This window comes from Vanessa atalanta, chromosome 7, assembly GCF_905147765.1.
Source record: "Vanessa atalanta chromosome 7, ilVanAtal1.2, whole genome shotgun sequence".
NCBI classification, from domain to species: Eukaryota; Metazoa; Arthropoda; class Insecta; order Lepidoptera; family Nymphalidae; genus Vanessa; species Vanessa atalanta.
Window position 1 is genome coordinate 6,680,736 of NC_061877.1, and position 72,089 is coordinate 6,752,824.

Here is a 72,089-nt window from a genome sequence, read left to right on the forward strand (position 1 = left end):
TTTAATGTCATTGACATTACGGATGTATTCGATTTGTGATCAAGGGACTTTAGAGATTTGCCAGTGAGAGTGTTAACTTTACATTAGAAATTATATATAATATCGTATAAAATAACACAATCGCTTAATTATATTTGGTCAAAAGTGAGCCGTCAACGAGAATCATATAACGCAAGCAATATAAATGCAACAAGAATCAACAATAAAATTGAAAACTTCAAGATATCATGATTAATTATAATCATAATAAATATGATTATTATTTTTACAATGTAATCTTCTGTAAAGTGAAAAGTTATACTTGATAATAAAATATTTATATATTTTCATTTTGAAAGAAGAAAAACAGGTACATAAAGCTTATGTTACTCTAAGAGGAGCAGATTTTATCCTCAGACTAAAAATGTTGTAAAAATACAACAACAAATGAAAAAAATTTGGTATGACAACATTACAGATATGTACATCAACAACCTTGTAATGTTCTTCATATATAATAACGGCCTAATTTTTATTCAAACGTTTGTTCTGCTTCGTCTATCTTAATTTTTAGTCTAAGAGCTAAAGCCAAAAAAAGGAACAGCTCGAAAGTCGGCCACTGTTTGTGCACCACTTCCGCTTCTATTAAAAGGGTAATTTAAGAAAAATCGATATACCCCAGTAATAACAATAATAGTATAAATAGTCTAACATACCGGTTGAAGTGATTAAAAAAACAAAATATTTACGTAACAATTATTAAGAATTCATCGAAACCATTATGTATTTCTGCTCAGCATACAAATCAATAAACCGGTTAATGTGCTCGTAATTACAATAGCTATGCCGTAGAAACTGATACATTATTAGTAAACACTAATCACACGCGTGGGCTCTCATATCTCTTGTCACGAATGATAAATAAACCTTTCATTTGCTTATTTGTAAAACGCAAAGAATGCAGATAAGCAAATGTATATCGAATCATGCAATTTTATCGACTTATGCAACCATTTCGCGAATCAGTCAAGCAAGAACCTGATGTTATGATATATGGTGTTGGCAAACTATGTCGTGACATGTTCTAATCGTATCTAGTTAAATGGCTAATGGACACTAATGGAAATTATCACGAGCGCATCAAACGATACTGCTCGCGACTGCTTGAGAGAAAGCACTAACTTCGCTGTACTGCATTAAGGTTAAGATGTTTAATTTTTTAAATAAATTTAATAACGGTGAAATACATAAAAAATATGATTATCATAAGATTTCTTCAATGTTTGAATTTTGAAATTCCATATGTGCGAATAATATGTAATATATTGGCTCACTATATGAACTTTGTGGTCCAATGAGACCATAGACATATTATAAAAGACACTGAGAATATAGCCAAAAATTTTACTGATCCGACACTGGATTCGACAAAACCCTAAAGGTTCGTAATAGTATAAACCAACCTACACAACTTAAAAAATTATGTATCTCTTATTTCATAAAACTAAATTTCGAAAAGATGTAGGCATTTAATGATGTAATAAATATATTTATTGTGAAATTTTATACACCTCTAACTAATATTTTCGATACTAAAATGGCAAAAGAAACAGCTAGATTGTGCTATGGACGTGATTACCGACACTGGGAATTCACTATTCATTGCAAAAAATTCAATCAACTCAATACTTCAAATCAAAGATAGAAATCTATGTTGTATTTATGGTTTAAATCGACAGAACCAGTTTTTGTGATATTTTTTTCTTATTTGACTGCCCTACAACAAATATTTCAGCATCCAGTTACAAAGCGATGAAAAATTAGGAATCAATTAAGTATTTGCTTTCCTTAATAAGTGCCGATTCATAACATTACAATAATATTGGTATAAAATTTTAAAAACGAAATGTGACAGGAACTCATCTTAAAAAAAATTATGACTTACAAATATACATTTTAAACATATATATCGATACAAAAGCAAATATGGTTGACGAACTTTTTATTTCAATCAAACCGTTATTATTTTTATTTATATTCACGTACCGACGCGACGATTGTAATTTCATACAGAAATGGATAGAACATCGCCTTAACTTTAAGAGGTAATCATATCAATCACATGGTTGATATACTTAAGATGAAATTGCCTAATTATTAAAATATAAGTATTAGCAATGTAGGTTAAATATGACTACAAAAGAACGTACCGATCTCAACTTACATTTGCATAAACATAACAATGTTTGAGTCGATATAACATTTGATATAACATACCTAGAAAATGACACAATCATATATCATGTTTACTAAAAATAACTTACGTAAATTAGAAAAAGTTATTTTATATAATTTTAGATTTAGAACAAAGAATGTCATCACTGATATAAAGAGACACTTTTTTGTGTGTCACAATATAATTTTATACACGCGCTGGGATTAGAATAGGACCTCCCCAACTCTACCCGTGGGTGTCGTAAGAGGCGACTAAGGGTATTCAAGGCCCACTGCATATCACCTGCACTTAGGGCTACCCGCACGGTGGCGGGTAAACCACCACGACAGCATTCCCAAGGAGGGTTGGTGTCAGGCAGGCGGCCGACCATAAAATCTTAAGCCAAAACCCTTAGCAGCATGGATACTAAAAACCATTCGAGTGATAGGGCTAGGGCGTACCCCACAGGCGACGCGCAGGGGCAGCACCCGGCTCCTGTGGGAAATGGACAAGGGTTGTCGCACCGGAACGGGCGGGTGCGACGTAAGAAGCGAGCTCGAAGTGTGAGAGAGTTAAAATTGAGGTGTGCAAGTTGGAATGTAGGAACGATGTCTGGAAGAGGAAGAGAGCTAGCAGATGTTTTAAAAAGGCGACGGATAAATGCAGCGTGCCTGCAAGAGACAAAGTGGAAGGGTGCAAGGGCTAGGGAAATCGGAGAAGGATATAAATTATTTTATTGTGGAAGTGATGGCAAGAGAAATGGTGTGGGTATAGTTTTAGATAGTAGGTTAAAAGAATGTGTGGTGGATATAAAAAGAGTGAATGATAGACTGATAGCGATTAAACTGATTGTGGACGGCATGACACTGAATCTAGTAAGTGTGTATGCGCCGCAGTCAGGCTGTGAGGAGAGCGTGAAAGAAAAGTTTTGGGAGGACTTTGATTGCCTGCTGATGAATATACAGGATAGCGAGGAAGTCTACGTGGGTGGTGATTTTAATGGCCATGTAGGAAGAGAGAATGATGGATATGAGAGAGTGCATGGTGGGTGGGGATTGGGAAACCGGAACGCTGACGGTGAGACACTTTTACAAGCTGCCTGTGCCTTCGACCTGGCTATAACAAACACGTGGTTTAATAAAAAAGAGGAACACCTAATAACCTACAAGAGTGGCCACCACGCGACACAGATAGACTACTTCCTAGTGAGGCGGAGGAGTCTATGCTGTGTCAAAAACTGTAAAGTGCTGCCAGGCGAAGCATTAGTCGCCCAACATAGGCTTGTGGTGATGGATGTTAAATTAAGTGTCTCCCCCAGAAACAGCCAAATACGGCCCCCTCCAAAGACAAGATGGCGTATGTTAGAGAATGATGAATGTGCTAGTAGATTTAGGAACCATATAGTGGAGAAAATTATAGAAATGAATGAGATGGAAGAGAAATTGGTAGATGATTGTTGGAATGAGATGGCCAGGCATATAAGGAAGGTCGCAAAGGATGTGTTTGGAGAGTCGAAAGGAAAAGGTCTGATAGATAGGGATACATGGTGGTGGAATTTGGAAGTGCAAAATGTACTGAGAGAGAAGAAAGTGGCATTTAAAGAATGGCAGGTTGTAAAAAATGTGAATACAAGTTTAAAAGATGAAAAAAAGGAAGTTTACAAGGAATTTAAGAGGAGAGCAAAGAAGGCGGTAGCAGTGGCCAGAGCTAAGGCACAAGAAAAGTTGTACAACTCACTGGACAGCCCTAGAGGCCAGAAGGAACTCTACCGAATTACGAAAGAGAGAGAAAGACGATCGAGAGATATAACACATATCAAATGCATGAAAGATGAGGCTGGTAAGGTGTTATGTAGAGATGAGGAAATAAAAGAGCGATGGAAGATTTATTTTGAAAAGCTTATGAATGAAGAGAATGACTGGAATGGTATTCTCCAAGAGGCACAAGTAAATAAGGGATTAGTAAGAGAAATAAGCATGGATGAGATAATGACAGCAGTCAAAAGTATGAAAAATGGGAAGGCTTTGGGTCCAGATGACATACCAGTTGAAGTATGGAAGGTGTTAAAGACTGACGGATGTATGTGGTTGACTTTATTCTTCAATAAGTTGTTGCATGAAGAAACCATCCCTCAAGAATGGTGCAGTAGTTCGCTAGTGCCCATCTTCAAAAATAAAGGGGATATACAGGATTGCAACAACTATAGAGGGATAAAGCTCATGTCACATACTATGAAAATATGGGAGAAGGTAATAGAGAGAAGATTGCGAGAAGAGAGTGAAATTGCCCAAAATCAGTTTGGGTTTATGTCAGGTCGAGGGACAATGGACGCTATTTTTGCACTCCGCCAATTGTGCGAGAAGTACAGACGTGCTCACAAGAACCTGCACATGGTATTCATTGATCTCGAGAAAGCCTATGATAGGGTGCCTCGTGAAGTGTTATGGTGGGCATTGAAAGAGAAAGGTTTGCCTGGGAAGTATGTGGAGTTAGTCCGTGCTATGTACAGGGGATCCTGTACCTACGTCCGATCGTCTGCCGGCAACACTGACCAGTTCAGTGTGGCTGTAGGGTTGCACCAAGGGTCGGCTCTAAGTCCTTACCTCTTCCTGCTGATTATGGACGCTCTAACGGCGAACATACAGGAGGAGGCACCCTGGTGCATGCTTTTTGCCGACGACATTGTACTGGTTGGTGAAGATGGACCTGAGATCCAGAATAGATTGGAAGATTGGCAACAGAAACTGGAGAATGTTGGCTTGAAAATCAGTAGAACGAAGACTGAATACATGTTCTGCGATTTCGGCGGTCTCTCCGGTCCTGAAGCCATAGCGCTTGATGGCGTAGCCCTTCCAGTCTGCTCCGACTTCCGGTATCTCGGTTCACTCATTCAAGGCGATGACGAAATAGATCGAACGGTAAAGCACAGGATTAACACAGGGTGGATGAAATGGCGGCAGGTTACGGGAACAATTTATGACCCCCGTATTCCCCTTAGACTTAAGGGGAAGATCTATAAGACCATGATCAGACCTGCTATTCTATATGGATCAGAGTGTTGGGCTATAAAAGGGATGACTGAAAGACAATTGCATGTGGCGGAGATGAGAATGCTGAGAGCAATGTGTGGTGTTACGCGAATGGATAGAGTAAGGAATGAGTACATAAGAGGAAGTTTGAAAGTGGCACCGGTAACCGAGAAGCTATCTGGAAACCGGCTGTCTTGGTATGGGCATGTTATGCGGAGGAATGAGGACCATGTTGTGAGAAAGGTTTTGAGTATGGATGTGGATGGATATAGAGGTAGGGGACGACCCAAGAAACGATGGATGGATTGTGTGAAAGACGATATGGTTAGAAAGAATGTTACTTGTGAGATGACGTCTGACAGAGAAGTATGGAAGAAGAAGACATGCTGCGCCGACCCCAAGTAAAATTGGGATAAGGGCAGGAGGATGATGACACGCGCTGAGTTAGCTTGTAAGTGTATACGCAATTTTAATCTTATGTTTTTACTGAAATTTTATCGTAAAATGTGTTTAGTATATCCCGTTGGCTTCATAATAAAGTAAATAAATAAACTTTTAATTTATTACAATAAATAAAATTTTAATTTATTTACTAACCAATTGAATAATCATTGAAAAACCTTCACATTAAATTGTAACAAATGTTTCCAAACATTACTCTCAAATAGAAACTAACCAAAGACTAAGATTTGCCATAGACAATTAATACATTTTTTAAGTTGTTGGACAACTTTATTAAAAAAAAATTGTAGAAAATCTTATATAACTATTTATATACAAAGTAACGACAGGCAGATAAAACAAACTGCTTAGTAATTTAGTTTTAAAAAATAATTACTAGCAAAGCCCGACTGAATTTGTCTTGCCTGTATAATGAATGTACGAGTAGGTATAGCAAGAGTCGTAGCGCTGCAGGTTCCTCTAGCGGTGAGTTACAACGATGTAAATATCTATGTAAAAAGTTTATAATATTAAGTTGTAAAATATTGATTGTTTTAAGAAATTTGTATTCAAATATTATCTATATTGCCTTAGTTAGTTTAAGATACATTTTATTTATAAACGATTATCCGATCGTTCACTAATTACAGAGACCGATTTTATTTCCGGTGGTAGCACTTTACAAGATCTTGTTTGGTCTGAAAATTAATCACTAGCTGTATAAGATAGCAATAAATATATATTTCAATCGTTTTATTAATTATTTAATCTGTTATATTCCTTCGCAACATTTGAACTACTTTTACTGTTTAAAAATATTCTTAGAATTATGCAAGCGACGGGTCGCGTTTCGTGATCGATGTCTTTGGGATAAGGTTTTGCTAATTAAACAATATTAACATTTGTGTGAGGTAACAGCGGTGTGGTCAGTTTGATGGCTACGCAATGTTTTCTGCATGTCAATGCATGTCAGTGTATTGGGCAAAGGAATATCGTGAGTCGAGACTCAATATTAATTTATATTTCGCTAAAATTGTTTATTTTAATTGTTCAAATATCATTAACATTATTGTTTTTGTTACGATAGGTACTAATAAATATAATATACTTTATACGTAAATATTTTTTATTTATACTTATTTATATTTAAAAAAATATTCGGTCAAAGCTGGGTTCAAAAAGCAAAGAGCAGGTTGTATTCAACCCAGAATACAGGTGTTTAAATTGATATATTCGCGTAGGATTAAAGTTCGAAGATAAAACGTCTATAATTACTTTATTTGCAAAATTACTGTCTTGATTATTGTTGTTGTGTCAATTTAAAAAGCTGCAAATCCCAAGGTCCTGGGTTCAGATCTCAGCCGAAAGCTATCCGCTAATAAGTGCAGCCCGGAGTTTAGAAGTAAAGACAACAAGACAGTGTTTAAACATCTGTGCCGCTGAAGGCAAGTCCGTCGGTGTTGCCCCTTTTCACGTTGATCAGATTTGTTTTATATTTGAGAAACAGGGAACAGTGCAGTTGTGCTTAAAAGTGTTAATTTTTGTATTATAATATAGCTTTAAATGACTACCGTGGTCATGACTGTTTCAAATAAATCATATATATAACTCATTAATGTATTATTGTTAATCAACGAAGATGTGTAAGTGAAGTGAAGTGAAGATGAATGTGAAATGAAATTTAAAATTATACTCTTCAAAATTACGCTCTACATAATTAATCTCGTAGAGAATAACATATAATTCCTAGAGATGGACCGAATGTGGAGTGAATCGAATACGAAATTCCGTCGAACATTCGGTGAAAATAAATCGGCCGAAATTGATCGGCCGAACTTTCGAAGTACAAGTAATCCTTAACTTACAATGTGATAAAAATGATTTCATTTTTATCACATAGTACGTTAAGATTTCCTTCCTACTAAAACAAATGACTATGAGTATATAAAGACCTAGTTTTATTTTACAGTTATGATAAACAGTATGATTTAAAATAAGTAGGTATTTTATATTACTTTTTTCTTGCACCGAATGTTCTGCATTTGAACCAAATTTCAGCCGAATGTCGAAGTTCGGTTCAAGCTGTCGACATTCGATTAAAACGAATTTCGAATCATCACTAATAAATACGTTACATATATCTTTTAACATCATAATACCTACAGTAATAATATGAAATGGCAAAACTTCATAATCCATCGACAGTAGATCTTGGTATTACAAATAATGACCCTTCTTCGTATAGCATTGACAGGCTATTATCAGAAACCTAAGTTAATACCATTAATGGTGTATAATCCATTTTATATCCGACCCTGACCGGGTGTGTTGGCACGATTCAAACATTTGACTCACTGTGCTGATACTCCGCTCTCGAAGACCTTCACACCTGGGAAAGTTTACAAAGCATTTATTTCAGTGTCGGTTAAGCTTTGTTCGATTCAATCAAAATTTTATATTATCTATTAATTTATGTGTTGCAATTTAAATTAAAGTGTTTTGTTGTTAAAATTCATTCGACCTATTTGCTTAATAGTTCTTTTATTATTGGTTAATAATGCGAAGACATTAGAAATAGAACCAGCTATAAGGTAATAAAGACAAAAATTGGGTTTCTTAACATGAAAATAAAAATGTTACAAATAAGAAATAAAAAATTTATAATTCATCATTGGAAAATAACAATATTATAATTTATTTATACATATTTCTACTTTCTACGATGAAACGATTTCTGAGAAAAATAGCGGCGACGTCTTTAATTTAATTAGCATTTTATTTTATTATGATGATTTATGCACGAAGCATTAACTTCAACACATTTAAAAATCAATTGTATTTTATAATTAAAAAAAAAAACATTAACAATATATAAAAATATTACATAACTGTTATATGTACGTAATGTTTGTAATAATATTAGGATGATGCATTACGTCTATGTACGATGTGTGTCAAAACATATGACAGGCTTCTGCTAGCTACACTGACAGTACTTTGACTGGTGAAAAAACTGCTCATTAATAATTGTACCCGACTTTGTACAATGTCAAATCGCCTTTCAGTTATTATACAAGCTATTATTTGCATAATCTTCCACGTTTATTGCGATAATAGTTGAATGCAGTTCATTGTTATACATTTACCGATAAGATTTATGGTTATAGGGGGCAATTCTACTGACTTATAACGGTAATGATCCGTTCCTAATTTTAGTCCAGTGTGAACAAATTCGACTATTCCTCAAAAAAAAAAAATCTACGGACCCTTTCTGCTTCAACAGTAACAGCCTGTAAATTTCCCACTGCTGGGCTAAGGCCTTGAGGAGGAGGTTTGGAGCATACTCCAATGAGGGTTATTTACACATGTGGCAGAAGTTCGTTGGAATTAAACACGTGCAGGTTTCCTCACGATGTTTTCCTTAACCGACGAGCATGAGAGGAATTATAAACACAAATTAAAGATAAGAAAATTTAGTGGTGCTTGCCTGGGTTTGAAACTGCAATGATCGGTTAAGATGCACGCATTCTGGGCCATTTCGGCTCTTTTCTGCTCAATTCTAATTATTTATATCGATTATGATACGATTCCAATAATATTCCAATCCAACTTTGACTGAACCGCAACTGGAGCAAACTTCGAATGAGATTACGTTTCAATTCAATTGCTATACTAAAATAAAATATGTATTCAATTCAATCAAGATGTATATTAGATAAAAAATATTTTATGTCAGTATGAAAATTGACATAAAATATTTATTATTAATTAGCATTAAAAAATTAATTTGTACGCGACAAAACATTTCTCAGTCAGTAATCGTATAAGATATGTTGATTAGAAATGACTACGTCAGATCAATTGGTCACGCGTTGGAAGAACAAGTAACGCCGCCTCTGGTTCGCGATTTCTTTGGCAGTATTAATTTAAGAGAACATTGAAAACGCAAATAAAAGAAATTATTCAAAAACTAAAATTACAAATTCGTTCCGAAGTGCGAACCATCACCATCTTAATGTCTTATTTTAGTATTTCTTCCTGTCATCTTACATTTTGGACTGTTGTTTTGGTGTGTGCCGACTGTAAAAAAGTTGCCTTTACTGTAATATCGTGCATACTTAAATATTAAATTATAGTAAATAATGACTGAGTACGCAATAATAATATTATAAAACTGAAGAGTTTGATTATTTGGTTGAACGCACTAATCTCAAGAATTACTGGTTGAAAAAATATTAAATGTTAGGTAGCCGATTTATCGAGGAAGGCCAGAGTATCAATGAAAAATATAGCAAAGATAGAGATAATTTATGTCTTTTGAGATCTTTCATTGGGTACGCTGGGGAAACGACAATATTGACATAATTTGTAATATAGCCGAGAGAAGTCAGGACGAGCATCTAGTACTACAAAAAACAGTATACTCAAAAATGTATATAAATAAAAAGTAAATGAGATTTACAATCGAACAACGAAACATACGTGTCATGATAAACTATGTTTATTTTTTTAGGTCGGAATTGTAAAACGATTTAAGTGTTCTATAAAGAGCATTAAACAGAAAATAAAAACCGTATTAACAATATATCTTGCGAGCATACTCATTGCCTACTAAATATAAATTGGATAAATTGCTGAAGGTGGGTAATTTTCCAGCTATTTGTGCGAAATGATCACTCAGCAACGTCTATTCACACCAAATAAGAAAAAGAATCGTGTAATTTACACCACTTTTTTCGTTTTATTCCATTGAAAATTCTCGCGAACGAATCTTTGTTTACGAGTATGTAATGTGAACAGTAATTCGCATTTAAGACGTATAAAACAAATTATACTTATATACGTATATACAATATTATAAATAATAAAATTTGATACAATTCGATTATGTAGATAGTATTTTTATGATTATATAATTGTATACAAAAAGAAAGATGTTAAATAATTTGATAGTTGCAATACATCACTATTTTTTAAACATTATGTAAGATGATATATGTATATAACAACAAACTTAACTTCATTACAACGTTAAACATTTTATAGATATTTAGTTATTTTTAATAATGTAAGATTATATTGTTTATGTAATTAAATAAATAATATTAGTCTTCAAAGCTGTCCCATGGTGCTAGTTATTTCGTACGAGTACCAACGTAATATCAAAACATACTAATTTGTATAATTTAAATGCTATCATTCGATTACTAAAGCAACCTACTTATCGAAAATATAAATGATTACTACGTGATTATTTTTTTATTTATATTAAATATAATCGTTATTTTTATAGACAACATTAATAGAAGTTTTCTTTGTATTCGTTAAGTCACGATACGATCGATTCGGCGAAAGCTGTAATAGTAGAACATCAATTTCCTAATTGTTTTCACTTTCGTCTGTTACGTAGCGTCCCTGCAGCGGGATGCTCTTGAGATGTTATCGCAGTGACAAATGAGATTATTACGAGCCACGATTAATGTTATGCAATTTGCATAAGGGCCCTTATTGAGCAGTGGTTTAAAATCATTTACCTGAAAGTTTTTATTATTTACTTTGTTTTTATTTTATTCATATTAAATTACGAAAACCTTTTTTAGTGTTGTTTACAGTGGTTTCTTTAGTGTGGATTTTGTAAAATCTGAAAATGATTTTAATTGTATTTATAAACTATTCATGAACTATAAAATGTAATAAAATATAAATATTGTTGAAAAAAAAGCTACTCAACGCCAAGTGAGTAATCAATTTTAAGGAGTAGCTCTTTGCCTAGTTAGTTTTTTAGATTGGTGTTATATCATTAAACCAAAATCTTCTTTCAGTTTGACATATAAACCGTTATAAATATCACCATGCTTAATTTTATTGGAATTTAGTCAGTTGGTCCGTGTGATAAGTTCCTTCATACTCAGATAGATTATCATCTATCTAAGTTTTAATAATTTTATCTTTATCCTTTTTATTAAAATATTTAAATAAATTTAGTACGTAATATATTTAAAATTGATATTATAAAATGACATTCCTACTATTGCTCAATACTAATCCTCAATTTATTACCAATGTAAAATACGTACATTTTCTCATGATAAAAAATATTCTTGTGAGATGAAAACGTCTTGTTCATCAAGTACGAGGCTTCAACGCAGCGTATATTTTAAAAAAAAGACCACTCAGACTTACACAACCGACAAGGGAATATTACAAAGAACATTATAGGCATGTTTCAGTTGTCATCAGCGGACGCGGGTCCGATAATATCTAGCAGTGCATCTTAATTGCGTAAGAAATACAATGACATCGAATGCATGCAACCAAAAGTTGAGATACTTTTTAAAATTAATGCATTATAGCTCTTACATCCTTAGAAATAAAAGTCATGCTATTTTTAAATATATCTACATTTGCCACGGTCGATCCTATGATATATGATTCCAGTATTCGTGCTTTGTTCGCTCAAGAGTTTTGTAACAAGACATTCCCGTGCCAGTTTATTGAATTGTTATTTAAAAATATATTTGTCAAGTCGAAATGAATCGTCTTCGCTAAAAAACGAGGCATAAATTTACTTTCATTGAGAGTTCTGATAACACAACAATAATATATTACAATTTAATCGTCATTTATTTCAACGTATACTGTAATTTGGCAGCTTTATTACTTATAAATCCTTGACTTACAAATAAAATTCCGCATTTAACTTAACGTCAACTTAAAGATTTTTAGCGTTTCATTTCTTGGTTTTAAGCTAACTAATCTCTTTAAAGTAATACGGTCACGTCAAGTCATTGTAAGTAAAACCATTAATATGAAGTAAGGATTAAAAAATAATACGACGTAAATTCAACATTACAATTCTTGAACGATTACTTTTTCCAGCGACCTGGTGTTCACAGATTGTCTCTGCAACAGAAGACAATCTTAATAAGAACATCTCGAACTCTTCATGTGATTCTTTACATTGCAACACTATTTCTTTTTTAAATTATACAGGAATATAGAAGAGCAAATGGGCGGTTCGATGGTAAGTGATAATCGCTTATACTTAGACTGACACAGCATAAAGTATAACACTTTACACGGTCAATCATATGCTCTAAGATGTTGTATCCCTTGTTCTTGTTTTGACATTGACCCCTATAACCGGAACAGATTATGAATGACGTCTGTCCCTTGTATAGACTATTGTTTACGATGAGTTGTTAAATGTGGATGCCTGGATATACACGAAAAATAAAAATATTAGTAATAATAAGAATTCGATGTAAACTTGTAAGTCATTTTATCATATTTATTTTCTCACGTATGTTATGTAATATGTCGTTACACACATACGTAATCAAAATCAATTATACATGGAGAATTGTAATCACAAGGAAAATATTTTTCTGCTACTTTTGTCAATTTGTCAAATTGCATTCTTTTTTTATTAGAAACGCGACATAAAATACGGATAATGTTAATATTTATTTAATTTGAAATAATCGAATTTATTATATTTATTTATTGGATGTTGATTTTCGAATTATACTAAACCATCCCCAATATTCTGCGTGTCAATGGTATGTAAGAAAATGCCAATATCCAAATAAGTGAACCTACAAGTTATAGAGCGTGCTTCGCCAAAGGGCTCCGCAATTACGCGAGCGCGGATTCTGCGTACAACAAATCAACTAATATTAGCTATTTTGACTAAATCCCACAGTACTTTCACTGGTATTGTTGTCACGCGTATGCGTAGACTCCGTCACTTTCGCCGACAAACTCGACAATTTACTATTTGACTTTTGCAACTCTTACATTTCATCGCACTTACGAAATGTTCGTTCACGTCATAAAATAATATTTCTTTAAATACAATAAAAAGAAATTTTCTATTTAAATATAGTTTCATTTAGCAATGTGGGAACGGATCTAGTGGGAAGAATGCGGATAGACAAGTCTTAGTCAGGATGCTAATTGACCGTTGACCACGTGCTACCATTGGCTTATAACACGTCGTCTAAATAAATAAAAATATAGTAACATCAAAATGTGCAAAATATAACTCTAGTTATTTACTCAAACAGAATATATCATTTAAACATAATTAACATTCCAAATCCGAAAATAATAAACTTAAATCGCCCAAGAATATAATGTCAATAAAAAGCATCAGATTTATAAATCGAGAAACATGTATGACGTTTATAAAAAAAGTATGAATTCTTAGTAGGGCCAAGAGGCGAGACGGTTAATGACGGCGCTTGCGAGCTAAAGTTGCATAGGAACGCGACTAAATCCCAACGGTGCAGAATCGGGCGAATTAATTTACATTATTAAGTCGTCCCAGCTATTTCTAGCGTACCAGAGCCGCACTCGACATTTATTAGAATGCAAGTAAATTACCTGCTTCAAAATTGTATTGAGACATAAAAAGTAGATAAACCGATTTATATTCCATTACAACATAGAAGATGAAAACGATTTGAATTTATTAGAATACGTTTGTATACGTCTTACACTGTAACCATTTGTTAAGGCAGAAAAAGTGCAGATAATATATTTAATACTACATAATATTTTAGTTAGAATATTTTATTAACTCCATTAAAACCTTATTTGAAAAATATTTATGATGAGTACAAGTATAAATTTACATACCATAAGTTCATTGCTTTTCAGAGAATTATGAAACCTCAAAATGTATTTATAGCTATATAGATACTACGATCTCTTCATAACCTCAGATAGCATTAAAGAACTCTTGAGATTACGTTTATAACTAACTGTAAGTCCATCTTCTGGAATTTATTTGATTTCGTTTTATTTTTGTAGATTTATCAATTTACAATTTTTTTATTGATGAAACATACAACATATCGTTGATTGGTTACGGTTAAATTATATAATGCCAAAATTTTATTGTATCAATAAATCGATTCGTTTCATCAACCGTATCGTTTTATACAACAAACTTACCGAGATTGCACGTTGGATAGAACAAGTGGATTTTAACCCAAAATGCGGTTTGAAAACCGGGGCATTACTACGTTTTTATGTGCTTATAATTTATAGTTTACCTTTTACCGTACCTTGTTTAGTTTGTATCGTGTATTTTTTTCAATATTTACAAATATCCGCAATGGAGTGTAGTAGTGGAACAAGATCTAAACGCTTTCCTTTACAGCAGAGGAGGTTTTTGCCCTACGACGGGACATGTAAGTGTTCTTTCATTTACGTTTAATCGTTTTTTCTGTAGGCAACATTAGAGAATAGATTATACATACTGAAAAGATTGGTTAAAAAATATACGTAATAAAATAATGTACAAAAAGTAATTCTAATTGTAACAAGTTCGTCACTGGAATAAGCAGTTCATTATTTTACTATGTATGGCGACGACATTTTCTTATTAGCATAAGGAAGAAAATTGAATACCTATTCAATATTTATAATTGCAAACCTTTAAAATAAATGTTTCGAATGAAATAACTTAGCATTACACATAATTAAACCTCAACTGAGCACTCCTTAAATGGTAAGACAAATTTTAATTTAGCCAGCTGCTTTTAAGCTTATCTAAGTCGTTGCTCACGAAATATTGTAGCATTACTGACAAAACATGGAAGCAAAATCGTTATGAACACTCCCATGAAAACAATATTTTAGTCGAGACAGACAGATCTCACGACCGGTTAACCTGAGTAGTAGTTTTACTATATTTTTGAATCAAATAAACCTTTAGAACAGCTTTTTATATGAAGTTATACAAATATATTTTTATTAAAACATCGTGAATAATTAACTTACAAACGCCTTCTTCAATAAATATTTGAATGCGTTACAGTAATCGATTAAAACTAATTGATCGAATGAACCAAGTTATTTGTTTTTTGATATAATAACACCATCGGCAGTACAAAAAACTTGACACCGTATCATAATATCACCATTCTATATTTTTACTGTAAAGTTTGTTACTTAAGCCATGTTTGAAACGAAAAGTATTTGCATCGTTCGTGAGATCTAAACGATCCAATATAAATAAAATTGCATTTAAACTCGCACATCGAGAATACCAAGACTAACTCCTAGTTCTCGCATTCTCTGGATACTTACACATATATTAGGAGAAAGATTTGCGTTTTACATATATAGGTATCTGGCAAAGGAATGTCGAAACATTCTTTAGATTCCCAGAAGACTTAATGTATTCGAACGGAATTAAGTGTATTTTCTATAAGAATATTTAGATCACGCGTTAAAGAAATTCTCCTAAAACGTGCATAAATGAATTATTCATTGAACAAACGGTTCTTGGGTTGCTCTTACGTAATATGTACATATCTGTTATCTTGATTTTAATATTATATTAGCTATCTTTTAAATCTTGAACTTGACATTGCCTTTGTTTGACATTAGTTAAGCAAACTGCATTTCTAAAGAATATTTAAGTTCTTTCTTAATGTATTCTAAAAACTTCTATTTTATTATTTTAATAAGATTCATCTATTCAACGGAGTTAATAGATGAATCTTAATTAATTAATTATCATAATTAATATATATTATCATTATCGTTTTTTAATCTAGATATTAAATATTTTCTATTTTTGTATTATGGCATTTGCATTTGATTTTTAAAACTGTTGTTATATTAACGGTAGCGTAAACAGTAGTAACACTAAAAGCCTGTAAATTACCCACTGCTGGGCTAAGACTTCCTCTCCCTTTGAGGAGAAGGTTTATACCACCACGGCAATGCGGGTTGGTGGATACACATGTGCCAGAATTTCGTTGAAATTAGACATATACGTTTCATCAAGATGTTTTCCTTCGCCGCCGACCACGAGATGAATAATAAACTCAAATTAAGAATATGAAAATTCAGTACCTAGTGCTTGTTTGGGTTTGAACCCGCATTCATCGATTAAGATGCACCCGTTCTAACTGTTCCACCTCGGCTTTAATGTGTAGGTAATAGAAATTAGATGGACAGAACCTGAACCGAAAACCACGGTTACAAAGTAGGAGCAAGCACTACTGACATTTCTGTATTAAAGTTCTTAATTTCTTATAATGAATCTGGTGGTATTTGGAAAAGGAAAATATCATAAGGCTTCAAGCCATTGGGTGCTATAGCCAATATTTATTATAGCAGATACTTTGCTAAGTTGGACGAGAAAATCATATTTTTACTTTAAAAAACAATTATTTATATATATAGACACGGGAACAAATTAAACGAATAAGTAAGCCAGTCTGATATTGACCATATTTAGACAATTTTAAGGACATTATAATTGATGCAATTTTTAAACCATGTCAGTTTACAGGTTATTTAACACAACTTATAATTATAACATGTTCTGATCGTTTTATATGAAGATAAATAAAGTTTCCTTCAAGAACATCTCACCAATTTAAAGTAAATTTTGAGATTTTTATCAAAATATATCTGAATATAGGGTTATGTCGGCTGCAATTACTGATGTATATAAACGACCAACGGTCAACGACCTTCATTTGTTTTTTGATAGTAATCCTTGAGATGTCACTAACAGACTGGATTAAACGCTTAATATTAAACATAGGCAAAAAATTCAATCGCTTTTCGACGTAACGGATTCAATCTATATTGGAAACATTTTATATAAACGACGGTGAGTCGTTAATAACTACATCTTAAATTAAGCTGTTGTATACAATATTTGATTTGAGCCGTAATTGCCCAGTAGTTAGAACACGTGCATCTTAACCGATGATTTCGAGTTCAAACCCAGACAAGCACCACTAAATTTTCGTGCCTTAATTTGTGTTTTTGGGTCTCGTGCTCGGCGGTTAAGGAAAACATCATGAGGAAACCTGCATGTGTCTAATTTCAACGAAATTCTGCCACATGTGTATTCCACCAACCCGCATTAGAGCATCGTGGTAGAATATGCTCCAGACCTTCTCCTCAAAGGAAGAGGAAGCCTTAACCCAGCAGTGGGGAATTTACAGGCTGTTAATGTATACAATATTTAAATATAAGTAATTATGATTTAAAAAAATGTACACCCGTAAAGTTTATTTAATATCCACCTTGAAAATCTTGTAAAAGGGTAAGAATAACCAGTTGGTTTTATGAATATCGTTAATTCATTAACGATATTCATTAAACCAACTGGTTAATCTTATATTGATTTTATAGCAAAAAATTGCTTTCTAAATGTTAAGCGGTCTTTCCTTTATTTATTACTTGTTTATGTTAATATTAGGAATAGTAAATAAAGAATACTTGATTGATAGGTTTAGTAAAAAAAATTATATTTAAACTATTTGTACAACCCTTACTCATATAATAACAATCTCCTACATTATGAAGCCTACAAGGTAAACATATGTGATTGATGGTAATGGAAAACCAACAGGCCACATACGGTTAATTATAAGTTTAAAATTTAAAAGTGCAAGCGCAAATTAGTCAGAAGAGTAATGTGGTGGAACGACCGAGCCTTCATTACACGGCTACTGTTAACTTTCACCGTCGACATCACGTTGTGAGGTCAAGTTTATATGACTTCCGATCACCTTCCCATCGGGCTCCGTATGTAGGTCGCATCACCGCTTCAAGATAAACCATTTGTTATATTGACAGCTGCCTGTAATTTCCAATTTATACAAATAGTGTGCATCCATCGTAATGAATATTTTAAACGAGTCTGTCGTCGTTTATACGAAATCAATTGACGTTAAATAAGTATCAAATGTCATGCGCGAATTTCTATTTGAACGGTCGTAGTGTAAATCAAAACATTCTTTGGCTCATATATATATTAAAAAAAAACATGAGTGGTACGAAGTCAACGCGGTCTAATCAATATTTATACGTCGTACGAAACACTTCAGTTTTTATAAGTGTTACGTGTAGTTGTCGTACGTTGCGTTACGGCAAAGCATTCTACAGGTTCCCCTGTATGGGTCGTCTGCGTACATCGTGCACTTGTCGCAGAACCAGTGCACCATACACATCCGTCTACTTAGCCCATTAAAATGTAATTTTCTATATAAACTTGACAGGTGGATATGTTACTCGGCCTTATCTAACGCGTAAATTGCGAGTATAGGTCTAAGAATGATATAATCTATAAGTCAATGCACCGCGAGGCGCCAGAGATTATTACACGTAAATAGTATGTAGTGGATAAAGCAAATATTATTGTTGATTCCTAACAAATTGAAAGTGTGTTTAAACGAACGTGTTTAACAAATAATTCATTACGTTTTCTTGATATTTGTTTATTTTTTATGTTTACTGTTTTGATCTCTAAATAAATTTATTATAAAAATATATAATCATAGTTAAGAATTGACTGCACCTTTGGGAATATTCTGGTTATTCTTCGGAATGGTCAATTGCAGGAATAAATAAAAAATCGAGTAATATTTTTATACTAATATTTTTATTATACTATAGCCAGCTTCCTTATAGAGTTAACTTAATCTTGGTACATTTTCTACGAGTTAGGAGCTATGGAGACAGTATTGGTTACCCCAATGGTATGTGTTATACGCGTAAGTCGATAGGCCGTACAAGTTGAACGTACGCCCCATTAAGCATTCCTGTCTTTGATGCAACTGGCACGAGATGTCGAACTGTAAGCCGCTAGACGCGATTGAATACTAGGTTAGGTCACAGACGTACAATTATTCATTCTACCATCAGGCTCCGTAATCCAGACAGATTCTCCTACATAAAGCTAATTTAATCTCAGTTTATTTTTCTAAATATCATCTTTAATTGAAAAAAAGTGACCTTGTGGTTTAAATATCAAACCTACCTGGCGAGCACCACCTTCGAATTTTCATGTGGTTAATTTACTACATATTTGATTTATGTCAAATATTTTTACCAAGGTTACAATTATTTGATTGATCTTATCTACAGAAATTCAAATCTATATTTATAGTTGTTATTTATATTTCAGGACGCACATATGATAAAATATTAAGAAATTATACTCCATTGTTCAACGAGACGAACGATTTTATTTACAGTTTTTTTTGAAAATATAACAGTACAGTATGAGAATCAGCATGGATGATTGATTTATTTTTAAAAATAACATTACGTGCTGTACGCGTTATGGGGCACTCAATGTTCATAGATAAAATAATTATTTGATATGAATGTTATTATTTCCACATATATTAATCGAACACACGATTCCCAGAAGCGAATAAAAATTATGTTTCAATTTATCAGTTGGATTGCGAGAAACGGTAGCGAGTTATGGTAACGGTATGTAAAGAGTCTAACGTTTTGTTTATATTTCGTGTGCTACTGTTATTTTTAGGTGGCTCTCTGAGATACGGTGCGCGCGTGCAGTACTGTCAAAGTATCGTATTGTGATCTCGTTTGTATGTTACGTGTATGTAGATTGTTGGTACAATTCTTGTTGGTAATTCCCAGTATTTTTAATATATAATTCAAGCAAAACTTTATTACAAGTTAATAAAGATAAATAATTAAGAGTTCGAAAATAAAATAAATTAAACGGCATAGACAAAGAACTTGGATCTCTTTATGTTTGATCTTTTATTATAAGAAAAGTTTTAAGCGGATAGTATATATAGTTATAGTCGAGTGGCTGCAGACATATTTACCAATATATAACCATAACCATAACTTTTACGCTCCTCTTATGTAATAAAGACACGGTCATTTCGTTTGTACGAGTCTGCGTTCCGGGAAGCCGCCCGCGCAGTCACCTGCTGCGACAGAAACATGATAAATAAGACATAGGATTAATTACTTCCTACTACAGCCGACCCTACAAATCACGGTGCATATTAAACTGTTCCCATTTAATCACAATAGTCATGCCCAACAGCATTTTTTCCATCTTAATAGCATAACTTGGTTTAGTGGTTATTATAAAACTGTCGGTTTGTATTGCAATCGCCGGCATTGGGTTATTTATTGTAGACTGGCCTAGTCTAGAAATAAATGTCTCGATTTCGCCACGGGCACTACCGACTCTGAGTCATACGGCGTTTATTATAATGAGGTTTCGCGCCTTCCATACAAATTGATGTTTAACTTAACGACAGAAACTGACATTATGATTGCGGAGATTTTATCGATGTATACCAGAACATTAACGTTCATTCAGATTTTGCTTTATAAGGATTGATTTAAGAAGTGTGAGTATAGTTAATGTTCGCGTTTGAAAAGGAATGTCCTTTGTCCGTAGTATTTTTAGACTATAAAGATACAAATTTCAGTATAATTTGCGGTTAGAAAAGGTATTATTAGTTAATTTAGTTACAATATCAATTTCAAATAAACACAAGAACCCATCGAAGAAAACAACAAAACAAATGTTGAATATAATCTTAAAAATGGTTTATAATTATAGCGTTTGGGTTACTGCAGCGATGACCTTCCGTTAGCAAACTTGTTCCAATTCTAACACGCATGATTTATGAGTACAAATCACAACAGATTATAAATGACGAAAATTAACTTGCTCCGCTCTTCCAAGAGAGTCCGCCAAATTGATTGCAATAACCCGTGCTTACAAAAATCACATAATAGTTTTAATTTTTATTTGTTTTCAGCTAGTAAAGAAATCTGCTTTAAAATTAGAAATAAACACTACACAGAAAGCGCTTATTTTCATAATAATGATCGTTATTAATAAATATAAAAGTCTAATAAAGTTTAGTGAGCGTATATATGGTTCACATTTCATTAAAATTCTATAGGATCCTGTAAAATGACTTCATGAAAGAGTAAATTTCCAAATATATGAAATGAACAAATGAAACATAAAAACATGAAACGGCACACTATTACGATGTCGAATACAATAATCGCCTTAAAAGTATACATAACAATAAGAAAATACTGGTAAATTTAAAATTGTTCAAAATGATTATAGAAAAACGTTTTGAATAGTATAGCCATTTGCCTTATAAGGGCATCACTAACATTCCACTTGTTGCATTATGATAATGTGCCATTTTCAATAAGCGCATCGTAGTCGTGCCCAGCAGAACACGTTTCCTCTCTGGCGCCGACACGTAACACGAAAAAACAACGTAAATATCATCAACTCTACAAGCCAATGTGACTCTTATTCACAATCGTTTTAACAACTATAATGAAGTAACATAGATAAAATATCATGAAACTCTTAATGCCAATCGAGACAATAGGTTTAATCGAAGTTGGATCACACGACTAAATTGGAGAAAAGTACCTTTTTAAGCCTTTTGATTACTTTGTAGTACAAGTAAATACACAAGCTAATGTCAAACCATACTATACTAGAGTAGTAACAATTACCTTAAGTGAAAATCCAAAGAATGTGTTTGTATTAAAATGTTTAGAGTTGAGTCACGTACATAAATTAGTTGTGGATTGATTTTTATGTTAATGTTATGGCGGTGTAAGTCACCTCACTACTCAAATTATTCCTAAACAACGGATCGATTGATTAATGGTACCTTCTGGCTATACAGAATCGCCAGACGCAAATGTTCGTCTGGCCAAAAATAACTCAGATTCTTCCAAGCTTCAGTAATTTCTGTAAAGACAGTATTAAAATGTGTATTTCGAATAAATGAATGCGGATTAACATTATTAGGTACCAATTTGTTAAAAAATAACATTGCTATTTACCTATACTATTAGTCGAGAGTCAAAGTATTTACAGTTCCAAGTAAGGATGTGAACGGAGCTTTATAATTCTGCCGCCTTCACCTACAATTCTAGAACTGCCATTCCTATTAGGAAAGAACACGTAATCTTAGTATCTAGTACCGTTTACCTACGTATATTATGTATAGTTGTAATTACCGGCTCGTTCTTTAACGTCTATCCCTGACAAGCAGTGAAAAGGGACGCATTTATCACATCCGCGCAACCTACATTGATGCAAGCGAGACTTCGAATAAATGCTGCAATTTAAATCCTTCTCGTTGAAATCGGGTGGGTGGTACGCCATCAATCTAGAATCTGGGATATGCCGGTCCCCGTTAAAATGGAATGGGTTATACGAGAACTTTATTTGATTTTAATTCGTGAACTATTAAAGAAATATTATGTATGTTCATAAAATTTTAAATAATCTATGAGATAATATTAATTACATTGGTATAATTGGTATAACAAGTAACAAACACAAGCAATCAGTAACCCTCGGGAGCGTTTGTAGCTGAAGACTTTAGGGGTCATATTAAATAAATAAAATTTCAATCCACTTTCTGTGCAATTAATAAGTATAATTTTAAGAATAAAATTACAAAACAAATCGAAATTTCTAATCTCACTGTCTAACCATTTATATTTGAGACATATCAGGTATCACTGGAAAACATGCTTGTTCACAACCAATGCCTTAAAAAATCGACGAAATATGTATGTCTATTTTAGAGGTATGTCAATTCGACGTATACAATTTTTAGTGGAATCATAATTATATGAGTTTGGTTGGTTTATTATGAAAACCTCATTGACCGCGTCCGGTACTCCTGGTTCACATAAGCGTACAAACTCTATAACTAAATTTAAAATTAAAAAGTTATTATAGAATTAGTAAGTCCATTGATAATAGCACCCCTTAGGAATAAAACGATTGCTGCCAGAGTATTTCTTTGTTATAGTATAAAACACCTTCTGAATTTCTTTCGCTATATTTTCGAGTCAGAGTATTTTCATCCTGCTGTAATTACTTTAATAATTATTTGACTATCTATAAGTAAGTGAATTATAGTAATACCGTTCCTATTGAATTTTCCACTGATTAGAGCACCTTTTTATTGTTTTTTTCTAGGCAATACAACTGCTTGGAGAACAACATATACAAAGTCGAATCAGTCCGAAATTCGTTAGCTTTCGATAGGTTTTTCCTTAGTGTCGTACACTTCTGTAATTACGTATTTGTATTTAATATATATGAACATAAATTTAAATACGTAACCATTCTATTTATTATTATTTAAATACAAATGTGCATAAGTATTACACTTTTGTATAAAAGCAATTTGAGTTATTTGGTATTTTATGTTTTAGATTCGATTAACCGAGGTAAATCTACTGCATTGCGGTCTAGTCTTATTATAAGGCTTATTATTTGTTCCATATTTTTATTTTAACCGTGTTAATCGGCGAATAATCTTCAGAGTATTTGTTTGCTAAGAAAGTTATTGATCAAAGGTATACAGTTGGGGAAGGTCAAAAGTGAGTACATTCATAAATTTCAAATGATTTATTCGATTGTATTCATTGCAGCTGTAAGCCTTTTAAAATTTATTTATGGTCACTGAAATACCATAAAGTGTTTAAGTTATTACAAGAATCATTCGTTAACGGTTCATAAGTTTGAATTAAAAACAATTAACTTTCGAGTAAATAATTTTGTGATCCTCTATCTTATACTTAAACATTAAACCCTTTTATCGGTAGTCAGCATTCGTTTATATGGTAAGCATGTTGACAATATTCTCAGCAATTTTGTCTGAATTTGCTTTTCTTCTCTAAAATGTTTTTAAAAGCAGGCAAACTCGAGTTGTCTCTTTATTTTCCATCATATGTATAATTGTATATACATAAATTATTTCAAAAATCATAAAAGTATACTACGGGAATCACATAACTCGGTCTTCTAGAAAACGGTCCCATTGCAATAATAGGGGCCGTATGATAATTACCTTACCACCAATTACTTGATGGTAGGGCTCTGAGCAAGCCCGCCTGGGTAGGTAACACCCAATTATTATATATTCTACCACTTAACATCAATACTTAGTATTGTTGTGTTGCGGTTTGAAGGTTGAATGAGCCAGTGTAACTACAGGTACAAGGGATATAATAACTTGGTCCCAAGGTTGGTGGCGCATTGGTAATACAGGAATCTATTAATATTTCTTACAGGACCAATGTCTATGGATATTGGTGACCACTTACAATCCAAATGGCATAAAAAAATTAAAAAACTTTTAAACGAAAAGTTAATAAATTGAATACAAGTACACTTATTGCAAATTTGTTTGTGGTATGTTGATTGCGTAAGTACATACTTATACCATAATCTCATAAATAATGTACATGATTAATAATGTAAATTAAATTATGTAAAGCCCCTCTAAAGAGTATTTTGATGACCAGTTAAAAGAATTTAATAAAAATTAGGTCGATCAAAGAGTTAAAGTAAATAAGTATTTCAGATATAATATACACAATTAAGTTTTAAATATTATATGAATATTAAGAAAATCACATAACCTAAACTAGTTTTCGCTCACGGTTTCGCTTGCGTTTTAAGGGATGGTCATCAAATATTAGACATCAAAAAGCAGGGGTGCATGTCAGTTACCTCCTCGTGGTGCACCCTGGGCAACGGGGCCGGCTTGAACTAACTCGTCAGCCACGACTAAGACTAGCGCGGCAGGATGCCACAGGGTCGCTCCTGGTACGTCTCTGGTTGAGCGGAAAGTGGGCCCTGTTAGTGGTCTCGTTGGCTAGAAGGGGGGAGGGCTTGTTACTCGAGCTTCCGAGGTGTTTTACACCGGTGGTCAGCGGCGGAGCCATCTTATCTGCCACAGGGTGTCAGCTTTCGACTCGGAGGCAGAAGTGGAAGGCGCACCTCCATGTATTCAGTCGCCTTACGGTGCTGCCACTGGTGGGGCCGCGGTTGTAAGCCACGAGCGTTCCCGTAGCCTCACTACTTGGCGGCGTAGTAGAAACTCGAGGAGGTTTTAGTGGGGCATTAGGCTCTGGTACGGGGTTGAGCCCCATATACCCGTCCCGGTCCCCCGATCGGACGGCATTCGTAAATGCATTTCCTCCTCGTAAATCTAGAAAAAGAAGGCATAAAAGGCAAGGCAGCCCATATCCTTCTTTGGAATTCAAGCCAAATTTCATCACATTCAGTTTATTGGTTTGGCCGTGAAAGATCATCATACAGACAGACAGAGTTACTTTCGCATTTATAGTATTAGTATAGATAACTAAACTTTAACTTGTCTGATGACCTAAATAAAAACTTAAGTGTCAGTTGATATAAAAGTGAATCTCTTTATTGACAAGTGAAAGGCGTCAAAGTACATAATTGCTATTAAAATAGCGTACTAATAAACTACTAACATTATTTTAGATGTTATAATCGACTCAATACAACAATTTGTAAATATCTTCTCTTATGGAGGATTTGGAGCCGGATCACCAGGTCTATTGCACATTGATGTATATATCAATATCATATATTCAACTTAGAAGCAATCATACACTTGCTTATTGATAGTCAGAAACAACTATCATCTGTCAAGATAAAAAATATACTCTGACCTGAAGAGCTAGAGACTGAAAGGAAGCGGTTTTTATTATATTTTCGACAAAGCAAATAAGTAGTTAGGAGGTGATCGTATCGTGTGACGATGCTTTTCTTCACCATAGGATATGAGGTGACATAAATTCACATGAATAACACTGTGGTATTTGCCATGGTTTGAACCCACGATCTTCGATTGAGATTTACATTTTCTATTAAAAACTCGATCTTGGATGGATAAATAAAAAATAAAGAAATGATAATAATGATAATAGGTTAATACACATTATTTTAAAACTATACATTTATAAAATCAATATCAATAAACTGTTTATCTTAACAGCAAAAAATACAGCATCGTATATTACAATTTGTCTTTTAACTAAGTCTTGTATATACACCAGTAAAATTCTCGCAGATACTTAATACATAAAAGAGATATGTAATATATTTTATTTACTAATAGATTTAATGAAAACGAGCAAGCCTTACAGCGGTCGCATTTGGTATGTAACATCTGACATCTACCTTATTCATAAGCAATATTAACGTTACAAAATAAATATAATATAATAGGTAGGTACCAAATGACAGTCAACACCAGGACTCCGTGCGCTCTTTCCGTTACACAGTCCCGTCCCTTTTCACGAAATCATTCCCACAAAAAGAGAGTAGAAAGGTGTTATACATTAAAAAATATACTCAAAGCATTATATTTTAAGCTATAAGTATAAATGGAAAGACAAAAGGACGTCTGATAATCTTTATTAAAATATTTACGATTTTTTATTAAAATATTTACTATTTTCTATTATAAACCACCAAAGACGTGGACGTGGACCCATCCACATGGCTATAAATTCAGTGTTAAAAGATAAGGTCTGCTTTTATATTATATATATTACTTTCCGCCCGTGACATCGTCTGCTTGTGAAGGGAAGGGGCATGATACTCTTTGACATTTTCTCTAACCCTAACATATATGCAAAATATCGAGAAAGCGCAACAGAAAAATAAAAAACTCACTTAATAATAGTTTAATACTAGTTAGGATTACATTGGGTTACAGACGTAATGCACTTATGTAAAATAAGTGATAAGTTGTGTACGTAATATGTTTAAAATCATTCCACGGTTCAAAGTCCAATCGAATGTGATGTTTTATTATTAAGAGTATATACTCACTAATATTTAACACTTAATTAAATTAAGAATGACACATCATTAAAATCAATCGGACAAATAAACTTTTCAAATAATGCTACTGGATTGTTGACATTGGCTTGTTTGATATAATACATACCTACTAGACATTAACCTATAGGTATTTGTGTCAAAGACAAACTTGTTTGTTTAGTCGATAACTAAAAATAATTAAAAAAATCAATAAAGAGAAATCTCTTTTTCAATGTCAGTAGGTATATGGGGATATGGAAACAGAAAAATGCAGGTTATTGGCGTTAAGTATTAGGATAATACATGAGCCGGAATAAGTAATAAATATAACCAGAAAACAGGTCATAGCGTTGATCGCTGAAAGTTAATTGCAGAACAGTTAATTGAAGCTGGAATTACAGCTTTTAAGCAATTTGTTAAACAAATATTCTTAAAACATCAAAATACACAGCCATTATTTTCCGCCGTCTACGTATCACTGTTTTTTTTATCATTCTCTTCACCTTCTTACGCCAAGTCACGCCAAGCCAACTATATGATAATATTTTTACAATTTCTCGCAAAATTTTGTTGTTAAATATTCAAAGGATAATTCATAAAAATACAAATAAAACAAACAACGTAATGCAAATATTGTATTTAGGTTTTCAATTCATTTAAAATGATTTAAACATATATTTTATCTAATATCAAAATACAATATTCAGGTAGGTACAAATAACTAAGCTAAGTTTCTGGTCCGTATTTGTAATTGAGAGACAAATTCTTATCATAAATAGGATATAAAGGAAAATATAAGCTAATTATAGGTGGGTCAAACTTATACATTAAAAACGGTCAAATAACGCCATTTAAAATACAATAAATTCGTATTAATTATTCTGTGAAACCTGTTACAGAATATTTATCTTGAAATTAATTAGCGCTGTTGAAAAAAAACACATATTACTAAAACTGTGAATGAAGTAAGGTTGCGCAACAGTAATGAATCAAAAATTGCTTAAGGTTGTTATTGTGAAATTAATTGGACAGTAAAAAACATATGAATGAAATTGACATTATAATAACTTTTAAAAACTAACAATAAACCTTCAAATCTCTCAAATATGAAACGCTCAACGATAAGTGCGTTAAAAACACTAAATATCATCGATAAGGCGAGAACAGTTCACAATAAATACTAAGAAATATGTTCAAAATACACCCTGTATGGTAAGTTAATACTTATGTATATTTAAAAAAATATGATAATATCTTTTATTGACAAAAATTTAATAGCAAACACCTTAAAGTTCTTGTGTTAAAATATACAAGTAATACAATATTACAATTTATTTCATCAATATAAGGAAAATTCTCATAAAACGTTAAAAAGAATAACTTACATCACGGGTAAAATTTCCGACTGCGTCGTATGCGATTAAATATAATACAAGAGTATATTAATTCGGTAAAATCATTAAGTCAGCATCCAATGCTACTTTCCATTCCAACTTCATGTCAATCAAGACTTCAGTCCATGACTCCATCAGAAAGCTTTCGCGACTTGCGGAAAGACAACAAACCCCTTCTAGGGGTAAACGAGACCAATAATTTAATCGTTTCGATAAATCATATGCTGAGCGACGGCCGTTTCTTTCTTACGCTTTTGTTGCTCAAGCCGAGGATTGTACCAATTACCTGTGTAAAGAGATAACATAGTAATTATACGTATATTTAATAAATTTTTAAACGTTTTGATTGCCTCTTCAAAATATAGACTAATCGGTGTGCTCTACATCGTCGTACGTAATACATAAATTAAATTTGGCCTGAATCAGATCGCTTGCAAAATGTCACAGTATAATTTAATTCACTGCTTAGACTGTTTGTAAAATTGCAATTATTTTCTAAAAATATTTTTTATGAATTTTTATTTACTATACAAAAAAAGCATTTTTTTTTAATAATGTTATTATTTTAGTTAAAATAGTACCTTAGACACAGAGTAAGCCGCAAGCTTGCGACGCGGCGTAGGCAAGAGCATGGCAAGCGCTCGCGCCTCCCGCAACAATGCGTGGAAAGCAAGCGCTGCGCCCGCGCACGATTCCGCCGCCGACACTTCATAAAACTGACACCCGAATCTCAATGACATTTCTTCTCCTTCTTCTGTCTTCACAACTCTATTAAAACAAACGACAATACATATAATATACATACAACACGTGAAAATATCGTATAATACTCAAAGAAATAAAGTTATTTTTAAACATACTATGTTATTATCATTAATACTAAAACGTATATCAATTAATGCTTATTTTATATATACCAAATATTTAAATATATCATGTTTTTCAATATCATACTATACATTACGTAATAAAATTAAAACCGTCGGTAATGAAAATAATGTAAACGATTGTTCAATATGTGACTTTGCACTTGAAGTATAAATTTAAAATACATTTTAAAGTTCTAAACTATCGAAAACGTGGCATTTTTTAAAAGTTTGCGAATATAATAACACCTTATTATCAACTTTCGTTTTATGTCACATTGCGTCAATAACGTTATGTGCTTATTTAGAACGGTATGTTTGTAATTCTTGGTATTGAGCTACCATCACAGAAATGCAAGAAAGCGACGCCACTATTCTTGAACCATTCACATCGCCCGACGGTCGCTATGTAATACTACACAGTTCAAGTAAAAGTGGCATAACTACATAATAATGTCCCATAATAGCTATATTCTTCCAACCGTAGTTTCATTTCATAATATTTGTGCCTTGTTATTCCACGGATGGAAATTTCTTAATGTTTCTAGTTTAAATAAATAATTTGCGTCTTGTTAGCAAATATTTACAAATGGTTTTTTTTTTGCTTCGTTACGTCATAACGCTTTAAATATCAACTATCGATAATATTATTGACTTGGACCATTTATTTTGAATTATATTAATCTAAATAAATAAACTATGTAATAATTGTGGATATAACTGTCATAAATTTAACAGTTTCATTTGTTTAGGAGCTGGTTTAGGTGAACATAAATTATGAACAAATTGAACAAATTTTTTAAATGAGAATAATATGTGGTACAACCAAGACAGTATGAATGCATCCATATAATTCAATAAGTATTCGAATCCTACCTGGCATGCTCCAAGTCCCTCTTATTCCCAAGGAGGGTGACAGCAGAACATCCGGGCAATCTAGTCCGTTCCAGGAGTGCCAACAACTCAGCCGCAGCTAGAAATGAGCGTCGATCACACACAGAGTAAACTACTGCAAATGCGTCACCCCAGCGAAGGTGCTCAGCTAAACAGCCCCGTTTCTATTGATAAAAAAAATAAACATAATTATATTTTTATTATTCTTTAAAATAGAAAAAAATAATTCACTATCATTATTTATCTGTTATAAATAAGTAATACTCACTGCACACCCACATGTATCTAAAACCTCAACTTCTGATGTGACACCATCAAAAGAAACTCGATGCTGATATAAGAAATCTAAAAAAAAATAGAATTTTTAATTTAAAATATTCAACATTAACGATTAATATGATGGCATAACATAATTATTTCGCAATTTCTTATGACAAAAATAACATTTTCGCAAGCGACCTTGTTATGAAACATAAAAAGACCATAGTATTCATTACGGGATTGCGAAGGGAAATTGTGAGGTAGCGTGCCGGGAATTTTAAGTTTCTGCGCAATCTTCTAAAAAGTCATTGCCCGAGTTAGTGGCGCCGGCCTCGTCCAGCCTTGGCTACCGCTGATACACTTGCCAATTTCGCAAATAAACTATTGGCATCTGACGCTTGGCAGAGTGTAAGGGCTTATCTTCAGAAACTTTTTGATACCAACCATAGATACTTCTATGCAACTTTGAACTTAAAAATTACATGATATTTCATATTATATTTATTATTGAGTACAAAAATCATGATTGTTCGAAGTGAATATATTCACGACAGATTGTAGAATGAGTGATTATATCAACAATTACTCTGTCAAATATATCGTTTCTAATTTAAAATACAAGTACTATTTTTTTTTAAATAATGTTAAACGATTACATAATTTTTTGAACTTCATAAAAAAAATTAATTAATAAAAAATAACTTACCACCAGTCGAACTATATTCTCCTATGTATCTCTTTGTTAGATAGCGAACCACCACAGCTGTAACAAAAAAAATCATATTTATACTATGACAACAGCATATAAACATATGTAGATTTCATAAATATTCATAATAAAATTAATTTATATCATTTTATTGAATATAGTAGCAAATTATATGCAAGTTTGCAACAGAGAAAGCAATTAGCAACTTATTGGTAAAAGGTGTTACAAAAGTTTACTCTTGAATAAATTTATAGCTACAAGGCTCAATTAGAGGGAAAGCAGACAAAGGACTAGTCATTAACACGAATGGTTAAATTGGCTGATCAGATATAGAACTGTGTCTAATACGATTGAACAAGTCAATAACGCTATCCGATAATATTTGATACCAGGTTTATTTGACATCTCATTGGTCTAGGGTCCTGGAAGGGTGCAAAGCCAGAATTCGGTAATTCTGAATTCAAATCCGCGCCAATGATTATCAGGAAATTCGAACTAGCAACCCGTATATAACGGGTGGTAAATGCACCAATATGGCCGAAATTCGTCAAGAAGGACATTATTATTATAATATCGGTTTGGGTAGCTACCTCAATAAATATTCTACCAAAAATCAATACTAGTATTATTATATTCCGCTTTAAAGGATGAATGAGCCAGAGCAACTGCAGCAACATAGTACATAACATGTTAGTTATTAAACGGTAACGCATGACGATGTAAGGGATAGTTAATATTTCTTACAGTGCATGAGCCTATGGGTGGTGGTGACTAATTGCATTCAGGAGACACTTTTACCAGTGTGACTATCTATTTAAAAAAAAAACAACGGCTTTTCATAATTTAATTAAAGTTCTCGCAATAATTTGTTAACTTAATAAATATAGTATGCAACGGAACAGCTCTATAAACTGTTTTCTGTGTCTGTATTGTGTATATTACTGTTAGTTTAGTTAAATATCAAGAATAATGAGTAGACCACGCATATAAAACACGACGCGAAAAGTAAGTAGTAATAAAGTCCATAGTAAATGTCCGGTGGGACAGCTGAGCTAAGGATGAATTTGAAATTATAGATATTCTCCCGGACCATCACTAATTATTACATTACAAGACTTATATTACAAATAACAAGAATGAACCTCTATAAATGACGAAAAATAGATTTCTAATTTAATAAAAGAGAACAGTTACGATGTCGTGTACCGAATGATTTATTAATTAGTTAACAAATTCGATTTAAATGTGGCTAAAAGCGCCATGTTTCAATACTAACAATGATAACAATACGTCAGTTGCAGTTAACTGTTGTATCGAAACAGTTGCTGCAATAGAATTGGATAAGGAAAATAAATTCTTCAAGTAATCATTTCATTAGGGCACGTCAGTATTATCATCTTTGCTTACTCCGTTTATCTCCGACAAGTAATTACAAAATGAGAATTTTTGTACTATACTATTTTATTGAATTAAAGTTCCTGATTTGTAGACGTAGATAAACATATTTATATGATTCGAAAATCAAATAGGACGAGCAGAAGCGATTTTGATGAAATGATTTTGAATGCAACGATGAATGTGTAACGTAAGTGAAACAATTGTGACTTAAAAAATATGATTCTTATTTATATGTAGAAGTAACCAAATTAGTAGTATAATTTCGAAACTAATTCAGTTCAATAACTACTTGGTTCATTACTCCAAAATGCCGTAAGAAATAATAGTAAGAAAGTACCTATAGCATAACTAAACACTTCCTACAACAAAATTAATAGATTACACCGCTAAATTAAAATTAAAATAGTTTATTATTGCAATTAAATTCATACAGGAACAAACGCAATAAATCTATATGGCATTGCTATATGACAGATATATCGAAACTTGATAAAAACAAATTGTAATTGTTTTTTCATTCCAAAAGTAAAATAATTAATGATTTTATCAAAATTTCGCAAAAGTAATATATTGCAATCAAACAACTTGTCTTGTTATCAAAACATGCAAAATAAACTTCAACTTGAGCTGAAGGACCAATTAAACTAACAAGCACTTTCACTGCTGATAAGCGTCAGTTCAAGGCAACCAAAGAATATTTTTTAAGCGAAGGAAAAAGTGTGTGAAAAATACTTCATACAATACATTTTTTTAGCCTTACATCGACTACTTATATTTTGGTCAAGATAATTTTAATTTTCTCATTTCAATAATATAATCTCATTCGAACAAAAAAATAGAGCATAAACGAACAAACTAACGTAGACTTTCATGTGAAGGCTCTCATGAAAATCGTATTAATTCACAGAACACACCGGAATGGTAACGGTAACGAGGTCTATAACGGTATCGCGTGAAACAAGGCGAATTTAAGTGATCATGTTTACTGAATACGGTAAACGGTAGCTGAAGGTTTACGTTAATTAAGAGAATCGGATGAGGTGATCGAGAATTGGTCCTAAATGTCTACCTGCCACCTGTTAATTGGACTTTATTAAAATCATTATTGTTTCTGTTCATCGATTAAAAAAAAAGGATTCGAATAAGCTTTCTCCCAAAACAGCACACGCATGACCTACTAATTTGAATTTCTCTGCCTGTAAATATTGACAGTGATATGTTTCTAAACAATGAGGTTTGACTGCATGACCTGGAAATCCAGAAATCTGAATGCTATTATTTACACGTCAACTATGCATCAAAATTATAGACAATTAACTTTTAATAAAGCGCTGCTCACTCGTGATTAGGCACTGTTCTTTTTCTTTTACGCTAATAGTATCATTTAAAACGACTCATCGTTGAGAATCTAACATTGAAAACAAATGAGTTCTGTGAATTTCCTTATTATATTTTTAGCTCGCTGATCTGGTAAGCAACGTAACGTTGAAATATTTCATATGATATTTTGTAAAATCGCCATCTGACGCGGCGCACTAAATATCGCTTAAGATTAGGCGGGTGAGTAAATGTGAGTTGTAGAGGCGGGTGTCCCAGCAGACGGTCGGCAGGGTGACTCACGGCGTCTGTCAGTGGCCGGTGGCATGCGGCTGCGGCTACTATGGCACACTATAAATATAACTGCAACTGGCATTTAGACGTTCTCGATCTACGATCCCGAAACGCATTCTGCGAGTTTTATGTCGTGTATAATACACGGCCTAAATTTGATAAACATTTGTATCTTGATTTATGAAGTGAGAAATGGATCATCGGCATGTTATATATTTATTCTGTATTATTAGAAGTAAACTGTAGTACGCAGATTGTTGTGAGCATAATATTATGATTGTACTCTTGCTATTACCGAAATTTACTTAGACGTCATATTTTATTGTATGTATATATCTAGTTCAGAATGTAATAATGATGTATTTTAAAATTAAACATACTTTTGACTTTAACTAATATTACATATTTTTGAAAATAGATTATGATTAATTAATAATTCGAGTTGACATGTCTGATGTCACTTTTCAAATATGAATCATATATTATTATTAAATTTTATAAATATATATTTATAAACAAATAGTATATAGATTTAATTTACAGATTAATTTTTATTGATAGGAAAAATTACAAAGTGCCTTTTTTATAATTGTTATAATATAACATTGGTTGCAAATATTTACATTACAATACTAAAGTATAAACTATACTAAAACCGTGCGTAACATTTGAAACAAGTATATATGTTCAAATTGCCCGCATCGTGGGAAATATCTGCCATCGCTAAATACTTTCAATCTTCGCAATAGTTACTTAATCGATGGCGACATCAGTCAAAGCATCTTACCCAATATATCTTAATTGTTATGTTAATGTGTTGAGTGTTTCCAAGACGACATCCGAATACAACTACGATAAATCAATTTCACTCGCTAGCTTTCGCTGACTTATTGTTTATACTTTCTATTACATAGGCAACGTTATTTATTATCGAATAGCAACATTTCACGGATTATTCAACAATTATGTTAGGCGATTTATTAATGGTTGTATAGACCTTAATTAATTCCATAACACCTACAACAATCGAATCATTTATATTGACGATTTATTTCGCAATATCGATGTTTTCATTTGATTGAATAAACCACGATCCGTTCATTTGTGGGAAGAGGTGATGTTAATGCTACGTTGGTACGGTCGTTAAGATAAATTACAAATATAATGTATTCGATTCATCAATTGTTTCTTTTCTCAAAAAAAGAGACTTGTTTTTACTTTCAAAATTACTTTCAAATTTGTGGCAGAGTATTTAATAACTTAATGTAGTTTCTTTAATTAAACAAAGTCAATGTAATTTAAGAAATTTTTTATTATTAATTTGTAGCTAATACAATAAAATGGCAATACTTTAAAATCGATTAAAAGAGTAAACAGTCGTTAAGTTTTCCTTTTAACATAATCGTTTTAAGCTGAATATTAATTTACAAAAATTAATGATTAATTTTATCGACTTTTTTTTAATTAAAGTTATTGTTAATATATATTTTTATTTCTCACGATACTTAAACCAGTCCAACTATAATGACATTTTGCAAATAAAAATATCAACCCAAATTTTATTGACAGTTTGTTTACTTCCACGATATCATATCGATATCTGTGTTTCGCGCCTAGATTCCATTGAAATTTTTAGGTTACCTAGAATGCCCTTGTTTGCTCAGATATACCTTAATCCCTAATAAGGTTAGTATCACACGACACGGTAACTCAAAACACGAACGTCTCTATCATAATATCTTCTCTTAATCCGTTGCAAATTATATTTTTTCCGTTCCCTGCTTTCTCTTGTCTGCCTAACAGTAAAGTTTAATTGCACTCACAGATCTTTAAATCGTTAATTTAAACGCATCCGCTATACTCACAATTAAAAAACGCATTTCATTTTAAAAGTCAGTCACATCAATTTGTTTATTTTACCTTTTAACCCCTTTAAAAATAATGAAGCTATGAATTACCGTACTCAAGAATTGTTAACGAAGTCAACAATTTAGTGTGAGAACTAAAGAGAAAATGAGCTTTGTATTCATGAGATATTTTGTATTAAATTAAGTGTCTTGTATTTGTATTTTTTTTGGGCTTAACTCACGAAGAGCGGCATTTGGAGGGTCTTATTACGCGTACTTATACGTCTTACGGTGTTCAAAAAGAATACCACTCTATGCATGTTGTGATGTTGTGATACTACAGTATAACTCGCTTCGATCGGTTATATAAATATCACACCATAATAAACCATTTTACAAGGAAAATATACGTCCTCTAATTAAATGTTTCTAAAATTAATTAATCGTTACACATGTTACTTAATAAGTCTAGCGCTATTGCGGAAGCGAAAATGTTTATGACATACACGAGTTCGCGATATTGCGCACATTTTTACTATTTATTGAGGTTAAACATTAGAATATTTTCATTTCATTTACGTTCAGTCCATAAGTCGTTCTTATTTGGGTGATACCAAAGTATAAAAATTATATTATTTATTTAAGTACACAATGTCATTTTAATACGCTTTTTTATGTCTGTATGTTCGTCTGTTTAATAAGGTACAAAAAAATAACGTTAACTAAATTAATAACATAGCCCGTTTATTCTTGTTATTTTAAACGGTATAGATGAAAGTTGAAAAAGATAAATCATACAAAACCGATTGAAAAATTTCACAAGCTATACATACAGTAGGATTTAAATTAGTTCAAAATATATAAAATAATTCATCCTAGCCCTATACAAACTCATAATCCAAGAAGAGTATTCAGAAAAGTTGTGAATGCGTATTTTTAGTATGTATATCATCATTGCATAGTATCAAACAAAGCCGCTTACCGCTGTCTGTCCCTATGTATGCTTATATAATTAAAGTTACACAACGGATTTTGATGCAGTTTTTTTAATAGATAGATTGACTCAAGAGGAAGGGTTATATGTATAATATATGCACAATATAGTAGAAAAACACTAATAATTTTAAAGGTTTCTAAAGTGATGTCGTAAATAAACAGAATTTTTGCACTTACATTGCAAATGCTGACTGAACCCTACGAGGCAGATCAAATAATGTACTACAGTATTGTAGACCTTAAAAAGGTGTTCAAAAAAGTCCGAAATGGTATATGTCTATCTCTTAGAAATAACCCACAATAACCCATTTTTTATCCATTACTTTATACCAGAAATAATGGCTTATTTTCAAAGCCATTTCAGAGAATACAGCAATAATCCTTATCCAATAAAGCACCTTAAGTACATTGTGCATTTAATATAGATCAATATGGCCCTTTACAGCATGTAATTTATATTAATATTTTTGAAAATATTAAAAATTAAAAATGCAGGGACATTGCGGTTTTTATTGTCTAATGACAAAAAAGCTGTGAACGTTGTAAGACATTCTGTAGTATATTTAGTATCAGCATATCACCCGTGCGAAGCCGGTCGGATCGCTAGTAGTACATAGCACAAAGAAAGGTCTTAGAACTTATTGCACTGCAAATGATTTTATGGACTGCCGTTTACGTTTGACTTACGTATTACTTATAAGCATATAAGTTTCCGCTCGTGTGTGAGGGAGAATAGAAGGGATCAAGATTTAGGGATAAAAGTTACCTTTGTGCTATTCCAGACTATAACCAATCTCTGTGCCAAATATTCAGATCTCTTCAGCCGTTTTGACATGATTGAGTTACAAACATGTATCATCTAAGCTGCCGCTTTTATTAGTAAGATTGAAAACGTTCGTCCGTACATACCTAACGTTTTTTGTATTAAGTCTTACAAGATGCTTACAACTCTAATCCGATTGGCATGAACTAACACAAACATATCTTTTAATTTTAAGACTGACATGGATTATATGTAATATTATAGATATAGTTCATTATTTGAACGTAATAAAATAAACCTATCGGTACTTTTGTTTTTCTGGCGAACGAAAAATGAGTACGGAGAAGTTTACTAGGACTAAACATAAACAGTATGGGTTTCATTTGAAAAAAATATTAGAAGTATGCGGTTATACGTATATATTTAATGTATTTTTAAATTTGATTTTACCCGGTTGTAATATGTTCACACCTACACAAATAACTCTATGCAAAAAATTACGTCGACACGTTGCCCTTCGTTGTTGCGTGAAAGACGGACAAAACAACAGACGTTTTAGCATTAAATAATATTAATAGGTATCCCACTAGTATCCAGCGAATAAATTCATTTACTTCGTGCACATACATACATTTTAATAATATTTACATATACTTATTAAACAGACATAAACATATACATACATTATGGTATATTTTAATAAAACATAGTTTTATATTCATACGATACTACCAATATCTACGTACCTAACTAATCTTTTACTTTTTACATAAATATTATTAAGTTTTATTTAGAAATATCCAACTGTTAGTTTGTGTAATCTATAGACTATACACTCCCTAAGTAATATTGATAATATTTATAGTCAAGAAAATTACAACGAAAGGCGGTTGATATGAAAATATATTTATTACACAACCGCCTTATTAAAATCGAAAGTTCGAATAGATAATAAATACTATTACAAAAACAAGGCAAATTCCACGTTGAATTGCAAAAACTTTCTATTATATTATTCCATGTGTAATATAAACTAAAATAATTTAAATATTACAAAATATATAATTTAAATCGAAGTGTCCGTATAATATAATTAATAATATACCTAATATAATATTTTATTTGTCAATCGTTTTAATAACAGGTTTATCACGGTTGGTTCATAAACTCGTATCAGTTTCGATATCGAATAATTTTTGATACGATTAAATCTAGTTTTCAATAATTGATTATTACTTTAATTGGTCACACAAACTAAAACAAGCAGACCATTTTTGTACTATGAAAACCGGTAGCCAAACTTAAACTCTATGAGTCAACAGTCTCTGTATACTTGTTGTAATAAACACGTCGCCCCCTCAATGCGTTGCTGTTTAATAATATCCCGAAACCCGAAGTGATGGAATATGACTGCTAGGCCCGCATTCCTAGTGTTAATCGTTCTATTTTATAGGCCTGACTAATGTACCCTTGTGTCACTTCGATTTACGCGTGAAAGGTGGCAATTCGTTTTAAAATAAGACAATGTTCATCCCAGCGAGGAATCTCTCACTTCCCAATTAAGTAACGCTTCGTCGAAGCGATGCCACAGGTATTTTTTTATCTTATTTTTATATTGATATAATATGATTATAATAAGAAAAATTGTGCAGTACGAAATTTATTTATTTATATTAAATCATAGATTAAATTTAAAATAGTTTTTTAATTTTTATATCAATATCGCAGAGAGATGGCAGACATGAAACTGCATTATAGCGCGGTTAGTTTACATTGCACATTGTTTTTCAATCATAACAAATACATACTATCTTGTTTACACAGCGATAATAAATTCCATGGAATTAGCCGCCAGCCTATTGACACAATACCAGTTATCACAGGTATACGAGACATCAACTGACTGATAAGAATAACCTAGTGAACGTAGAAGCATAGAGCGGGAACAAAGGTTGTTCTGCAACTCACGCAATTGTTTAGAATTATTTTATTACTATAAAGTAATTAATAGTACATTGACGTACTTGATCTCTTTTCGAGTTATCAAGTTAGTTACTTCATTATATGATTTATAAATCAAATTAGATGACTCCATATGGATAGAGTATAGTGAACGGCTTTAACTAAAATGTAAATATATAAAACTCATTTAGCTTTAAAATACAACAAGAGTATTTATTTACATACATAAACCTTAGACGTGTTTCCATAGCTATACAATGAATGAGTTTAATAATTACAAACCTTAACAATCTGTAATTACGATGCTATTAAATTACATGTGTTTGATCCCAAAATAAATCAAAGCACCTTTCCCAAGCCATTAAAGGTAATTGATTTCGGCATCCTGACCAGGATCAAACAACAAAAAATAGTTTAAGACGAGATTCAGAGAGCGTCATTAAACTTATATTACCCGTCAAATCAATATACAAAAACGAATGACACAAGGAAATCATGAAGATTCCATCAATATAAGGCAGCTGTTCTCTTAAATTTATTTAGTAAGGGACTCACCCGATTTACCGCAGCGTGCGCTGCCGAGGACCACCACTCTTATTCGATTAACTGTCATCTTCATTACTCTTTAATCACTGCACTGTGAAATGTCTCAATGTGTCATTTAACGCGACTGCGATCTATAAATTATAATATTTCTAAACGGATAAAACACGATCGTGTTGACGCCAATCAGCTGTTGAAAGATGGCCGACGCACGCGCGCACAACACACCTGCTAGTGAGCGACTGCAGCGACAAACCGAATTAGCGCATAGCACAGTCGCAATACAATCATCACCTATCGAATGAAAAGTAAATTAGTTGAATAATATTTACTCTCAACTACCTCATATTTTACTTAAATTTATTTAATTTACGAATACGATTAAGTATTATAATGATAATTAATTAGTGATAATATATAAAAAATATAATTCGTTTAAGAAAGTTGAATCTTTTAAGATGTTTAAATACTAAATAAATAGCAATTTTATAACATATTACTTCTTATGTTTTTTTAATCCTTTTAACTGTAATTTAATTGCTCAACATTAAATCTGTCAGAAGCATTAAGGCGCATAAAAACTTATAAAAATGTAACATAAAAAATAGATCACGTAAAAAGTTTACAGTCCGTCTGTCACTGCGTTTGTAAAAACATTAATCTCGATAAGAACTCAATTAAGCAAATTAAAAATACAAATAATATTTGTGACAAGTTTGTCAGCAGACATTACGGTTATATTAAACAGTGAGTGAACTTAATCCAGACGAATCTATGCCAATCTTTAATAATAATAATTAGCGTGCCTGTTAGAGAGAAAAATTATAACTTTTATTTTTGACTTAAAATAACAATTAATGATGTGTTTTACGGCTTCGATATTATTATAATATTTTTACTCTAGCCTGGGTTCAAATTCCGAATCGTGACAGTAAGTGTTAATTTTTTCTATCTTTAATTCTCAGTCGCCTAAAGATAAGAAATACGCTCCTGTGCCATGTAAGGTCGATGGTGACCGAAATTCGATTGAAAGAATTTTAATGTACTTAAACTGTATTGTATATAAATAATATTATGAAAGGTGATATTTCTTATAATATATTATTTCTTATACTAGTAGTTTCACATACGGATATCTTTATAAACATGTTTTGGAAACTTTTTACTCATACCTTTTATTTACCACAGAAATAAGAGACTTCCTTTTGTTCCTTGAAATTGAATAGCATGTCATTAAAATAAATTTTAACCACAATTCCAAAATAATATATAATATACGTTGTAAAAAATAGAATAAATAATAAAAGAACCATCGAAAAGAGTATGTTTTGTTTGATTTTAATAAGATGACTAAAGTTGTTTGCTGTGAAAGAATTTTAACAAGATCTTTTCGACATTTTCTATTGTTCGGCCATTCTTTACGAGATCCTAATTAGTCTCCAAAAATGTGCGTCAAATATATTTTGGTACGATATATTACTAAATTTAGGTATTTATTTTAATACCAAACGCCTATTATATAATGTTAGTAAATATTCTTCCAATAGTCTTAAAAATAATATCACACGTGACCAGATAATGATGACCGTGATACGTCAATGAATTAATTTATTTGACAGAATTGGAAGTATAAGTTATTATTATTTGGCATGTGACGATGCACAGCATCCGTGAGAGTGCGTTGTCTACTTCCCTTTCCGGTTTCTTATTTTTGTATGGGGGTATGACGTCACGTCCGTCCCACTCCATTTGTCAGGTCCCAGGGTGGCAGCTTGCCATTTTGCTTCCATAGCGTCGTTACTTCTCTTAGCGTTAACATCAATTTTTTGCTCAGTGTGTAAAATTGTGTTCTTTTTGTAATTAATTCGGTTTTTTAGATAGAAAAATTCTATTGTGCTAACAAGTGTTTTTGCTATTGTTATTATGAGTAGTGAAAGTGAAGTGGAAAATGTGCGCTTGGACCATAATGGTTTCGAGCAAGTCGCTGGTTGTAGTAACCAGACTATGCAAGCGCCGGTTTTAGAACCGGCGTCTAACAAAAGGAAACGACAAGGAACTGGAAGCGAATCAAATTTGTCTTCTTCGAATTCCTCTGACAGTGAGTCAGACAGTAGACGGAGGAAGCGAGTCAGGTCTTCGAATCAGCTTGATGCTTTGACAAACAAGGTCAGTGAGCTTACCAATATTTTATTGCAAAATATTTATCTACCCGCATCTCAGGCATCAATGCCTTCGATTAATTTATTGAGTTCTCTTCCTCCGGATAATAACCAAACAGCTCAATTACTTGCTCCTGCACTCGAACCCGTAGCAAGTTCGTCAGCAGCACCTTTTTGTTTGAAACGGCCTGTAATTGAATCATCTGGTGCAAACAATACCCCTTGTCTTTTGAGCTTAGGATTAATTAATACTTCAGTAAAAGATCCAAAGGTGCCTCGGGCCGATCCCGAGCACGTAAAAATTATCCAAAATTTGCAAAGATTCGGGGACATTTCGTGGAAGGATGTACGGTACGCTGACCCTTTAAAAGTGCATATTGCTTCTCCGGGATTTATGGATCTAGAGGTGAATGATGAACTCAGGCAATTTTTAAAGGGTAAAGACTATTTAGCATCCTCGGAAAAAGCACTGGCAGCCATGTGTAATGCGTTAATTACACAGCGTGAGCTTCTTAACAAAAATTTGCAATGTTTAGTTGATTGGGCGGCCTCCGCCGACACGGTGCTGTCTGCAACTAATCTTTTTGACAAAATAAGTGAATTATTTCAACCAACTTCAAAATTTCACAAAGTTAGTGAAGATATTATGCAAATGGTCTGTGGTAAGCGTGCCGAATATATTGAAAATCGTCGGGAGCGTATCCTGAACGAATTGCCAAATAAGAACCTTCGCGAGGGTTTGCGTAAAATACCTCCGAGTTCTAATCATCTTTTTGATGAAAATCAACTTCGGATTTACATTCAAACTACGGGCGGTATTGATAAGTGGTTGCGTCCATGGTATCATACAGGAAGAGATTCTAAGAGTAATAACAAGTCTCTTATTAAATCTACCAAAAAGATGAATAGTTCAGATTTCGTCATGGAAAGCTCTAATCCATCCTTTCGTTCGAGAGTCGATTACCAGAATACAAAAAAGTCTAAATCTCACACGGGTTTTACAAGACAAGAGTATAACCCCAAAAATAGAAAGCCCTTTAAAAAGGATAAACTGCAGATCAAGAGACAGTTTGATAAGTGACTATTGGCCACACCGCAACAAATTTTACGGGGGCTGCCTTCGAGCGCATCGAAGGCAGTGGCAGATGCTTGGAGCTCCGAAGGCCCTTCTCGATATGATTACGGGAATGCGTCTGCCATTTACCTCCAAACCATTGTTAACCAGTCTTTCAACAAAGATTCTCGATCGCTTCCAGACGCCACTGTCACCAGAAATGACCGACCAAGTAAAAATATTACTGAAGCAGAGGGTTCTAGAAGTGGTCAGTCATCATCACCACGTACCCAGTTTTCTATCAAAACTATTTCTAGTCAAAAAGAGCGACGGCTCAAACAGGCCAATATTCAATCTGAAGCGATTAAACCAGCACATTGCACACAAACCCTTCAGACTAATATCACATTTCCAAATACCCCGATTTCTACAAAAGGGCGATTGGATGGTAAAACTCGACCTGTCATCAGCCTACTTCCATGTAAGGATCAGGGAATACCATCGAAAGTTCCTAAGACTAGTTTACAATCAACAAGTTCTACAAATGACTTGCCTTCCGTTCGGACTATCTTGCGCTCCGAAGAACTTTGCTGCCTTAACCAACTGGGTGGCACAACATTTGCGCAATCAAGGTTTGAGAGTGGTTGTTTATTTAGACGATTTCTTAATAGCGAATCAATCGGAAGCAGCTCTTCAATCCCAAGTAGAGTTGGCGATAAACAAACTCAAAGTGCTGGGTTGGACTATCAACTACGAGAAATCTGTAATCAAACCAACTCAGGAGGTAGAATTCTTAGGAATAGTTTGGAACACCAAGTTGAATTTCAAAAGTCTTCCAAGAAAAAAGATACACAAGATATTGTCAATTGCATATCGCCTGAATCAGAAACGTACAATATCACTCAAAGAAGCGCAAGGTATTTTGGGCTGCCTAAATTTCGCCAATTTTGTAGTCCCCCGAGGGAGATTACACTGCCGTCAGCTTCAGTTGCAGTCCAGGGTGCTAGCGAGATCATCAATGAAAGAAATGAACTTGCAAGCTACAGTAATGAAAGATCTCAAGTGGTGGATCAATACCATGGAAATGTCGCAGCCAAAAACAACGTTGCATTCGAAACTGATTCATCATTTTTTGACAACAGATGCTGCAGATTTTGGATGGGGAGCTCAAATGGACGATCAGACAGTGTCAGGCAAATGGAGAAAAGATCAGATGCAATGGCATTGCAACCGCAAAGAAATGTTTGCCATAATAGCAGCTATAAGACATTTCAGGTTACAAATACAAGGGCGTCATCTGATGTTACAGTCAGACAATCGAACAGTCATCTCATATATTCAAAAAGAAGGCGGCACACGATCGATAGCTCTTCTCAACCAAACATACCAGCTTCTAAATTACCTGGACAAGTGGGATATCACGATGACAGCAGAGTATATTCCTGGGAAATTCAACGACATCGCCGATCGTCTATCGAGAGGGAAACAAGCAGCCGAGTGGCACCTATTGAAACCTGCTCTCAATGTGATATTCCGCAGGTTTGGAGTACCACAGATAGATTTGTTTGCCACAAAAGAAACAAGAGTAGTTCAGAATTACGTCTCGAACAATTGTCAGGACTCCTCAGCTCTATTTTGCAACGCCTTCAGTCGTCCATGGCGGTTTCAGCTAGCGTGGGTATTCCCTCCGCCGAGTCTCATCCCACGCGTGCTGCAACATCTCAACACGGCTCAAGGAACCTTTTTGATCGTTGCCCCAATGTGGAAGAGAGTATTTTGGCTTCCGGATCTCCGCAGGCGAGCTTTATGCAAACCTTTGAAAATCCAACGGTTATCTCAAGTGCTGGTGGATCAAACGACGGGCTTGCCACCTTCCCGAATTCAAGACATAAAGCTTTTCGTCTGGAAAATTGGGGCTGGGAAGATGTAATTCAGACTTGGACTGAAGCTGAAAAGAGATTGCTTAAGTCTAGTTGGAGGGAATCTACTCTTAAAACATATAAACCTGCTTGGTCTAGATGGGTGAGGTGGTGTAAGCTAAATGACTTTGATTTTAAACATCCGAATGGAGTTACTTTATCAAGATTTTTGGCCTTTTTGAGTTTAGAAGAAAAATTAGCTTATCCTACTATTCTCCTACATAAATCAGTAGTTCTTACATTCGGAAAAGTTTTAAATAATGAAAATTTGAATTTACATTTTTTAGTCAAGCATATTTTAAAAGCTATTTCTCTCCGTAGCCCAAAAACAATAAAACCTCCAATTTGGGATCCAAATGACTTGATTGTCTGGTTAAAGAACAATCCACCAGTCACTAATTCATTATTTGAGGCTTCACGACGATTAGCATGTCTTTTGTTACTCGCATCTGGTAGACGTGTTCATGACCTTACATTGTTGAAAATAGATTCACGCCATTACTTTGATTTCGGTGACTATATAGTTTTACATCCTACATTTGGCTCTAAAACTGATACAGCTACGTACAGGCAATCAGGTTGGAAATTAAAAAGACATTCATGTACCAGGGTTTGTCCGGTGTACTGGTTAAGGAAAGTGATTGAATTAGGCACTGAACGGCGTACGCCCAGTTGTGATAGTTCCCTATTTATAACAATTAGAGGTTCGAACCGAGCAGCTTCTCGTACTGTGATAAGTGGTTGGGTAAAGTCAGTTTTTAAAGATGCAGGTATTGTAGCTTCGGCAGGCAGTTTCCGCTCTGCCGTCGCATCCTTAAATTGGTTTGAACATTTTTCGATTGAAGATATATTAGCGCGAGGAAACTGGCGCAGTGAAAAGACTTTCCTTAAGTTTTATTGTAAACAGATAATAAGTAATTCGAAACCATCTCATTATAATTTTTCAAATAATTTTGAGGCTGTAGATTAATATATTGATTATTCAATTATTTACTATTCGTTAATTATCTATATCTTTAATTTTCTTAAACACCTGTGTTTATTGATTTGTTTTCTGTTGAAATTAATACATACATTTGGATTGTTTTAGTGGATATTATATAACTCAGTTGATTATTATATTCATCTTGTCGAAGTAAATATATGATTCTCAAATATACAGATTTTATATTTTATATTATGTTCTCAGTTTTCACATAGCGTCGTTTAATGGTCACCAGGAGATATAAACACGTCTCTCACGGATGCTGTGCATCGTCACATGCCAAATAATAGTACAAGTTTTACATAACAATAAAACTTGTATTATTGAGCAGAGACGATGCACAGCATCCCAATAAGGGCTCCTGGTGAGAGACTTCTATGAAAGCAAAATGGCAAGCTGCCACCCTGGGACCTGACAAATGGAGTGGGACGGACGTGACGTCATACCCCCATACAAAAATAAGAAACCGGAAAGGGAAGTAGACAACGCACTCTCACGGATGCTGTGCATCGTCTCTGCTCAATAATACAAGTTTTATTGTTATGTAAAACTTGTACTATTAATAAGTGGGTACAGAAGTGCCATCTTATTTATGCACTAGCTAAACGGTAGACATGTTTCTGGCTTTTGAATATATTAAAATTAATTTTAGACATAAGTAACTAATTGAATCCCATTTTATCTTAATTTGTGAATTTACCGTAACATTTAGATATACATCGTCGCGGAGTTTTTACTGGTATTTTTAAGATGTACAACGTTTCTATAAAAAACATTAATTTATATCTTACCGTTAAAGCAGCACATATTCGTGAAACAAGCATTCAATCGATTGTTTTTTCGTTGACACGTGTTACAAAATTGGTATCCGTGAAAAATTTTAGGTATTGGTAATTTTTTTGGATTATTATAATTACAAGTAGTTTCAAACATCATCTCCATCCATAATTATAAACTTCCAAGCGTTACCTCTCTATAAAGCAATTACGATTTATAAAGAACCAGGAGATACTCTCCCGACCATTGGCAATAGTACCTAATCCTTTACTGATAAAAAGTGAACAAAAAAAGTATTACTATTCGGCGGTAGAATATGTGATGACAAGAAAACTGACGACGTTTAGTAAAAACACGCAAGTTTTCAAGTGAGTATTCATAATTTTATGTACCTAAAGTTTAGTCAGAGACAAATAATGAAGTATCTAGTAGAAATCAAAGTAACTCAATTGTCTTCAACGTTTATATTTAAAATTTATAAGTCATTTAATATGTTTTGTTACATTTCAATTTATTTTGTGTTTAAATAAAAGAGTGGACATCAACATGCGGGCAGACGACACCTGTGGAAATTGTAAGTCTTCTCTGCGGTTTTAAAGACTCTTCAAACCAGCCCTCATTTATTTTATACTGAGAATGCTTTAAATTGGCCGTTATAAGAATTTCAAATTGATATAAATGTTTTAATCACAAATGTATATGGCTCAGAGTATGAAACACGAAGATCTTAACCGAACGACGACTCCCCACAAGTCTTAAGCGCAGTCGTGAAAAATAAACGGGCTGTAATATTACAGTACATATTAAAATGTTACAATCATAAGATTGAAACATCTGTTATAAATTATGTAATGTAATAAGCCATAGGTTATAATTTTCCAAATTATAACCTATGGCTTCAAATTTTGTTTTGCTCCAAAATTTGTTTGACAATCTCTATAGAAGTATTATACTGTTTACATGATTGGACTCATCGCGACGTGACGGATACGACACCGCGGCTACTGTTACAAAGCCGAAGATATTTGGTAGCCATACGACATCCAATACTTGATCCTTTTATTTCTCTTTTTAACTCTTTTATTTATTAAATATGGTATCATTAAAAATCGGACGAATTACTGTCCTCAATTCCATAGTTTTAATCATTTATTGCTTAATAATATGAACATTACGAATTTGTAATTGTAGTACAACCTAAAATATTAAATAAATAACCCGTTTTTAGTATTATTTCATTAGAAAAACTTCGCAATGTGATGTTAATTCTTTCTCGTATTTATATACATTACATTAGAATTCATTTCAAAGCCATTTCATTTTTAATTTATGCAATAAGTTTAGTATGAATAAAGCAACATTAGTTCAACTACAATAACGCTTATTACTGTTTAACAAAACAGTAACGACCGCATGGGTGCAGTTGATACAGTATGCACTTGGGAATAATAAAGCTTTATACCATTGAAAAAAAAATACCTATATGCAAACAACCAAATTTTACCTCTTTAATATTAATATAGATTTAGCGATCGCTTGTTCGAGTCTTGACTGTAATATACATATACATATGTAGTCATGATTTTTGTAATAAGGGAAAATCTATAGCGCGTCTAGTTTGGTGGTAGGCTGTTTGGTTTACTTGGTTGTTTTTTATCCAGACAGTAGGCAGTGATCACATATTCTACTGGCACTTAGTACCTGCTGCTGTGCTTATGTTATGCTATGCTATTTTATACTAATAACACAATGGGAAGAGCATCATAGATGTCTACTTATTTTATATAAAAGAAAAATACGTTACAAACGAAATTTGTACTCGATTTTAATACGGATACACCCAAATATGTGATTCGAACGAACGAACTTGCAGGCAATTATTATCGGTTCGCAAATTATTTAAGAAAACATTGCGCTGTAAAATTGTTATTTTCACCAATACTTATCGAGAAGTATTGTGAAATTGCCTCTGAGTAAGATTTGGAAAATAATATTAAGCGTTTTCAATACATTTCTTGCGTTTTAGTGAACAATGTATTAATAATTCAGAGAAAGTAATTTAGCAAAGGATATTTTAATATGGTTACGTTTATGTATAAAATGTTGAAAGCTACTTTAACGCCAAATTGAAACGAATTTTCTCCTCACCTGATTGATCAGACAAGATTCATTTTTTTTATTTTCTTAATTATCCACAAACATCAAATTAAGGTCGAAAAAAGTGCAAAACTCTGTAAGGTAGTTCTGAGAGTTGCCCTAATTTTACTTTCGAGTTTTTTGCGAACTGGTCATCGTATATGCATTTATCTCCATCAGTCAATTATGAAGCAAATTTACCCAAAACGAACATCGTGTCATTTTGTCCGTCCATAAAATGAATAAAATGACTATTTTATTTTTACGTAAAACAAATATTTATCTGATATAGTTGTAAAAATTTATTCTAGTAATCGAAAATTTACTTAATAACTTCTTCGCTTATGTTTTGTATGTGTGTGATTCACTCTATTACAAACGATAATATAATAAACCGAAGTATAATTTGATGAATTGGGCAAGAGAACAATATTTTTATAAACATTAATTAATTTAAAGTAGCAGCTAACTTCTGGCTTTCGTCTAATATTTATTCAACGGCTTATCTTAATGATTTACTTATGATGTGATATGAAAATTCATTATATTTTGTATGTTTGGAAACAATTCCATGCTTATGAGTTTGTATCATTAAAGTGAATTAAATTCCTTTCAATTTTTGGTTTTCCTTATAAATCAAGTAATCACTTGAGGCATAGCCAAGAATCATTAATCTATCAAATCATACGAAACTTACTGACATGGTGGGTTAGTTTCCTACATATGTGTGCTTACGTGTTTAATTAAATGACGTTTTTTTTTTTATATTTCAACGGTCGAACAAATGGGCCACTTGGTGGTTTGTTCACCACCGCCTTACATCACCATTGCGCCACCAACATTAGGTGCTAAAATGGGTCCTTGGTGCCTGGAGTTAAACTGGCTCACTTTTAACATGCGCCACCAATTCTAATCCGCTGACACATAATTTTTTAAAAACTATAAATAACAATAATCAACTAATAAATTTAACTTTGTTCGTCTTATGTAACATTAAAACGAAAAACATTATCTCAAAATCTCGAATGAAATAGATTGTTAAAGCCAACAATTTCAATGACATATTGAAATTTAAATAATAATAAACATAATTAGCTAATTTTGTTAGCGTCGTTAATATTCTATTAATCGTAAAAGTAGATCTGAGTAGCGAAATATGAACCAATTCGAGTCAAGGATAAACACTGCGCTAGTGTTTACGCCACTTCGAAGCAAGATTTGAATATCAATATATCTGCGTAATAGCAAGGAAGTTAAGACATAAAATTACAAAAGAAAGTAACGCCAGATTTTAGATTAAATTTATTACAATTTATCACTCCAACACCACCACCACCACCACCACCAATAAAAGCTATAAATAACTCAATTCGATTATATAAGTGAAAGGTTTAATTAAAGAGTATTTAATATTTAATAATTTAATATTTTTTTTTATTTTATGTTTTGTTATTAGGTAGCTATATTCGTATTGTTTAAATATGTGAGATAAAACTAACATTATTAACTATTATAAAATGTGATTATTTGTCACGTAATTTATTCTCATTTGTTTTTTTTATTTTATTGTCTTATAAATTTATTTATTTATAAATAACATTACTCTTTAAAATAAGACTAGTAAAATATATATACTTTATTCATGTTGGCACTAACAGGGTCTCTAGGGATTTTCATTTTACAAAAATATACTAATTACCTTTGGTTTGTAATGTACATTATATCGACTAGAACCGATACAAACCTCTGTAGTCATTCTAAATTCAATTATCAACATACTATTAAATATATAGGTAGTTTATATGTTTACTTATATGGTTCATATGAAACATTAGGATTATACAAGTTATGTATGAGTGTTTAATACAATATCATTCTTGCTTATATATATGTAACTCGGAGGCAAAACTGCTGGCCCAAGTACTCTGCAAGTTAGTGCTGTCAAAAGTATAGCAAATACAAGAAACGTTTGCAGCTAAATGTATGCCTATTATACATTAATGTTCAACATGTTAATCGCAGTCACCATTGATCGTGATGTCTAGAAATATACCAATCCACATAAGCACTATTAAAAATTGTAAAGCACCAATGTAATGTAATAAAAAATATATATCATTTTTGAAATAAATAATATTATATTTATATACATATATATTTTTTATAGTAATCCCTACTGTAACTATAAAAATCGTTTTCTCTTTTAGATATTAAACTTTCAATATTGCTCCTGTGGGTTGGAACCTTTCTACACGGCACGGTCTATTTTAACGTTTACATAAATTGTTAAAAGTATACGATTACTTTGCTTTATCCTTATTTAGATGTCACATAGTATTATTTCTCATCAAAATAAACAACAAACAAGGACAAATCTTTTTCAATAAATAAAATTAATGAATACGAGGGATCATGTGACATAAGCTCTTTTTAAACAAGAGAGTCAGAGGATTATCATAAGATTGATACCCCATTTGCATATTTGATATAATTAAAATAATACATCTGCATCTAAAATGCAATGATTGCATCCGATGAAATGGTATTCATATTAGATTTTAATGGACAGAAAAAGGTAAAAGTACACTGGACAATTGGAAATGTAATGAATATCGACTCGATGTACAAAATAATCAATATATTGAAATGTCAAACGTAGTATTTTGAAGTTCATTGACTAAGCTACGCTCAAAGCAATTTTGTCATTGACGTATTGCATTCTTCCGCTAGTAGCGTGTTATATAACGGCTGTATTATAACTAACTTACGATAAAGCATGATCTTTGTACCGTGTGCGTCATTTAATATACTCGCCAATGTAGTCGCTTATTCATAACGAAATGCGTCATAAAATAAAATCAATAAAAAGAAATTTGTTTCATAATAACATTGTTATAAAATGTACACACGGACTCCGTTATATCCGCGATTTCTCTATAGCTTTCAATACAAAGGAAATTAGTAAATTAATTTGAATAAGTGTTGTTATATTGTAGCTAACATTACAAGTGTACTTTCTACGAATAAAATTAATAGAATTACAAAAAGAAAAAGGAAGAAATCGAATTCATCATTCTTATGGTTCAAGATGACTTGCTTTTATGAAATTACTCCTGAACCTAATAATAATTTATATGCGTAGATAAAACATAATTATTATTTACATTATATCCCTGAGTATATGTATAGTAAACAAATTTTACTTTTTAATTATATTTTAATTAACTTTACTTTTCTATATATGCTTACCCACTCTCATTTTAACAGCTCAGTAATTATTCCACTGCTGAGACTAGGCCTTTTCTCCTTTTCGAGAAAAAAAATTAGTAATGTGAATTATGTATTCACAACGTGCTCTATTGCAGGTTAAACGATAGTAAATTTTTATCCGGCACATATCATCATTACATAGTATAAAACGAAGTAGCTCACCACTATACATTCCTGTGTATGTTTAGATCTTTAAAATTACAGAACCGATTTTGATGCGGTTTTTTTTAATAGTTGTTTCAAGAGGAAGGTTTATATGTATAATACATGCACAATATACAAGAGCAATACAGATAATTTTAGAGGTTTCTAATGTGATGTTGTAAACAAAGACATTTTTTGCGCTTACATTGCAAACGCCGAATAATAAATAATGTACTACAGTATTGTACATCTTAAAAAGGCCTATAAAACATTCCACGATGGTATATGTCTATCTCTCAGGGATAATCTACAATAACCATTTTTTATCCTTTACTTTTCACGAGAAATAATAGTTTATTTTCAAAGCGACTTTAAGCAATACAGCATTAATCCTTAATAAAGTAACTTAAATACATTTTGCAATTCATATAGATCAATATGGCCCTTTACAGCATGTCATTTAAATGAATATTTGCGAAGATATTACAGATTTGAAATGCAGGCAGCGGTTTGTATTTTCTAATAATAAAAAGCTATGAACTTTGTATAGAATGATATTCTGTAGTTTATTTAACATCAGTATTGCACCCGTGCGAAGCAGAGCGGGTCGCTAGTATACTACATATGTACTCACATGTTTTCTTACAACACCGAGCACGAGATGATTTGTATATAAAAATTAAATAGATGAAAATTAATTGCTGTTTGCCCGGAATTGAAGCCGCATTCTTCGACTAAAATTCACGTGTTCTAACCACAGGGCTATCTCGGTTCAATATACTAGTAAATAACTAATTGCATGTTGGTGTAGTTCCCGTTATATCGCACTTAAATTTACTCGAAGAAACCGCTAACGCACGACACATTTTGCTGTATATATTTAATCAAAATGTCGTATGTAGTGACTTTAAAAAAAACTTTAATTAGTTCACGTGAAGAGCTCAAAGTAATGCGTTGATCTCACGCGATGCAGTTTCGATACGTTCGAAACACAATGTCTTTGAAATTATATTGCCAAGCGTAACGTTTTATTTAATACTCGAATCGAACACAAGATTAATATCTTACATACAAAAAGTTGAAACCAGTCTCATAAAAGTAATTACTTGTCATATCAAAGTCAGTTTTTGAATTAGGTCTGTTGAATTTTCAGACGCTTATTTTAAGAATATATAATCAAATGTTTGCAATCATTTGCACTAAAAAATGTAGAGGGCACTGTGATGTTTGTATTTAAAATTATGGCTTTAAAACTCATACTGAGTTACCTGTACCTACCTCCGAATATATTTTGCTAAATGATTTGTGTCTTTCTTATATAATTTATTGAAGATCGCTCGATTTGTATTCGAAAATACTTGAAAGATTAACGTTGGGCATGCTCGTGGTATTTTCCGTAAGCGTGACGAATTATTAAAACAAATTAAGCACATTAAAACTCAATGTTGCCGATTCGAACCCACAATTTTCAGTTAAGATTCACGCATTCTAATCACTGGACCATCCCAAAAATTGATAATAACGTTTTTGAATAAAACTAATATAAAGTAAATATACAGTATGAAACACTGCAAGTTGTTCTACAGTACACATGGATTATAAATTTCAGCTTTACATTTTCAAATAAATATCGAAGAGCAAGCTGCGTAGTCACACTTTGAACACAAACATAAACGCTATTTATTGCCTTGATTTAAAATAAAAATATCAATATACACAATTCCAAGATCTACTTTATGTTTAGCTCTAAAACTATTAGTCTATTCAGTAACAATTTGAGTCCTCTTGAATAACATAAAATGTGAAAATATTTTATTAGCTACTAAAATCATATTTCCAACGGTAAGATTTGACTTGTTACTTTTTATTTCTATTTCTTCTATCACTCTTGTCTAATAGGATGTTTTTATAATAAATAAAAAACATTCTTTTTCGAAACTATAAAATTACAAGTACTTATATAGGTAATTGTAAATCAAAAAAATAAGTTATTTGAGTAAGTTGTGAATTCTTATTAAGATGTTACAAAAACGAAGGAGGTTATCTCATCTTTGTCGGGCTTTCCAGGTCATATTTGTGCAAGAACCCTATGACTTCTTATGACGCAAGAAGGTCAGTATTTTATCTTCAACGCGCCTCGTAAAGATTCAAAAGGTTAACATTTATATACTATCAAAGGCTGACATAAATATTGCGAGCACAAGAAATATCTTTTTACTGACATTTCACTGTAACACAATACGGTTCGTTTTGTAATAAAATGTTTGATTTGAATATTGTGGTCCCCTACAGACAGACATATACCTCTAAGGTAGAGGAAGATCGATTAAAAAAGCACTCACAAATACATATAAATGAATTGACGAGTATTTTAAAAAGTAACTAATGAAGTGATATACTCGTATATTTTAGACAAACTCGCAAAGATAGAAAAAAATCGCAATAAACTCGCCAAGTATTTTCCTATCATAAGATAATCTTTCTCAACATGCTCTTGTGTAGAATGTCTTTGCTTTTTCAAAAGATATTTATCAAAAGAAACATTACACTATGCGTGTGCGCAACAAGACTATAAATACGCAGGCGCCAGCGCAGGAAGAATCGACACTATCGCAAGACAGGCACCGCCCTTCAATCCTCTGTTATCAATACAAAGTGCAGCTGTAATAATATATTAAATTAGTATTATAATTCGAAAAACATGTCACAGACAAAAAGGGGAATTACTGCAGGTTCTCTGTAAAAGCATTGCTGATATCATAGAACAAACATAAATAAATAAATAAGCTTTATCACAAGTGGATGAGAAAATAATTAAAATAAATGAATACGGGTTTTTGTTTAATATATATAAATATTCACACAAAATATATAATATAAAAATTAAAACTTTAGGTGACTTTTTATGGTATAATGATTATTGTAATTAACTTTCTACCGCGGTTGTTGTTATCGTTAATCAAATTCGTCTAATCCCTACTTACATAAAGTTGTTGAAGCGACCAAAATATAACCTCTCATATAGGGTTTCTTTTGACGGCTTAAATTTCAACACTTATATAAAAAAAAATCTTCACGGACTTCCGCAGTTAAGTAATTATGAAATCCGACCGCTCGAAAAACTATAACAAGAAAGAAAAATATATCGTGGCAATAACGAGGTCTGTGCCATTTCAATTAGTCATGCGATTACTTCTCGTTACTCAATATCGTTTGGTAGAAAAACAAAGGGATACAATAAAATAATAAACAAGTAGCTGACGAAACGGTGTCTAACTCATGCTAGCTTCGCTATCGGACGCTCTTTCTTAGAATGCAATCTATTAAAGTAGCGAGGTGAAGTATTTATTAATCGTATCAGGTTATTCAGGCAAAATGTTGAGCGCAAAGTTTCTAAGAAGCTAATGACCGTTTCAAATGTTGGATTTTTCTGTAGAATATTGCACGAATTAACGTTCTTTGATGTATGTTTTGGGTCAAATACTGCTGTATTGATTTAACATACACTTGTCGATGAAAGGAGGCTATTATTTCAAGTGTGCTTACCGAAAAAGTGAAAACTACTTAGTAAATGACTTTGTCATGAAGAAGACGGCTTAAGAAACTACAGATTTCTATGAAATGGAAAAAATAATATAGCGGACACATTATGTTTTTTTAATATAGTTGTTTTTGTTTTTTAACATTTCTGCTGTCAAATTAATTCAATTTCCGCTTACCTATACCACAGTCGCACTTAAGGTGAATCAGTTGTAGTTAATAGTACCTTATCTAAGTGAGAGTAAAGCCGCGGGCCAAAGTTGTAACATAACATTAGAAGACATTTCACAAATCCACAGAGGGTATCTCTAGTTTTATCGCTCTGGAGGGAAATGCAACCGAGAAATTATCTGATCCCTCCCATAACTTACTCTAAAATACTAAAATTGCTTTCAAGAAATCTCTTACTGCGATCTTCACGCTCTCTATGCTTATTATAATCCATTATGATACCAATAATAGCTGAATATTATTAGCATTCCTCTAACCATTTATCCTTTTATCTAAATAGCCTTTCGGAAAGGTATAATAAGCCTTACCTACTGTAATTAAAAATTATAATCTTTTAATAATATTATGTTACTAGAGTTAAACTGTCTCATTGATCTAAAAGCTAGCGTATATGGATGCAGTTCATTTAAAATGGAACAATTTCACAAATATTATTCATCATAAAAGTGCACTTCAATTTAAATCAAACAACTGACCAAAACAGCCTTATTTTTATATTTTGTCAAACAATAATAATATATCAAACATAAATAAATGTCTTCAAGTACGAATCAAGTCATGTTAATGTATTTTTAACTTTCGCAAAGTACAAGACAGTATCGCTGTTTCAACAGTATGTACTATGTTATCGAGTCACGAAGCTGAAAGAAGACACGAGAACTGTTTTACTGGAACGATCGTTTACACCGTTGTTAGCAGTGAGAGGAACTTTCAGATAGGCGAGTGAATTGTATGAAATACTTGTAGATCTATGCAACTCTCCTTGGAATTAATCTTTTTTATTTTGTTATTATCAACTATTGTAAATATTGTTTTCGTGTTTATTTAATGTATAAATTTGCATTTTTTAAATCGCATATATAGCTTTTAAGGAATACCGATCGTGATTGGCGTATACCAAAACTAGTATCTTTATTGATGGGAATGATCCACATGATATACGGAGATATAGGTTCAAGAATTTCTTTTTTAATCTTTGCTGTAAAGGCCAGCACAGACATCGTAAAATCAAAATGGCAATGAAGAAAGTCTTACTTCATTTAAAATTAATAGTTTACAGCAAAATATAGTCTGGCGCAAAATATGAATATAATTTGCATATATTATCTCTGAACTTTCGACAAAGTTAAAATATGAGACAATTTAGTTAAATCACTGTCAGCAGATCGTAGAACACTCAGGATAACGCGTGAAGAATTTACTTTCTTTTTACGCGATGAATGATTCCAATTATCTGACTATCAATAATACGGCTATGTTTAAATAACAAAAATGAATAAAAAATTACCACTAATAAATTAAGAGAAATTCTTCTGAACGTTATGAGATATGTAAAATTGTGAAAATGTCAAGCATTATTACCCAACTAAATATAAAAAATCTTGTTATTGAACCGGAAGTTAATCATATAAGTACAATGATATATTAATAAAATTAAAACAAATGAGAAGCAAGGACTAACAAGCTGTCGACTCTCGTATTGTTTGCTCAGATAGTTTCGAAATCGTTACATGTAAGAAAATAAACAATTGTACGAGTATCGATATTTCTTATTGGCTCGGGATCCGTTAGAGTTGCGAGGAGTGTCGGTGTCGGTGCGGGCGCTACAAAGAGTTCGTGTACCATAAATCCAAGAACCTGACCTTCCGCGCAGCCGGTGCATTGCGTCATTGCGTTAGCACCACTGTAAATAATGTTCGATCTGCATTAAGATACCTACAGACGGATGTTTTGAAACGAACTTGTTAAAGGTTACGTCAGTTGATGAAACATTTAACACGATAAAAAACAAACAAAACCATTTGTTTGTGCTGTTTCAATATTTGTCACTTTTATGGAATATATTTTTAAGGAAGTAATTTGCGGTCACCAGTTCCAGATAAACAAAAACCTGGATACAATAACGTTGCCTAATATTGATCACTATCGATTGGCAAACGTTTTTTTAAGACTCAAAATTAGATCAAAGTTCAAAATTATTTAAAATCAAAACATCCAGAAAAGCTAAACAAATGTTGCTGGGTCTGGATGATAATATTTTTCTACTTTTATACATTTAATGAAACACATCCATATCAAACTAACCTCAATAAAGTTTTCAATACAATTCCACGTCGGTCGAAAATATTTTTATTTGGTTATAATTTGTTTTCACAGTATGCGTGAAATAAATAAATATTTTCTTGTGTACTACTATATACTTTACACATCGTTTTCAAACTTTATTAAACTTAATTTATGACAAAAACTCTTTGAAGTTGGAAGATCTGGAAACACGGATGCAATGATCTTGATCAAACATTGCCAACTTAAATCACGCCAAACAATAAATAATTGTTCACATGCTTTTAATCGTCGTCATGAAATTCTATCAACCCATGCTGGAACTGGTAAAATAACAACAACATGGAGATGTTATTTACACCGTATAATTATACTTTATTTATCATTTTATTGAAACTGGTGTTGGCCTGTGATCGAAATTCGACCATTTTTAGTATTGAACATTTTATGTGAATAAGCATGTTTTGAAATGTCTTTTTTTAATCAATTTTTTAATGTCTGTTTTGTCTATGCCTTAAAAATACAAGACATTTCATTAATAAACATAAAAAAACAAATAGTTTGACGAATCAATTTTTATATATCGATACACGATTTGTTATTTTGTTGCTTAACATGAGTCTGCATCGAAAATAGATGTAACTCACGTTAAATGACAAGCAAATATTCCTGAGCGATTACTCTGTCACTTTCTGCTTGCACTCGGACAGCATAAAGAAATAGGTGCTCGCTTATAATAAAATACGTGTAATGCATTTTATCTCCTTTTAATGGGCTTAAAACTAATTCGATTAAACTGTGCTCGATGCGATCCTATCTCAGCCCAAGTAGTTAGTCGGCAAAAATTAAAAGTGAAGTATGTGATGTATTAATATTTAATACTAGTGAGAATCTTAAACACATATCTAGAACATCAGGATAAGATCTAAGACATAACGATTTGTTATTTTGTATAATTTATTATAGTTAATATTTGTATGTTTTAACATCAAAAAATTCAAACTGCATAAATACACTTTAAAAAGTCCAACAATTTATTGTTAGGATCATTATTTTCTCCACTTTTATATGTAAAAAGAAAATACGACAAAACATCAAATTATATATTATAAGAAACGTGACATTCATTACGAATCATACCTCGCATGTCGTTAATCACCCTTAAGTCAGTAACGTAACGTGAAAATTTCAAAAACGATTAAATTCTGTCGAGTTATTCGAAGATCACTGTCAATTACGCAGTATTAAATTGACCTTTGTATTGTAACAGCTTTTTCGTGTCTTTCCGAGGAGCCGTTAAGCTTGTGACGTAATAAATTCGTAAGACATACAGAACGTTACTCTTCGAAATAAACTACATACCCCTGTTCTTGAGTACCGTTCATCGTACGATATCCAAGGACATATCTGAACACGAATCTCGATTGTTACTCCACATTGTAAACCGAAAGCGCTTACATGCACCAAAAAATGTTCCAGTAATTGGGTAAGTTGATTTTAACAGAAATATACTCGCAAACAGCAAGCTGAAATGGGAAAGATAAATTTAATTATCTGGAGAAAAAGTTGTTCGAAATTATACCATTATTTAGTATAAAAAGAAACGCTACAGATTTCAGAATAATTGGCTGCTCTTAATTAAAAATACCTTAAACATTACATAGGTACATATAAAGGAAAGAATTATTACCCTTTATCAAAAGTGTAAAAGGCAATTGTGTATTTAAATACAATTATTAAGTGCATTCAACTCTTTTTATTAATAAATGAATTTATTAATTTATATGCAGGCTTTTGTTCTAGTTACCTAGCAATTTCTTGAAGCATAATAACAGAGTCCATACGCAATTGAATATTAAAATTATGATGGCACGAGGAAGCTATTTGTACCTGTCTCAAGATAGTCTTTATATGCGGCAGGTTACTATTATAATATCAAGATAGCGTACCCATGCGGCAATACCGGCCCGGTTATTAATAAAGAACCATCGCCTCCCCCTTGTCCACACGGGCTTTACGAACCTTAAATCAGATATTATTCATTTGAACCGTATGGAACAAATACCTTATAGTTATTTTTATCGCTTTTTAATAAGAGCGGAGTTTCTTTGTCTTATTATTAATGCAGCTTGTTTAATATAATATAGCTTTATTTTTTGTATAAAAATCTTTGCAATTTTTTTGGTTAGTAAATTTCAAAATAACTCATTCGTACTTCACTTAACACTATAATCGACTTCCAATATATATAATTAATATCTTGCTAAAATAATATTTAAATCACGGAAAAAATATTCGACTCTAGCTTTTTCTTTGCATTATTTTTATATTAAAAAAATGATTGAGATAGCTTGTAATCTAATTTTAACACCGTTTAATCTAATTTGTTGTTTTAAAATTACATTACTTATTAATAATTCATCATTCTACATAGTCAATTGTATATACGAAGGTTAAACCTGCATTGGCTTCTCTGAATTTTATACAGCGCCAATCAAAGTCATTAAAAATAAAGATACTTAAGTAGTCACTTAAAGACTCAATGTTTGCAGACCTCATTTAAAATTAGCTGTTGACCTACTCTATAAATCTTAAAGACAATTTAAATATATACATGTATTTAGGTCAATTTTTAAATTGGAAGAGAAATAAAAAACAAAACGTGCAAGTTGTGTTTAAGTATGAATAAAAACGTTCGCAGTATACATAATAGTATGTTAAGACATAAAATCAGAGAGCTATTATTAGCAAACCGATAGAATATTGCAGTCCTGACAGGAGGTCTGGAGATGTGATATTTAACAAGCTATTCATCGGCTTCAATAACGTCTGAACTCGCAACTCGTATGAACAGACATTGCATGAATCCTTGTTATAACTAAACGAGCGACGAAAGTAAGATATATTTTTATCATTAGTTAAATAAGCCAATTTTTCTTTAGTTATATACGGTTTAATTATTATTTTTCTTAGTTTATATTTATTATCGATTCGTTTGTATGAAGAGTATATATGTATCTATGTAATTATTAGGATTTAAAATACTTTATGTTACATTTTATTTTAAAGAATACATCGAATAAAAAGTCACAATCAAATTAGTGGAAAATTATATCAATTGTAGAAAAAAAAGTCATACTCCTGTCGCTCGTCTACGACGTTTCCAGGACAACAAACGGCGGAACTGACAACGCCATCCAACTTCATCGCGACTGGCACTGACAAAGCGGCGCCATCAATGCCAGCGCCGGCCATTTGACCCCGAAGAGATGTAACATGACTAATGCCTTATACATTACCTACAAGCTCATTCCAATCGCAATACACAACTGTCAACCATGGACGTAGATAGACAGCGATCGTACGTAACCAGAGAATGACTTTAGTTAGTATTGTCATGTATTATGAAAAAGCAATTAAAACTAATTTACCCTCATATGGTAGGCGAGCTATTAAATTTTATTGAAAGAAAATATATAAAGTATTATAGTTTGTATGTACTCTTAGATTTTTACAAACTTGAAATTTTTTTTTCATAAATATTTATAAACTCAAAATGAGTTTATGGAATCTCCGTTTTGTTATTTTTATTTCTCGTTAAATTGAAGAGTTTTGAAAAATGAAAGTCGAAATTTAATAAATAATTTGAAGTCTATTATCATAGCTTTGGAAATCAATTTTACTAGTATTTTCTTAGTGCGAAGTTAAATATTATATTATAACTAAAGAATGCAATGGTAATATATATCATGAAAAATTTAATTGTTTTCTTATGCGATATTTGGTAATCAATAAGTTATTGAATTTATGAATTAAATTCGAAAATTATTTTATCTAAGATTCAATCCTTAGATGAATGGCCAAGTATTGAACTTTTATTATTAAACTGAGATTTATTATAATATTTCATATTTTGATTCTCGTCCGAACTATTAAAGGTACCTTGACTGATTAGACTTTACAAAACCTACGTGCGGATCATTAATATAATGAGTGTTATGTGTGTATTAGAATATTATCTGATTTAATCTTTCAGGAAACGCCAGCACATTGGCGGTTGTATGAAACTTGCATAATATCTCAAAGCCAGCCGTGACTACTGACAGTCGCTGTGGGCCCGTGTCCACACACGTTGGCACACCCTTGCCAATTACCTGATACACCCTGCACACTTTCGCTAATAGAAGCTGCCACGTTCAGACATGCGATTTTAAATTGCAAACGAGATGGTAATTAGCGAAAACAACCGCTAAGAGTAGCTGCTAAATGCCACTGAGAGACCCGTATGGAAATTAGGGACAAATTACGTCTCTACTTTTACTTTCGTTTGTATAACAACAGTTACATAAAACTTGTAATAATGGATGGTTTCTTAATCTGATTATTGCCCTTATAATAATACACCTATAAACTTAAGAATCAGAATCAATTTTAATACAAAGGAATGTTAACTTATTATTAGAGTACAATAAAACTTTACATAAACAATGTATGCCTCAAATTGTTGTCAAATTTGAGGTGTTGTTTATGGTATACGTAAGATATATATCGACTATGTGTAAAAGGTTGCGTTCGTAGTTGTAATCTTGCCCTAGATACAACAATATGTAGAATCTATTATAGACAATCATTTCGTTATCTGATTTAAAGCAGTGTGCCATAAAAATGCGGGTCATACCAAAGAAGTACAATCAATATCAGACAAATATTTACCTACACACATATCTAGGGTAGATAATCGGATGCATACTGGAGCCGCACCACTTATGTAACGTACACAACCATTGAATAAATAATACATTGGAAATGACAACGATACCAACCAAAACCATATTTAATAGCGAGATTTTTCTATTTTATTTCAACAAAATAGCAATGATGAAATTTAAAAAATAAAAACTAAACATGCAATTTAACGCAATTTTAATTATATAACTGTAAGGTTGCGTATTCAACATATTTATGTAAATTACATTCCTGGAACATTCCTTGGTCTTAGTATAAAATATTGCGAATCATAAGTAAGCGGGCGTAGTACCGAGCTCACCGAGATGAAACCGCAGATACAGATAATCTAATAAGTCAGATCTCAAGTCGAACGTCGGCCAACGTTATAACTCAGGGTTGAGAGGTTAATTAAAAATAGCAACTTTATTCTTGTATAACAGAGATGGGGTTAGATACAGACGCATCCGACTTATGCAATCGGATCTACGCGAACATCAAGAGCTCAAGGAAAATGTTTTATGAATTATTTGTATATCTCTACCAAATACGGAAACAAGAGCAAAGATAACCGATGCAAAATGTAAGGCAAACTTAAGTCATTGATCTTGCGACATTGCTTGGAATTTGGTTTTATTTTTTTCGGCATTATATAATATTATTATGCAGATATTTATTGGAATCGGTTAATTACACTTTAACAAGAGATATTTTAGGTTGGAAGATAGGCAAAATTTAATAACACGTTGTTTAGACAAATTCTTCCCAATCCTGTCAAATTCCTATTTAATATTATTAATGAGAAATATTGTTTGCTGGTTCATGATTTGAATTTCTTTAAACTATCGGTATCGACGGATTAACAGATCGATGAAACATTGCTTATTAGAGATATAGTTCACAAACTGGAGTGTTACATAGGTATTTTTAGCTCGGAAGATCTAACCTATCTGTTGTGAGGCTGGTAGGTTTACTGGAATCGGCCACCTGATAGTAAGTGGTCACCACCGACCATTACCATTAATTAGCGCTGTAAGAAATATTAACCATTCTCTGGGAATTATTATATATATCTTGTGCCTGTAGTTACACTGACTTACTCACCCAGAAACAAGAACAACAATAAAACTAAGAATTGCTATTTGGTGGTAGAATTTCTGATGTGTCTAACCTATCCAGACGGGCTTTTATAGAGTTCTACCACCAAGTATACACTTATACCCACCCAGACAACATAATGCACCAGAAAATTACCTGACTTTGACTTTGAAAAATAGTAAAAACTAAACAATACTTTTATCGTTCCTGAATACGCTATATAACGAACCTTAAAAATCTAAATGACACCGTTAAAATTGAAGCCAATTTGTTTCTTTTTGATTAACCTTATTAAAACATGCAATCATACATTCCGGCCGTTTAAACAGTTACCATTAAGTAGCAAACATAAGTGATTTACTCGGCGCAGGCGGTGACATCACCGGCGTCTGGGTTTACATCATAATTTCATGTATTTTATACACTGCACCGAATTTGGAAATGACATATATTTATGTATTTTACCTGACGCTTACAATTTATACAGGCATTTACCACGATTGTTCTCGCAAATGTCTTAATTAAGTTCGGACATTTATTATTATACGAATAAATGGACAAAACAAAAATGTCTCTGTTATTATAAATACACACTGAATATAATTCGAATAGAAAATTACGGACTGTCAAATGGGCTACCCGGTGGTAATGAACCGCAATCACATTGACACTTCAAGAAAATCATACCCATACTTCATACCACCAAATCAATCACAAAGCTATAGTAATTTTGTTGTATAATTTAAATACAATTTTCTATTTGAAAAATACACTGACTCAATCATAACAATATATTTATAATCACCTACAATAAACACACAAAATCGATATATTATCCGTGTCGGTCAAAGGTTTAACAGTGAACACTAATTTTAACCCATGACTCCTAACGAATTATAACAAGTGTGTTCCAATAACACCACTAACCCGCTTGTTTGTGTCATTCAAATCGCAAACAAATGATAAATGTATTTTTTTTTCTCTTTTGAATGTAGACCAAATTCAACTAAGAAATATTCAACGGAATATAAGCTTGAAATAATTATATAGTATAAAATTGTTTGTCCTGACTGACTATCAACCTTAAGCTAAAAGTACTGAGCCTAGAAAACTAATAAGACAATGGTTTGTTTTGAAAAGGAAAAGTGTTTGGAAATATCAACGGGACAGGCAGTTATAATTGTTTCGTGTAATAAACGATGATTCTTATATAAAACTAGTTGTCGCCGGCGGTTTCGGTCGTTTTAGGGTTTGGTCCTCGGGGAGTTCGCATAAAAAATATAGCCTATCCTTGGAGTTCAAGCTTGCTTCATACAAAATTTTAAAAAATTTGCTTCAATCGCTTGGCCGTGAAAGAGCAACAGACAGACAGATAGACAGAGTTACTTTCGCATTTATAATACTAGTATAGAATTATAGATATGTGTATTGTAGATTTCATGTTTATATATGTAACCTCTAAAGTTTTCGTGGCTAATTTCGAGTTCAACCAGTCCAACCTGTGCCAGAATATGGTGTCGCAAGAATCGTCGCTGGGTCTTAACAAGCACTCGCCAAAGACAGATTACGTTCAACACTCATTATTTATCCTAGAACAAGGTCAATTTGAACAGCTACATTACCAATACAAATGTTACATTTTGATAATACATAAGTAGATTGAAGTGCATCGCTCGATCACATTTTTGTTAATCGGCCAAATTTTTCGTCTAACCGGGTCACTGGGAATTATTACAAGTTAATTCAAAAGGCAATTTAAAAAAAAATTACCTCGTTGACGAAATATTGCTTATATTTTATCATGTAATGTTATATTGGGATGCTAATAATTTATTGGTCTGGTGACCAGCTTGTATGATAAGTCATGAGATCTAGGCTTCGACCAATAAAAAGTAAAAATTGTTGTGTTTTTTTTTTTCAAAAAGTTACGAGAAATATTTTCTTCTCTATTCCTTATCTCTGATAGCAAATCTTATGGTCTTGTTGGTTTTCTGTTCTATGGGACATTAAAAGCAAAATAATAAATAGTGCACATACACAAACTGCTGCTGCATGCAGCAAAACCTCCTGCACAGTTAGACTACACTTATAATATTAGAATAACAATACAAAACAGACTATGTGAAATTTTATTAACTTATAATTTATTTTTATATTGAATTCGTGTGAAGTTTAATATAACAATATATATTTGACTCACGCGCATGCGTTGATTCGGTTCCGTCTCTGAAGACATTATCAATTTAAGAGCACATAGTATTCGCAGAACTTTCGCCATAAACTTATCTGATATGAATCTTGATGACGGCCATTAATATCAAATTTCGAGTATGTGTAGAGGTTACTGGGTCGCTATAATGTATTCAGTCTTCTATGTTGTCTTTTATTTTTCGGTTTCGGTTTCTACTATATTTTTTTAATTCGTTAAGTCACAATATAACCTTTTATTAGAATATTTACAAGATTATAATTTGTAGTCGTAAATGCTAGAATATAAGCCCTAAATACATATTAAACTTTTCTTGTGTTTTATTATTTTTGCAAATATTCAAAAGCATAACAATAACGCCTCTGCCATCCAAGTGAGAGTTTCAAAAACATGCTGGCTATTTTAATAAATCTTTTTACACGAAAAGCCTTTGAAACAGTCTGTGTTTTCCATTATTCGGCCAGAGTCCCCCGCTGAGCCATCTCTACTACATCGCGATTATGGCATTTTACGTACATGCGAAGGAATAAGTTTTGAAAATGACATCAAAGGCTAGAACCCTTTTATTTCCAAAAAAAAAAAGCCGAATGTTATAAATTATGTAATTAGTAAGAGTATAAGGTTAAAAAGAAAAAACAAAAAATTATGTGTAATTCGAATTAAGGTTAATTTTAAATGTAACATTAAAGTAAAAAACAAAACAATATATACATACAAAACAAATTGTAACAGAATAAAATCCTTGTTATGTGGCAAACTTTAAATTCGACTATGAATATGAAGATGAATATTTTTAATCTTAAAGACCACGCATTTTCATATATAGGTCACATGCATCCCTTAGAATTTACGTTATTTGAAATTTCCACGGGACTCCCTCCATTCGTGCTGTCTAAAGATAAGAAAAGATAGAAAGTAAAGATTTTTATTAATGAAAAAATATTAAAAGATTTTTTTTTAAATATTTTTGTATATTATTCATATAAAAAGCATTACATATTATTTTCTTTATACCTTGTATACTTAATATAATAATTATACTTACAGCATCAAAATACTTTCCAAGAGAAAATTAAATAAAATGAAATTTAAATTTGTAGAAATTGTAAAAGCGGCTTACATGATTTATATTTAAAAATCAAAGTTCACTCATGTCATAATTTTTTAAGACATATGTACATTATTTACTCGTGATAATTATAACATGACATGTAATATTCCATTTCTGCTGCGGTCTCTGCTCTATCCTCCCGCTACTGTTTATCAAACTCGTGCGCAACCCGTCATACTCACGAAACCCATAATAACGGTTCGCCGTTATTACTACAAATTTAAATAACGATCAGAAACGACATAAGATGTATTATTTATAATAAACACGTACGATTTGCTCTTAAAAGTATGAATATACAATAATTTCCAGCGAACATCATTATAATGTTACAACGTAGACTTTATTTATTCTAGCAAGTAGAATCAACATTAAACTGTAGGGTCTCATTTATTGCACAGGACCGGCTGAAAATCATAGACATTAACTATTCGACAAGTTAACCATAACTTTGAGGTATACGCATTATTATTTAATGATATGCAATGTCTTTTAATGGGTTATAAATAGCAACATTACAATTTCTCCCTTTGTTTACGTATACGTATGTATAAGTCCTTTGTAGTTTATTATACTTTGAGAAATAATGATCCGTATAATAACAATATGTTTAACGAATGCAATAAACACAAAGTTTATAGACTAATAAAATATGAAGAGAGGAAAGTTTGCAATAAAATAATCTAAATGACACGTTGCTTACTTTTTCTAAGAAAAAACTCTTAAGCGGTGATTGGATGTTATCGTTTTAATTAATTGCTATTGATAAGTATCTCGTATTTTATTTGTCTATGGTTTATTGGAAGACGATCTACGAAATTGCTAAAGATATTGCGCTTATTATTATTCATGATTTTTAAAATAATGAGAAAAAAAACAAATGTTCTACTTACTCATAATATAAATCTTTAAAGAACATTATCGATCGGTTTTAGTTACTAAACTATCATATTATTTATTTGATAAAAAATTGTTATGTGTTGTAATGTGTAGACATACAATAATTTTTATAAAGGTATGTTAGCCTCCTATAGATATAAAACATATATAATGTAATTTTTATTTCATAATTAGTCGTTTAGAGATATTTTTGAATGATGAAAAAACTACTTTAAATTCGTGTAACTTAAAAGAAATTAGCGAACAAAGGGTCAGGCGTGAAAAGAAAGTTTTTTTCATAATATTTAAAGAAAACGTTATAATGTAGACACAATATATATAATTCAATTGTTTCTGAGAAATATTGTCATTACCATATTGTTGAATGTCATATCAGAATACAGAAAAATCTTCATGTACACAACTTCAGATTAGTTCAAACCAATAGCCAACTGAAGTGCAGAAGATATATCAAATGTATTAAAAGAATATACATACGGAAACATTCCATTGTAAGGTAACTTTTTACAGTTACATCTGAACCAGTTTTTATAATTAAGCTACCGAGAAAAAATGTTTTGTAAAATATGTATTCAGGATCGCAAATAACACACATTCAAAAAATAGTCATTACATTTAATAATACATCTTGAAAGTACTTTTAGTATGAATTGAATGAAAACATTTTAAGTAAATTACTGCAAACGGAACTTCTTTTGTCTGAAACCCTTCAATTGTCTGACAGGCTCTTGGCAACAAGTAATTTTCTCTCCCAGCAGACGTCAAGATTCCTTTTGTGGTCTTTTAATTTAAATTTGTAAATACACGATCTAGCAACAGTACAAATGATTATATAACGTGATAAAAATCGAGGTTTTAAATATTACAAGTGGTGTTTTACGTTAAAGTGAAAAGTGCTTTTGAATCTTTATTTATTTTTAAATGATGTATAAAATAATACCTTTTTTAAAAACATTCTTTAAGAAAAATAAAACAAAACCTTTTGAGATGCACGATTTTACAAAAGTTGAAAGGTATATTGAAATTATAGACCGTTACCTTAATAACATACAGTTGAGATAAAAGGCGCGAAATTTGTAATATTATTATACCAAATTGCATGTATTCAGTTGTTTATAAAACCGTTATTTGTTAAACGTGATATTAAAAATCATCATCGCGTGTGAGGAATACGCATACGAATAAAATTCTTAGTCCAGATTCATGCCCCGATTTTCCATATAGGCGATGAAGTCAACTAGCTATGGGCCTGACCTAGCAATAGAGAGGGTTAGGTTAGGTTTTGGCATGTGTATTTTGATTGCGTCCCGAGAAAAAAATAAGTCAAAATTCTAGTTTTTATTTGATGTTTTCCTTTTTAGTTTTAAATAAATATATAACCCTACAGAGAAATGCAACATGTATTTTTTTCTTTAATTGGTATAAAAATGTATTTACTGAGTTTCTTGCCGGTTATTGCTACATTCCAAGCCAGTGATAGCTTTGCTTTTATTATGAATATAAGCCTTTATGGTGATATCTTCCTGACCAAATTTCGGCAAATTTGACAAGGCCTCATTTACTTCACAAATAATTCACGCGCAGAACCAACGGCTTGACATGCTTGGAGAGGCACGAGGTTGTACACACGTCCAAATTCCAGATGCCAGGCTGCTTCTGATAATTCTCCGTTAAACCTGCTTACATTTTTCGGCCCGGCCTGGTGTTTCAGCCCAGGATCTGCAGCCTTATATCTAGCTACTGGACAAACGAGGCCGTCGATTAGTACCGAGATATTCAAAATGGATTCTAATAGCGCTGTTTGAATGAGACATCGCTATTATGGTGAAATGTGCTGAGCCATCTTGCTTTCCACCCTCAATGGTATCTACCATTTTTTTTACCTTTCTTTTTAGTCAAGGTCAAATAAAATATTTGACCTTGACTAAAAAGAAAGAAATATATAAACTTTTTACTCCTATTCTTTTTATGGGGTTGTTATTATCAAAATGAGAAATGAATAAATAAGAAATAAAAAATAAAATAAGAAATACCATCGCATAAGAAATTAATTATCAAAGTCAGTTCACGATAGCCAAAGCTAATCAGGATCGTACACAAAGAGGCTCGAATAGAGATAAAGAAGGCTATTCTTTTTTAATGTCGCCTAAAAAGACGATAAATTCCAATGATGAAATAATATTAATAAATATTTAAATGATAGTAGTTTATCATAAAAAACATATTAAGCAACAAACACATCTTACAATCACCTGATTCACCTTACCTCTTCAGTAAGTGTCAATGTTTTATCCAGCAGTAATATTAAATCTAATCCTCACACTAGCATGTTTAAACATAAAACTGATAACATAATTTTCACAACATTAAGTTAGAACTACAAGGCGAATATAAAATAGACTGGATTGTAAAATACACGCCCCTGAGATGATTCGAGACACGATAAATTTAATGCGGTGGACAGCAAAATTGTTGTTTTGACCGCATGACTCCACTATACCTTTATAAGTTGATGCTTTCTTTATAATGCGGCTTATTGACAGAAATAGCGAGGCTATTTTAAGGAAATTCAATTTATAAAATTATCGGTCTATTATTTTCTCCTTAGGTGCAACGTGTTGGACGTTGGTATTTTCAAAGCTATTCCTGCTGTACTGCGGCACTTGAAAAATCTGAAAGGGAGAAACCCTTTCTATCTCTCTCTCTTCCTCAAATAGGCTCATAAAAGCGCTTTTGAATTAATTGTAAAGCTATCTTCAGTTCAAGATGAAACTAAGAAACTTACTAAGAAAACTAACTAAGCTTACTAAGAAGAAACAGCACAAATTCAAAATTTACTTTTCAATAAATGTATTCGCAGAATTCAAATTAAATTAAATATATCCTACCTAGAAATCAACAAATACTAATCCCATGTTTTTTATCATTTATATAATATTGTTTTCAGTAATATGCATTACTTATAAATGTGTTTTTGATAAGATTACTTCAAGCCAATTTAAAAGAAAACTATATTACTAGAACGAACACCGTGCCCCAGGAAGGACGTATTGCCTTTGTGATGGCGATGCGTAAATTAGTTGTTATAAATTAACCTTCATTACGCTGGTTTATACATTAATTGTCACTGTTTATTTCAATAAAATCTATATTTTTAACTTGACTTGACTTTAGATATAATATTATTTTAAATATAATGCATAAACCTGACTCAACATATCCCGAACAAAGCCTTAAGATTATGAATAGATCGGATACCCCTTTTTTATTATACTTACATATATATTATAATAAAAAATAAGTATAGGAATGTTATCTTTTAGGGGATTCGTATTGAGTAAAGGAAAGAGTAAGTTAAAACTGACGTTTAATTTATAGTTT

The 72,089-nt window shown here is 32.2% G+C and overlaps 2 protein-coding genes across 2 annotated transcripts; one reads left to right on the forward strand and one right to left on the reverse strand.

The window, feature by feature from the left end:
- Positions 1 to 2,613: 2,613 nt before the first annotated feature.
- On the forward strand, positions 2,614 to 23,881 carry LOC125065434 (craniofacial development protein 2-like). The gene is made up of 2 exons (XM_047673014.1): positions 2,614 to 3,946; positions 23,820 to 23,881. Exons 1-2 carry the CDS (start codon positions 2,614 to 2,616, stop codon positions 23,879 to 23,881), a joined length of 1,395 nt encoding a protein of 464 aa, XP_047528970.1.
- A 3,883-nt stretch (positions 23,882 to 27,764) lies between these two features.
- On the reverse strand, positions 27,765 to 40,638 carry LOC125065155 (ras-related and estrogen-regulated growth inhibitor-like protein). Its single transcript, XM_047672626.1, has 6 exons — positions 40,399 to 40,638; positions 31,264 to 31,320; positions 30,565 to 30,641; positions 30,279 to 30,460; positions 29,118 to 29,304; positions 27,765 to 28,822 (listed from the first exon to the last, which is right to left on the reverse strand). Exons 1-6 carry the CDS (start codon positions 40,460 to 40,462, stop codon positions 28,754 to 28,756), a joined length of 636 nt encoding a protein of 211 aa, XP_047528582.1. The 5' UTR covers positions 40,463 to 40,638; the 3' UTR covers positions 27,765 to 28,753.
- Between the last annotated feature and the right edge of the window lie 31,451 nt (positions 40,639 to 72,089).

Coding starts and splice junctions, on each gene's coding strand:
- LOC125065434 (XM_047673014.1), top strand. CDS start 2,614: ATGGATACTAAAAACCATTCGAGTGATAGGGCTAGGGCGTACCCCACA. Junction 3,947..23,819: donor CTCACTGGACAGCCCTAGAG/GCCAGAAGGAAC, acceptor AATAATCTTCAG/AGTATTTGTTTGCTAAGAAA.
- LOC125065155 (XM_047672626.1), bottom strand. CDS start 40,462: ATGAAGATGACAGTTAATCGAATAAGAGTGGTGGTCCTCGGCAGCGCA. Junction 30,642..31,263: donor AGAATATAGTTCGACTGGTG/GTAAGTTATTTT, acceptor ATTTTTTTTTAG/ATTTCTTATATCAGCATCGA. Junction 30,461..30,564: donor TAGATACATGTGGGTGTGCA/GTGAGTATTACT, acceptor TTTTATCAATAG/AAACGGGGCTGTTTAGCTGA.